This window comes from Solanum dulcamara, chromosome 11 (genome assembly GCF_947179165.1).
Source record: "Solanum dulcamara chromosome 11, daSolDulc1.2, whole genome shotgun sequence".
Classification (NCBI taxonomy): domain Eukaryota; kingdom Viridiplantae; phylum Streptophyta; class Magnoliopsida; order Solanales; family Solanaceae; genus Solanum; species Solanum dulcamara.
Window position 1 is genome coordinate 51,952,619 of NC_077247.1, and position 71,273 is coordinate 52,023,891.

The 71,273-nt window shown below is 35.4% G+C and overlaps 4 protein-coding genes and 1 long non-coding RNA gene across 9 annotated transcripts in view; 2 read left to right on the plus strand and 3 right to left on the minus strand.

The window, feature by feature from the left end:
* LOC129871957 (uncharacterized) overlaps positions 1 to 2,429 on the minus strand; it is a 20,140-nt gene extending 17,711 nt beyond the window's left edge. Inside the window, exons 1-4 of one of the 2 annotated variants that reach the window (XR_008762355.1) lie at positions 2,065 to 2,429; positions 858 to 927; positions 559 to 672; positions 104 to 168 (exon numbers count right to left, since the gene is read on the minus strand). This is a non-coding gene — a long non-coding RNA (uncharacterized LOC129871957). The remainder of the gene's footprint in view (positions 1 to 103; positions 169 to 558; positions 673 to 857; positions 928 to 2,064) is intronic. The other variant, XR_008762354.1, reaches the window with a different exon arrangement.
* Positions 2,430 to 7,953: 5,524 nt separating this feature from the next.
* LOC129874606 (protein PIN-LIKES 7-like) lies at positions 7,954 to 12,663 on the plus strand. The gene is made up of 11 exons (XM_055949915.1): positions 7,954 to 8,119; positions 9,976 to 10,257; positions 10,348 to 10,427; positions 10,578 to 10,702; positions 10,834 to 10,955; positions 11,043 to 11,246; positions 11,342 to 11,446; positions 11,561 to 11,661; positions 11,767 to 11,819; positions 11,974 to 12,159; positions 12,239 to 12,663. The coding sequence occupies exons 2-11, from the start codon at positions 10,123 to 10,125 to the stop codon at positions 12,361 to 12,363; spliced, it is 1,236 nt and encodes a 411-aa protein (XP_055805890.1). The 5' UTR covers positions 7,954 to 8,119; positions 9,976 to 10,122; the 3' UTR covers positions 12,364 to 12,663.
* A 541-nt stretch (positions 12,664 to 13,204) lies between these two features.
* On the minus strand, positions 13,205 to 47,554 carry LOC129874601 (exosome complex exonuclease RRP44 homolog A). Its single transcript, XM_055949907.1, has 24 exons — positions 47,347 to 47,554; positions 47,110 to 47,250; positions 46,863 to 47,020; positions 45,567 to 45,622; positions 43,977 to 44,099; positions 43,644 to 43,774; positions 43,300 to 43,540; positions 33,101 to 33,248; positions 31,973 to 32,213; positions 31,550 to 31,706; positions 31,343 to 31,411; positions 30,579 to 30,704; positions 30,372 to 30,424; positions 27,111 to 27,217; positions 24,017 to 24,071; positions 23,804 to 23,903; positions 17,983 to 18,094; positions 17,101 to 17,221; positions 15,222 to 15,281; positions 15,029 to 15,134; positions 14,847 to 14,942; positions 13,991 to 14,072; positions 13,842 to 13,907; positions 13,205 to 13,577 (listed from the first exon to the last, which is right to left on the minus strand). The coding sequence occupies exons 1-24, from the start codon at positions 47,398 to 47,400 to the stop codon at positions 13,382 to 13,384; spliced, it is 2,799 nt and encodes a 932-aa protein (XP_055805882.1). The 5' UTR covers positions 47,401 to 47,554; the 3' UTR covers positions 13,205 to 13,381.
* Positions 47,555 to 53,811: 6,257 nt separating this feature from the next.
* LOC129872305 (serine/threonine-protein kinase/endoribonuclease IRE1a) lies at positions 53,812 to 62,813 on the plus strand. Its single transcript, XM_055947246.1, has 7 exons — positions 53,812 to 54,251; positions 55,169 to 55,418; positions 56,317 to 57,722; positions 60,298 to 60,470; positions 60,779 to 61,025; positions 61,957 to 62,260; positions 62,468 to 62,813. The coding sequence occupies exons 1-7, from the start codon at positions 54,091 to 54,093 to the stop codon at positions 62,612 to 62,614; spliced, it is 2,688 nt and encodes an 895-aa protein (XP_055803221.1). The 5' UTR covers positions 53,812 to 54,090; the 3' UTR covers positions 62,615 to 62,813.
* Positions 62,814 to 63,046: 233 nt separating this feature from the next.
* Positions 63,047 to 67,795, minus strand: LOC129872304 (glutamate receptor 3.6-like). Of its 4 annotated transcripts, none has more exons than XM_055947243.1 (7): positions 67,735 to 67,795; positions 66,914 to 67,213; positions 65,442 to 66,793; positions 65,081 to 65,358; positions 64,881 to 64,912; positions 64,392 to 64,798; positions 63,047 to 63,686 (listed from the first exon to the last, which is right to left on the minus strand). In XM_055947243.1, the coding sequence occupies exons 2-7, from the start codon at positions 67,176 to 67,178 to the stop codon at positions 63,207 to 63,209; spliced, it is 2,814 nt and encodes a 937-aa protein (XP_055803218.1). In that variant the 5' UTR covers positions 67,179 to 67,213; positions 67,735 to 67,795; the 3' UTR covers positions 63,047 to 63,206. The 4 variants fall into 4 exon arrangements, with proteins under 4 accessions (XP_055803218.1, XP_055803217.1, XP_055803219.1 ...); XM_055947242.1 differs by lacking the exon at positions 67,735 to 67,795 and adding an exon at positions 67,512 to 67,677; XM_055947244.1 differs by lacking the exon at positions 67,735 to 67,795 and having other exon boundaries at positions 64,392 to 64,690; positions 66,914 to 67,500.
* Between the last annotated feature and the right edge of the window lie 3,478 nt (positions 67,796 to 71,273).

The window sequence follows — 71,273 nt, forward strand, 5'->3', positions numbered from 1 at the left end:
TACTAAGAGAAGAAAAAATAGTATCAATTTTCATATAAGGCATATGCCCACGTCATCAGAAGTAGCAAAGAAAGGAACATAAGAATTCATTGAAGAGCCTCACCGGTCTCTTCCTTTTGTGCAGGCAAAACACAAATTTGTAGGTGCAATTAGTCTAAACGATTTAAACTGCATGAGAGCACGGCATCGTTAGTCACTTATCTATGATGTTCTCAGCAGCCCATCTTTACTGATCCTCAAAACATTAACAAAATCAGAAAAGATGAACCATAATTCCCCATTCTCTTACATGGCACAGTTTTCCATTTTTAAGATACAATCAAAGTAAAAAAGTCTAGACCATGTAAAGGAAAATGGCTACCGAGGGCATTTACGAAAGTCTGTCCAATTGAGTGTTTTCATTCAAAATACTACAAATCACAACCTCTTATGATTAAACTACTTAATTTTTTTAAAGTTGTACGAATGGAGCCTTCAAGAACAACTCCACATCTTTCCATTCAATACCTAGTAAAGTCATAAAGAGTATTGAAACTTTGAAAGGGTAAATTAGTACACCTTGGTGGCAGGAGCATCGAGTCTGTTGAAAACCAACTCCTCAACAACAAGATAACCCCTGATCGAATTGAACTCCAAATAGCCTCAGGTATTCGCTTAATGCTCCCCATTTCCCTAAAAAGGTAAAAAAAAAAATTTAACATAGGCTGCAAGAATGACAATGTAATATATTTATTTTTAAAGACTTCTTAAATTTCCATGATATGTTCTATGACAATAAATTCTTAAAAACAAATAATATCAAATACAATGAATCCTGAGTGATGATGCATAAAAATGTAGACTACAATTGCTCTCACCGACAGAGTCACTTCCAGTCCAGAGATTTGCGACAGCATCCTGAATAAAGAGAAGGACGGGGCTCCAATCCTACACGTACCATTAAGAACCAACTAGTAACCACAAGAGATTTTTGAAAAAACACATAATAGCTTTATCAGATTAACACAATCAGTATCAATGGTGCAAACAAAGGGAGTTAAATGCTGCACATCATTTCCAGTAAGTTGATTGCACATCCAACATGGAACAAAAAATGAACAAGTGACGTGTTCTAATTGACAAGACACCTCCCCCCCCCCCCTTTTTTTTTTTCTTTTTTGTGGCGATAAGTCAAAGCACTCTCTCAACCTACATCTGATACACAAAGTAGAAATTCTCGGTAGGGGATGATCAGCACTTTTTAACAAATAACATGCCATTGAAGTCAATAGCTTCCTATCAAAATGTCTACAGAATCAGACAATGTAATCAGTTGAAACAAAATTCAGTAATCCTAAGAAGTGCAACAGTTCTCAAGTTTGATCTAGTCCATGGTCTGCAGTCCTCTGGTTACATGTGCTCCTACTTTCCCCACTCATCAAAGAAATATAAGAATTTTGTCGCTTCCTCAGAGCCTATTCTAGCTTTTCCTTAATCCACTCATTCTAATTAATAATTAATGAAGTTCCGGTTTTTCAGTTAACATCCTTAACATACACTGCGAGGATGACAACATAATCTACCTTTTTTTAAAGACTTGTTGAATTTCCTTGATATGTTCCATGTAAATAAATTCTTAAAACAACAATTTCTTAATATGCATTTAAGAATACCAATGTATCTTCAAAAAGCCAACAAGTTCTTCAACTTTTCTTAAAAAATCAACATGCAATATCGAGCTCTTGAATTTTCCTTCTTCATTTTAATGGATGGAAGAATATCATGACAATGGCAAGAGCAGTAGATAGATCGGCGGGGAAATAGATTTAGGGTTTTGATCGGAACAGTTAAGAATAACAACAAGTTCTTGATTTTTTCTTTACAATCACGCAAGCAAGATTTTCAATATCGAGTTCTCGGATTTTCCTTCTTCTTTTTTCATGGATGGAAGAATATCAAGATAATGGGAAGAGCAGTAAATACCAACAAGTTCTTAAAATTTCAACATGCAATATCGACTTCTCGAATTTCCTTCTTTTTAATGGATGGAAGGATATCAAGATAATGGGAAGAGTAGTAGAATACCAATAGATAGATCGGCGGGAAAATTGATTTAGGGTTTAGGGTTTTGATCGGACATCGTCACCGGAACAGTTAACAGCAGCAATCCGGTGAAGTAAGCGTATGAAGTTCCGCTTCTTCTGTAATTTGAAATCAGAGGAAGATAGGCGGTCGGTCTCGGACATTCGCTTAATGCTCTAAGATGCGCTGGTGGCGTATGAAGTTGCGTTTTTTCAGTTGAATTCTAAAATACGCAGGTGCTGTCTCTTTTATAGTTTTCGAACTTAGTTAATACACGCGGAAAAAAAGAAACACGTTAATACAAAACATATCATTTTTTGTAATTTTTTGTTCTAGTACTTACTTTTTAGAATAAATAAGTCTTTACGAAGCCATCGACTGATAATGTGGCCCTTTATTTTCCTACATATGTATGCCATAAGTTCACTTAGCCCAATCCAATTTATTTTGTTTTCATTTTCTGCCAATTTACTTGTTTGGGTATTTTCAGCTTTTAGTTTGACTTGTTGGAATTATATGTCAAAGATGGATAAAAAAATCAACATGAATTGTGGTGCAGTGATGAAATTGTTTCAACCTTAACTAGATGTTGCGAATTCGAGCTTTGAATATGGAGAAAATCTTATTAAGAGTGCTATCTCGAATAAATCCTACAATGCGCGATTTGAATTTAACTCCAACTTGAGCTCGAACACCAGGTGAAATTGTGTGTGGGGGGGGGGGGGGGGAAGACTTAAAACAAAAAAAATTAGCTATAAGGCGAAAAAAATAGTTTTACAATGGTTATATTTGTAGGAGCGAACTATGAACGAATATAGAGTTACACACAAGAAGTTAAAAGGTATGAGAATCACATCAATGTCTACCTTAACTATTCGAAAAATAATGTGACACTTTTTTATATATATTTTTTAAACTTTTCACAAAAGTATTTCTAATTATAAAAATATTTAAATATTATTTTAGATCATAAACTTAAAAATAGAAAAAAAATTGTCCAATCAAAGTGTGTAGTACTTCATCCATTCCTAAATAAGTGAAGCTTTAGATAATCAGAATATATTAATAATGTTCTTCTAATTTAAGCCCTCTTTAAATAAAGAAAGTTTTACATTATAAAAAAAAAAGTTGTACTTTCTCTTTCAAAATATTTATTCAGGATAAGTTAGTAAATACACTCTTTATTTTCTAAAAATAAATAATTTTTCAAGAAGCATATTCAAATTAAAAACATCACTTATTTAGAAATCGAGGAATAACACTTTCACTTTCGTTACAGAGATGTGGAAATTTTAGAACCTCTTAGTTTGATTCAATTATTGGAGTTTGGTATCAGAAATAGTAATGGTACTTTAGACTTGTGGTGGAAAGTGCAAAGTAGTCTCCATGATATTTCACATGCCAAAAATTAGCCTTAGATCACGTAAAGTAGAATCCACGAATATTTGTCTGTTGAATTTCAACTAATTTTTTTGTGACTTAATAAATTTGAATTTGTCTTCTAAGGTTGAATTAATTATATTGGATGTAAACACCCAATATGGATAAATTTTTACCAAGTTGAAATTGTGGGAACATGTGAAACACAAGGTCAGCAGCCAATTTGGATCAAATCTGCAGATTCAACTAAACTATATGTCATTCTACAGTCAGCAGAGAGTTAAAAAAAATAGCAATAATATCATACTATGATCCTCCTAATACAAAATTATTAAACCTTCAATTCATTTTTACTTATCCAATATTAATTTGATAAAATTTTTAAAAATTAAAAAATATAATGATAATTTTATTATATTATTCATCGCATAAAATAATTTTAATATTTGACTAATTAATAATAAAGATAAATTAAAAACAAAGTGATACTCCGTCTCCCACTAGTCCAATATAAATGATTTGTTAGTTAATTTTTTGAAGTCAAGAATTTACTAATTATTTTCTTCGTTTCAAAATAAATGTTACTTTTAGAAAAATCGTGTTCATTAATAAATCAATTAATACAATATGTAGTTTACTAAACTATTCCTACTTAATTAATAAACGTCTTTTGAAAATTGAACACTACAGTATAAGGGTACAATTGGAAATATAAGTACTTATTTTGACATAAATATTTTTTGCTAAAATGACACTTATGTTAAAACATATGAAATATTTTTTGCTAAAATGATACTTATGTTAAAATATATGAAATATTTATTTTTTGTTTTAAATTCCTAAACTAACACTTATCTTGAGATATTTTTTTTTTCCTAGGATGATATTTATTTTGAAACGAGAGAGTAATAACAACTTCTACTTGTAAGAAAAGGTTGAAAAGAATCGGAAGAATAATATTGTCAAATTATTTTTTAATTAATATCTTTAAATATATTTTTAAGAGACGAGCTACGTTTTAACAATTCATTTATATTTGGACCAAAAAGAGTTAAAAGTGGACGGAGGAAGTTACTAATCCTTTTTGTAGTGGACTAGCTTTAAATTGAGCTTTTAATGAAGTCCATAATTAGATGCCTAAGAACCTATTTGAGTTTAATTATTTTAAGTAATTTTAAGCTAAAATACCTTTTTAAGTATTTGTAAAATGTTTTGAGTAAATTAAAAAAAGGTGTTTAAAAACATTTAATTTTAAATTGAAATGATAAAAATTAATCAAAAGCCTTAAATTAGAAATTTTAATTCTTGAGTTGAAAGTCAAAAGTCAATCGAGACAGATTCTAAATATGCCTTACACCACTTGACCACCCAAGTAATGATTACCAATTAATGTTTATCGAAATGAAAATATTTTTGACCAATAGCCTGTTTGGATTTACTTATTTTTAAGCAGCTTATAAGTTGAAAACTGCTTATAAGTTTTTTTAAAAAAATAGGTGCAGACCAATATTTTTTTTTTACTTATAAGCTGTTTTCAACTTATAAACTGTTTAAAATAAGTTCATCCAAATAAATCCAACTATTTATTGGGACTTATTTTAAGTACAAAATGACTTTAAATTGGTTAGTCAAACACTCAAAAAAAACTAAAAACAGCTTATAAACCGTTTATAAGCCAATCCAAACTGCCTCTAAATTCATTAGTAAAAGCAAATTATTTGTTTACCTACTCTCCCAGTATTTTCACTTATCAACCAAGCGTTCATATTTCTTTAAAAAATAATTATTCTACTCAATGTTTTTATAGCAAATTATATTAATTTTCCATGATTAATAATAAAATTGATGATTATTATTCTTCATCCCATTTTATATGAAGTTGTTATTTTAATGATCGTGAAAATGCTAAGACGACAATTAAAATAAAATGGAGTAGGATTGTGCATTCGGTTTGTTTCGGTTTTATGTATCGGTTGGTTTATTGATTTTTAATTTTTAAATACGTTAAATCAATAATCAATATCTTATACCAATCTAATAAGATATTCTTTCATCGGTTTTTGGTTCTTAATCATTCGATTTTTGGTTTAACCAATAAGAAATTAATGGTTATAAATTAACTATATGACTTTTTCAACAATTTTTGTGTGACAAGTCAATAATGTAACTTTATAGAATACTCATAAAATAGAAACAATAGTAACTAACATGAAAAGAACTATATTAATGCAACACAAACAAAAAAAACTAGAATAATAATGTGAATTGAATGTTAAAAGACAAATGTAACAATTAATAAGGTACTGATATTAATATTTAATATTTATGTATGGGTAAAGTAGTAAATTACTATTGTCTTAATAAATTATCGATTTATCCAATAATCCAATATTAAAAAACCATTACCGAACCAATAACTCCGTATTTTTTTTATAAAACCATTAAATATTCATTAATCCAATAACTCAATAACATTTTTTCAATTCGATTTATTGACCGATTCTATTTCTGCACACCTAGGAAGGAGTATGTAAATTGTATTGTGCTATAGTAATGTACGACAATTAAAGACAACGATTGCATGCAACCCAAAAACCAAGTGAAGTACTTGTCGTAATCACCAGTCAAGGCCACAAATCAGTCTGCTAATATAATAGATTAGGCGTTGCATGAACAAGAATTAAGAAAGAAAAAAAAGTGTATGAACAGGAATATTTAATTATATTCATTGGTCCTATATATTAAACATAATTTGGACCCCAACAAAGAAGAGGCTGAAATTGTCGAGTTCGAGCCCGTTTGGATTGGCTTTAAGTTGGTCAAAACCAACTTAAAGCCTCTTTTCAGCTTTTGGACGTGTTTGCCTAATGCTAACTTTAAGTCAGAAAATTCTTAAAGTCAGTCAAAAATGAAAAGTTAGGATTCCTAACTTTTTTTTTCTAAGTGCTTAAAGTCATTTTCTTTGACCATGGAAATTACTTTTATATCCATTATATTTTAACTAAATTCCCAAACTACCATTTTTATTCTTTTAACCCTAAAATTCATATAATTTTCCTCATTTAAGCACTTTTATCCAAACACTCAACTGCTTATTTATAAAAATAACTTTCAGCACTTTACAGTTCTAAAAGCACTTCATACATAAAAGTTATTTTTTTAAGCCCATCCAAACAGGCTCTTAATTAGTTTGGACTTTAATTATTGGAGGCATATGCTAATTAAGTACTTATTTCGTATTGATTTATCAATTCCAATAATTGATGATGTTTCTTAAAGGTTCTTGTACATTCCATAGTTAAATATTTAATAATCTTAAGAGTCAATTCCACTTTCTAAACTTTTCTCATTTAAGAGGGGGTATTATTTTCTATCCCTCAAATATTAAGGGGGTAAAGTGAAATTATATATAATCTTAATTATTACTTATAAAGAATATATTAATATTATTCTAAGTTGCTTTTTGTTTCTCTTTTTAAATATCCTACATAAAAAGAACGTAAACACGAGGCCACGCTTCACGCGCAACGCCACGTCTTTTGTTCAAGCGCATCCCTTCTCCATCTATTCTCCCACGCTCCCGCCGAGTTTCGATCCCAAATGTTCGTGATCTTGTACTCTCCTCACGCTACGTATCGATTCACTACCTCTACGTTTTGTATGATATTTATATGCACTCCACATTACCTTCAAGTCTATTTCACATGTTGAGTTACTGGAGTAATATTTGTTAAACTAATTGAAATCTTCACAACTAGCATAGGAGAAGTTTTACTTTAAATAATTGAACTATATGAATCATACTCATATAAAAGTACTTGTCTTAGAAGGACAATTGAAGTAATTAATTAGCTGTCGTAAAGTCATCAATTTAGAAAGTTCATAACTTTTCAATTATTATTATTCTAATTTTGAAAAAAAGAGTTGGAATCTAATTGGAATTTCTCTTCTTCCAAAGAAAGCTAAAAAAAGAAATAAAAAAAAAACAACTTGCAGCGAATAGCCAGCCAATTTGGATTTACATTCAACAGAATTACATGTCATTTTAGAGTCAGCACCCTTACAACAATATTATCATACCGTTATTTAATTTTTACTTATCTATTTTAAACGTCGCGAAGAAAAAATTTGAAGTAACTGATAAAGTTGTTGTGATGTGATCAAGAGATCACGGGTTGCTTTGAACCTGCATCGCACATTTTTAAATAAATAATAATTTTCCTGATTTTTGTACGTTCGTCTTTTAGTTGGGGAGGTATCAACCTTTTTTCCCAATTATGTACATAGAGTTTGAGTCCAACACGGGCCCGTATATATTATCAAGTTGAAGTAATTATAATTAATAATTTATAAATTTAATTTGTAATAATAATAATTTGCGTACTTGCTTATGTAATTTGGTGTCTGATTATTATTACTAGTACAGGTAATCACCAGCCACCACTCATATTATTACTACTATATAAGAAAGTCCGATACAATTGGAGTTTGTATTGCTTTTTTTTTCTTCTTTTTTTTCATTCTTCCTAATAATATTTCAACTTCAACTCCTCTAATAATATTTCAACTTCAACTCCTCTTTCTTCCTCCGACGACCTCTCATTATTATTTTTTTTCTTTATCGTCGGATTTATCGTTTTTTATCAGAAGAAAAAACTCGGATTAAAAAAAAAATCAGGTTCGTTTCTTATGTCTCCTGTTAATTTTTTTTTCTTTTAATATGTTTTGGGGGGTGATTATTTGGAATTTTTTTTCGCAAGCAAAAATAAGATGCATGAATTATTGTTGTTGCTTATAAATCCATTAGAATTCTTTCTGTTGTTTTCATATTAAAAACGAAAAGTACAAGTATAATTAACAGGATTTTTTTTTGTTTTTTGATTTTGTCTTATTCTGGGTCCTCATATTAGCAAGAATATGAGCTGAGTAATATTGATTTATTTGTAGAGATACGAAATGTTTTATTCTGTAAGTTTTGATATGAACAATTTGGGTGGCAACAAAGGAAGAAGATTTCTTGTGATCACAAACGTAACGTTTTCCTGACATTTTGTTAAACACAAATAAATAATAATAGCCCATTTGATCAAGTTTTTCTTCTTCTTTTTTTTTTTAAAAAAAATATATAAGAAAATAGGTATTTGATTAAGCTTTTGGGAGAAAATAAATACTTTTAAGAATAATAAAGCTATCTTTCAGAAGCTAAAAAAAATAATTTTTCTTAATAGAATTTTTTTAAAAAATACTTTTGAAAAATTACACTTATAATCAGTTTTAAAAAACCAACCAAACAATAATGGGTATCTTGTCCAAGTACGCTATGAGCCTTCATGAGGAATGACGATACCCTTTCTGACCAACGGGATTAACTTTTCAACTTGAATTTGTTGAGTAATATAAATATCCAATACTAGATAGGAAATCGAATAAAATAAATAGGAATAGTTTTTCTGAAGTAAAGAAACATTATGCTTTAATTAAAGATTTGTGAGCCGCAAACCCATTAATTAATTGATATTTTTAAAATTCTTTTGGCTGTTTGGCTTTAAATAAGTAATTAGCCCGTACGCTCATATTATTTTCTATATATATAATATAATTTATCAGCGAATTGTAATTTTCTCATGATTGAGTGGGTGTAAGTGTCACTGCTGACGTAAAGTAACAGAAGTGCTATTAATAGTATTACATGCCCCCTTAGGCGTCGAAATTCAAATGTAGTTTTCTGTCAAGAAATACCATCTTTTTCACTTGTTCGACGCCCATATTGGAGCATCACGCACAATATAATTTATTCGAATATTATGTTTCCACTAAAATCTTCTCTATATTATATCTCGGATTTGAAATGGTGAAGAAGTCTGTCAGTCCCACCACAACCCACACTAGTACCATCCTTGATTTTGTATCTTTCTTAACACATTTCTCTTGCTAAATGTGTTTGGACTTCATTTGACAAAGAATAACAGAAGAAAAACGTGAACTTAGAAGTGTTCAGATTAAGTTTCTGGATGGTGATTATGTGAAAATATGAGTTTCAACCCCCCCCCCCCCCAACCCCGCAAGGCCCATGTTGTCAAGGACTGTAGTTTCCTGGTTCCTTAGGCCATACAATAACAACAATGCACAACAAATCTAGTGTAAAATTTGGAAAGGGTAAATTGTACGTACGCACATATTACTATTACCTTTAGAACTAAAGGTAGAGGTTGTTTCAAAACAAACAATGAAAAAGAGGCAACAACATAAATTATACTTACTATTTTTTGTTTGTTTGTTTATGATAGCCCATACAACAACTTACAATAATGTAACAAATCTAGGGTAAAATTTAAAAAATAAAATCTAAAAAGAATAGAGTGTATGCACGTTTACTCCTACCACGAGAAAATAGAGGTTGTTTCAGAACGAACATGAAAAGGAGGCAGTTTTGTTTCCAATAATGCATAATTTTTTGCTTTTTTTTTGTTTGTTTATTGGGTTTAATCATTCCACGGACTAATTTTTTTATTTTTTATTTTTTGGTGCTTGCAGGATTTAGACAGAGACACTCGACATAGTTTATTAAAGAAAAAAACATTTGTGAAACTTCACAATTAGGCATTACAGCTAGCAAAGAATATAGATTCATAGACATATTTTATCTACAAAATTTTGCAAATAGAAAGAAAAAAAAAAGAGATGGGTTTTATGACATTATTAGAGGTGGCATCGATGCCAATATTGCAAGTGCTAATAGTAAGTGGTTTAGGAGCTGTAATGGCTACTGATTATCTTAAGCTACTTCCTGCTGAGGCCCGCAAATACCTCAACAGAGTAAGTTATCTTTTTAATATATTCATTTTTCGTAAATGATGGCATTTAATTCGTCGGAGTTTAGTTTTATACATTGACGTATCCCTGCAGATAGTGTTCGTGGTATTTACACCAGCGCTGATGTTTGCGAGTTTGGCAGAGTCTGTCACCTTTCACGATATCGTCACATGGTACATTAATTTTATTTTTCTTAGCTAATATATATTAATCTTTTGGGGTTATCAATCTCTCAATCAAATAGTATCATGTAAATTGAGATGTGTCATTTTAGTGGCATTACGTACAGATGAACTAATCTTATTTAATTATAATCTATACAGGTGGTTTATGCCAGTAAATGTTGGATTAACATTTCTATTTGGAGGGATTCTTGGATGTATAGCTGTGAAAATATTGAAACCAAAGCCACATCTTGAGGGACTCATTATTGCTACATGCTCATCAGGTACAACATCAAAAGTTGCCAAATTTGTACTATATTTGTGTTAAAGAGATAATTCAAAATTCTGGATTTGTCTCTGCTTCCAAACATCTCCACATTGTAAAAGTTCCTCTTAACATGATTTTGACAAACAGGAAACTTGGGAAATCTTCTTTTGATTGTCATTCCTGCAATTTGCAAAGAAGATGGAAGCCCATTTGGTGATCATAAAGTTTGTTCTTCTGTTGGCTTGTCCTATGCTTCTTTCTCCATGGCAGTAAGTTTTTTATTCATCTTATCTCCCTTATATCTTATGTTCATAAGTTCCAGCTATGAACACCACAAAATTTTCTTGATTTTGAAGCTTGGAGGTTTCTACATTTGGACATTCACTTATCAGCTAATAAGAAGTTCATCCTTGAAATTTAAAGCACTAAAAGCAGAAGAGGAAGAAGCACTTAAGGAACCAAACAAGGACTTGGATACAAATGAAAAGTCTAACCTTCTTGACAACAATTCTCAAGATCAACTTCCTATTAGTATGACAAAAACCACTGAAAATCAAACAGTAAGCTACTATATATACATCTTTAGCAACTCGGAATCATTAATAATTAGATCATTTCTGAATTTTAATCGATCAATGAATATAATTACTATCAGAAAGTAGCAGAAATAGTGACAAGAAAAGGATCATCATGGAGCAAAATAGTAGGCTCGGTACACACTTTCTTGGAAGAGATAACGGCACCACCAACACTCGGAGCTGTAAGTACTGCTTTACAACATTATACTACTCTGTATTTCTGATTTTCACTTGTGGTTTTTGAGGGGATGTAATTACATGTTATGCTTACGTAACTTTTTTGGGTGATATTTCAGATTGTAGGATTTCTATTTGGTTCAGTATCATGGCTGAAAAATCTGGTGATTGGGGATGCTGCTCCCCTTAGAGTTATTCAAAACTCTGTCAAATTACTTGGGTATGTACATTTATAATCGCAATCATGCTGCATCAAGGAATGTTTGATAAGACTCTCAGATAAAACTTTCTCTGTGAAATGACATGTTGCTTTCTTACATACCAGGGATGGAACCATTCCATGCATCACCCTTATACTTGGAGGCAACCTTACCCAAGGTAAAAAAATTTAACCTATTGTCCTTAAAACGAGTTGTGTAACTATGTTATATGTACTCTAAATTCATTCTGAACTCACTGACTCTCACCAATAGTTGTCTCAAGAAGACTTCATTGTGAAAAACTAAAGTTTTTGCATTGGCAACTTTGACAGGATTGAGGAAGGCAAAAGTAAAACCATCAACTATAATAGCAGTAGTTAGCGTACGGTTTATCTTCAGTCCATTGATAGGAATTGGAATGGTGAAAGCAGCAGCCAATTTAGGGTTCCTTCCAGCAGATCCTTTGTACCATTTCGTGCTAATGCTTCAGTACACCGTCCCACCTGCCATGAATATCGGTAAGTTTAAAAAAATTCATATCAATTTGATTCAACAAATTAGAACAGATTATAATTTCAAATTTTTCACGAAATGCAGGAACAATGACACAATTAGTTGATGTAGCACAAGAAGAGTGTTCAGTTCTAATCATGTGGACTTATTTGGTAGCAGCACTAGCACTCACCATTTGGTCCACTGTATTCATGTGGCTCTTATCATGATAAAACTTTATAATGCATTCTATACAACATATCTTTTTTTTTTTTTTTTTACCCCCCATTTTGGAGGATTTATAGTGTTTCCACACTTTCCCTCCAGTGTGACTCGAACCCAGGACCTATCGATCGTGGGTGGAGGTGCTTAACCAACTGAGCAAGCCCTATACAACATATCTTAGCTACTGGAAGCAGCATTTTTTATTTTTGGAGTTCCATTTTTAGTCAAAATTCTTTTATGATTGCGCTTGTATATTGTTCTACATTTATTTATGAAAATATTAAATCATTATTTCTCGTTCTTAAATAGCCTACTTTTGTATAGCAAGTTTTTTTTTTTTACTTTAGAAGTAGACAAGCGTTTTTTAATTTTGGTTAGGACTAAATACCTCTTAGAAAAAATTCACGTTTATCAAACAGTTGTATGACTAAAGTTTCATATATTTGTTCTATCTCTTCATCCCCAATTTATATGATACACTTTTATTTTTCATCTGTTCAAAAAGAATGTTGCATTTTCTTACTAAAAAAAATTAAACTTTAAAATTCTAATTTTAACCTTATGTCTAAAAATTCATTTTATATCACAAGTTTAAACTTGTATCACATAAATTGAAACGAGGAGCAGCAAATGATACTATACATATTAGATTATATTCCACCATCTCATTATTCGATGTTTATGTCAACAACTAAAACCTGGTCCATGTACACTTGAGAAAAGTTTGATTGCATCATTTAGTAGGTCTTTCTTGTTCGTATTTCCAACATTAGAAATGAGGGAAAGTATGGGGAGAAGATGGGAGTGCAAAAAAAAAAAAAAAAAAAACAAGGAAAGAGGACATAATTGTGGCAGAAAGCAATAAAAGAATAACTATCAAATTTTGAACATTTATGTAATATATTCTATATGGAGCTGCATCGATCCAATATCCGTAACAAACTAATTTAACTATCACACTGGAATAACGACTACATGCTATCAACCTCGACGTATCCCACTTTCTTGGTAAAGTTATCGGTCTCATACAAGGGTTAGTTGGAGTTTAGGCCGATTAGGCTGAGGCTCAACAACCTCCAGATGAATTCTCACTGTTCCAAGTACACCATACGAAACACCTCCGTCAACCTTTCTAATTTTCTGTTGTTTCTCATCGACAACCCATTCCCCTCCATTGTCGCCTTTAGATGTCAAGTATACAGGCCCTTCAATACCGTATCTGGAAAGGTATACAATTATAAATAGTGAGTATCCAACACTTCTTCAGGTTGACAGGTGGATTTGAAATCCAATTGAAAGACATCTTAAAAACAAGTAAAGATAGTCCATTGAAGTTTTATCCCCATCATGCTAAACTAATGCAAAAGGAAATCCATCAACTTGTATTAGTTAACTTATGCTCTCTAAATGAATAAACAGCTAACCAAATGAAGTCTCAAGTTAAAGCAGGACGGCGAATAGAACAGCACAAGGGATAACGTACTTGGGCACAAAGACAATGAAGCCATTGGATCTTATTTTCACTATTCTCGCCTCGGTATCTGTTGGTCTGCACAAGCATGGAAAAGTAAAAATGAGAGAGAATATGGAGGGGACACAAAGGTAAGATAACCAAGAAGATGCTCTTCATACCGCTTCCTGAAGAAAATTAGGGTATGGAGCTCTACTGATGCTCTGCTGGCCATCTGAGCATTCCTATGCCGGTAATTCAGATCTGTTTTGGAACAGGAGTGAGCAAACATAACCACATAAAACGTGAAACTAGACAACGTTTTCAATTATTTTCCTATGAGAAAGACTTCTACTTTTCTTCTGTTTCTTTTTCCTTTTGACTTGTCATTGAATATAGAAAACTCACACTGCCATAAACAGTAAATGTAGGTGGGAGTGAATACAAGGTCTGAACATAATTTCATTATAAGTTTAACCCTTTAATATCTAAAGTTCAGCAATACATAAATACCAGAAAGCTAACACAGCACAACTAGATTATTTACGTTGAACAGGCAGGCTTTAACAAAAGTACAAGTACTTTTGATAAACAAGAAATCCTCCAGTGTCAGTGGAGCACAATTCAGAACTAGATGGGATAATGGGCCGCCCTCTACCCTTCTCCGTTTAAATACCGTGCTTTTGTCTGCAGCAGGTTCAAACCTGTGACGTGCGCCTAACCCATGCATCACACATTGTGCTCTTACCACAAGACCGAAGCCCTAGAGGCCAAAAAAACTCTAGTTATTGCTGAGTAAAACCTCAAGACTAACAGACACATTCGATCCCAAATCCCCACTATTCACTCAGTGGAGGAAAAAGCATAAAAGCATTAATACAAACTTCTTCTGATCTCCCTTTGAACAGATGACAACCAAAAAGCCTATTAATTAATCAAGAACAAGCATAATTATAATGGCAAACTCATATACTCCATCCACAAGAAGTCTAATGCATTTACAACGGAATGTCAAGCATAATGAAAAGCAGTACTTACTGTCAGAAATACTAGTTAGCTTGGGTCTATCTTGGAAAACACCAGGAAGCTGATAAATCCCCAAAGAAGCAGCAAGCAACCGATGAACGATGACATCTACAAGACAAGACAGAAAAAGAGGCTCACCATTGGTCACATCCATTGCACTTTGTCATAATAAATGGATGGTAACTTTTACTAACCAGCATATCTTCTAATGGGCGAGGTGAAATGAGTATAAAGAGGAGAGGCAAGACCATAATGAAGATATTCCGGAGGACTAAGTTCTCCACTACAAAAGTAAACGGCCTGAAAATGCATACCAACAGCAACACCAACTCAGAAATTACTTGATATTTCAAAAGTAGGGGATTGTCAAACCAACGAAGGAAACACCTGTGTCATGCATCTGGTTGCCAGAATCCGGATCAGCTTGTTGAAGTATGGATCATCACCCTAGGGAGAAGATAGAAAGTTAGCATATGAATGCACAACAGCAACCAAATGGAATTAGATGTCCCCAAACTACTTTAAGTAGTGCAATATCATCCCTATACAATGTTTTCTTGGCTATTAAGTCCTCGATAGGTACTTCTTCCACAAGAGTAGTCCTTCAGTCAATTTTGAGCCAAATTCACTTATGTGAATATATGCAATATAATTAAGGGTATTTTGGTGAAGGACCAATGCAATCTTTAATAAATGACAGAACAGCCAAAACAAGTATAAGAGAAAAATATTCATTGATTGTCTTGTTATTTTCCTTTTATTTTGAAGAAAAAACAATAGTTTTTTGCCAAATCAACTTCATTTGTGAGCTAAACACATTATTAAGTACCTTATGTTTGGCCGAAAAGTACAGTCAATGGTGAGCACCTTGTTTTATAAAAGAAATGATACGAATTTCTTAACAGTAAAAATTAGGATGTCAGCTAGTGAGCTTGAGTCTAGTCTCAACCATTTAAGGCTAGTATTGAAATAGATTGAGCCCAAAATTCCGTGACTCAAGCTCAGCTTAATTGGAGAATTCGACGTTTTGACATTAAGCTGCAAAAAGCTCGAACATAAAGAATTGATCTGCCACAAGCCCTATGTTCCAATTAAAGGAAGCCAAACTTGAAACAAAAATTCTAAATTCTAATAGTTTATAACCTCACAATTCACTTAAATCAGCAAACCAACTTGATTCCTCTAAGCCAAAAACAAACATGAGTTGCAAATATCAAACATCCTAATAACATAATACAAGTGAATGTTACGAAAAAGCCAACTGTAAAATTAGTTGTTCATTCCATCTCAATCAATTGAATGGAGAAGAGATTAGTAAATAGTGAATCTTTTCCTCATGAGTGGTTTTAATACAACAAACATTCTGATGCACAAAGCATCCCGCATTAGCAGGGTCCGGGAAAACAACATGAGAGGGAATGAGAAGGACTGTCACACAACCACCTTTTTATATAGAATCCAGCGGCAGTAGACTTATGGAGTATGTTTATCACATTTGTTGGGCTCAATTGGGTCATGCCACAGAGTATCAGGGATGTTTTTGAGAGTTGGAGTTGTGGGAAAGTAGATAGCACCATCAAGAGAATTTGGAAGATGATACCTGCTGCTATTTTTTGAAGTATCTGGAAAGAAAGAAATAGGAGATACTTTGATGGAATATCAACCACCTACCACAATCTCCAAAATCTAGTTGTCTTATGCTGTTGTATAGTTGGGTTTTATGTCCCCAATAGATTCCCCTGTTACCTTCTTGAATATTATCAGCTCACTAGCTCTCAGCTAGATATGCAATGGAGCTGATAAGTTCTTTTTGCTACTCTACTTTTGTAACTATTATGCATCCACTTGATGCCAGCAATGAAATTATACTTCAGTAAAAAAACGTGAGAGGGCATGAGAAACTGACAAAGAAAGAGGTTGTGTGGCTGCACATTAGAACAGGTAAGGTTGTATGAAGCTTGTCTGCTAGGGTTCTATGTAGCTTGTATGGAGAGAGATGAAACTCATTTCTCATCTAGGTCAGCGAGCCTATACCCAAGCTTTTATTCTGGGATTGGGTTGATGCTTTTTCAGGTCAGCTCAGCTCAATAACAGCCAGGCTGGGCTAAGCAAAAAATGAGTTGACACATGCAGCTTGTGAACTCATCTGCATATTCGACTTGATTTATAGCTAAAACCCCTTCAGAAATATAGTGGAAGGAATAAACTTAATGCTTTCATTCTTAGGTTTCACTATGCACATCAGGTTCAATGAGCCACAACTCACCTCAGCAAGATCTAGAGAGTCAGCCAATGCTTTGGATGATGTCACATCCAAACTAAGACCAACTGCTTCAGCTGTGCGGAGAAGAGGCTCAAGCATTTCTTTGGTTGGGCTTGGATGGCGTCTGCAAATAAAAATGCAACATGTAAACATGGAGAATTGTCAAGTTTAATTGAAGTACCAAAGGTTAAGCTTTTATAGCCATTTCATTGTGTCACAACTCTCTGGCATAACATGTTCATTCGAGTTTTTGCTGAGCACTTAGAATTAGACTAGAGCCACCATATCTCTGTCTCTAGTGCTCCATCTTAGACAACTATGAATAGCTATCTGATGTATGAAAATTGTACAGAAAGAACAGGTTGGTGAAAGAGGGGAGAAGATGCAGAAGAGTTGCATGTAAAAGTGGATTGAGTATGTTAAGCCCACCACTATAGACAAGTATCACCCCTTCAAGGAATTGAAGCCCTTTAAAAAATATGTCATCATCCCTTCAAAGGATTAAAGCCCTGCAAGAAATGTAGTCTCACATGTGTTTCTTTAACTGCTATCCTTAATTACAACTTTGTAACTAAAAAACCTATGCCTGTGGGCAAGGAATCACTCTAAATAACTGTCTGTAAGCATTCATCAAACTGCTAGATCTCCAAGAAACTTCTCAGTATCACCTGTAATCATATATTATACCATCTTAGCAAAGTTAATTCATTCAGAATGACATGATCAGATTATATTCTTTTTTAAGCATATGAAGGATACGGAAAGAAGCACAGCAGGATGTGGATATGAGACGAGAAAATTTAGACACCAGTTAAGGAAGATATTCTAGGTAAAAGAAGCAAACTATACAGACGGCTTTGTTTCTAAGTAACAATAGCAGTAAACCTTAATAGTGCGCAAAGAGGAAAATGCTTCAGGATTTTTTCAGCAACTGCAACATTAGCAGCAAGCATAAACTCCTCAACCATTTGGTTTGCTTCACGAATCTGATACATTCCTATACATAAAACATTAAATTAACTTCACACGAATACTCAAAACAGTATAACAAAGGATGATGTCATGTGCAGTCCCACCAAAATAGCAGAATTCTTCGAAGCAGCGGAAAGCACATAAAAGACAATCAAATATCACTCTCCCAACTTTGAATGCATAAAAATGTGCATGTACAAGCAAAACTAACCAGTAAATAGCCCAAACTAATGCATTTTAAGGTTCGAACTCTTGTTCTTTCAGGTATGTAAGGTTCCAATAAGAGTATCCGTTCACTCTCATGCAAAAAGTTGTATTTTCTTTCAAAGATTACAAGAATTCTTAGAAATCAAGTTAGGGTTTTACTCAATTTATGCAATTCCATCATTAAGGTTTTGTTCTTGATCTATTTACTCATTTTTTTAAAATCTCATTGAACGAGCTTAGCATGATTTCTATGGTTTAATAAACCCTTGATGATTTTAAGCATGAAATTAGCATGATATAGATTCAGTTTCAATATAGATTATTTGAAAGATGATTTTGAACAAAGTCTCACACTTAATTCAAAAACACATACAGTTAATCTATTTATGAGCATATCAATATATACAAATTATTTTGGGAGGATTATTTAGCACCGAGGACGCGTGTTCAAAAAACCCTAGTCCCATAACTACGTGCCACCGTAGGATTTGAGCACATTGCGAGTTGGTCAATTCCTTTAGCCCAAGAGGCTCAGTAGTGGATCCACATTAAATAGATAAGTTCTATACCCTGACAAGGTATAGGACAACCTTCCAAGTTGGGATAATACATTGGACAACATGAACTCACGTGTTATATGTCGGTTGTAAGAAACTCCTCACTAATAGTATCATTATTATATTACACTTTAATTTCAACATGATTTCTCATATTAGCAGTTCAGATGTATTTTCAGTTCAAAGCTATAGAAGTATTTTTTTTAGGGAAAAGACATAAATTCACCCCTGAACTTGTTTCGAAAAGTCAGTAACACGCTTAAACTATTATGACGACCTATTACACAGCTGTACAACTAAAAAATGAATTTATTTACCTCCTAAAACTGACATGGCAAAAAAATAAAATTAAAATTAAAGGGGCAAAGGAAAAAAATTAATTAAAATCTTCTTTCCACCACCACCCTACCCCAACTCTCACTCCTCTTCTTCTTCTTCACACCCCACCTACTTCTTGTTCTTCTTCATTTTATTTTTTATTTTTCATCACCTTCCACTCGATTCCCACCCACTCCCCCCCCCCCCCCCACCTCCACCAGAATACTCTTCCCCTTCTCATCATATCTTACTTTAATTCTTATCCGATTTTACCATCTCTATAATATTCAATTTTTTTCTTCGACTTTGTTGTTGGTTGATAAAATTGATGATTGGGTTTAAAAAATAAAATATAGTGTGGATTTGTTGCTGATGGATGCAAAGAAGAGGAGATTGAAGGTGGTGAAGAAAAAGAATTCGATATTGATAATGGTGGTGGTAATATTTGGTGATAGGTTTGTACCTTTTGATGGTGATGATGTGATTTTAGTGATGAGTTTGGTTATGGGTGTTGAATTTTGTGGTTTTTTGTGGGTTTCATCGTAGGTGGTTTTGATTTTTGATGGTGAAATATATGAATTTGGTAGTGATATGGTAGCAATACTAGTGGTGCTCATTGAAGAAGCAATTGATGACATGGAGAATTTTTTTTCAAAATCTGACATGGTATTTGATGTAGCAGTGAGATGATAGTGATGTGGCGCGACTGTAATACACCTCCCATTGTGAGAGTGATGTTATACGTCTCAAAGGTAAATAAATTAACTTTTGAGTAGTATAGGTGTGTAATAGGTCGTCATAATAGTTTAAGCTTATAACCGACTTTTTGGGACTAGCTCAAGGGTGAATTTATGTTTTTTTTCCATTATTTTTTTTACAGACTTTTAAAGCAGATGCCTAGATGGTCTTTATACACCGATTTTAAAATGTCCCTTTATCTATTCCGAATATTCATGATTAATGGAACTCATCAGTCTTTGAAAGCATCATGTTCCCAGAAATGATTTATGTTTAGTGCCACCTTATATATTTAGTTGCATACTTTTCTTTGCGTTGCTTATTATTATGTAGATTCAGGTGTTCGCTCTCAGACTCATGGCTAGACAGGTTATAGCACTTCCAGTCTGCATTTGGTGAGCCCTCCTCATTCAGGGACTTCATGGAGTAGTCAGTAGTTAGATTTTTACCTTAGACAATTCTTGCTTTGAGGGTAGCGGGGGACCATGTCTCGGCATATTTTGTTTCATTCCAGCCAGTAGAGGCTTACATTCAAACATTAGTTGTTCATTAGTTTTCCATGGGTTCAGAGTTATATCATAGACAGTTATGTTACAACTTCTGCTTGCATTACATAGAATGTTCAGTTATTCATTAGTAGCATACCGGTACCAAGGGCTGCTTGGGGTCTCTTGTGATCCAAAGTGTCGGTCACACCTAGGGTATAAACTTTGAATCGTGACAGTAGTTCTACCCAAAACTGACTCAGGTACGTAGGTAGAGAATACCTAGGAGCACAAGACAACTCTTTCTGAGGAAATTGACAGAATGGCCCCGTAAGTTGGGGATAAGGGACGCATCCTCACAAAAGGGTAGCAGTGACCAAGCTCGGATGACCTTTACCAAAAATATAGGTCTCTGCAAGACTGTATATGTAATGACCCTCCAGGTCATTTATATGTTAATGCCCCTTTTTCATCGGTTAGAGCTTCTCCATAGCGACCCCAGGTCATTTATGACTTGCTGGCAATGATAGTTCGGTCGCATGGTCGTTTGTTTGGATTTTGTGCAGCTTTTCATGTTTGGAGGCCTTTATAACTTGAAAAGTTGACTTCGGTCAAAAATGCGGGTGAAAAACCTCAGAACGGAATTATGACGGTTTCATCAGCTCTGGAATGGACAAATTAGGCTAGTAGCATGGTTGGCACGAATATCGAGGCATTTGATCGAATTTGGGGTCATTTGGCGTTTTAGCCTTTGAAATTTGGCTTAAGGCTGACTTTAGTCAACATTCTTGAAAAACGCGCTCGAACTAAAATTCCTTCAACATGATTAGCTCTGCAATATCGAGTTTGGTCTAGAACGACCTTTCGTGCAGTTCCCGAGGCTTCTAGTCTCATTCTGAGAATCCTTGTGGATTTTGACTTAAAACGACGCTTGGGTGTGGGATCAACTTTTTGTCAAGATGACTTCGGATGAAAATTTCGAGTGCGCCGTTGAGTCTGAAACGTCAAATTCGATGGGGTAGCATAGTTTGTTTGCACACTCGGGGTTCCAAATGAATCCTGAGCACCCCATCTAAGACTTTAAAAATAGAAATAATCTGCTGGTGCACCAGATAAGACAGACTTTCTCATAATTTTTCTTTTAATTTCAAAGTTGTATTTCTTGAGCAATTTAAACCCGAATTTAGTGATTCAAAGGTCTATCTTGCTTCTTTTTTTTTTTTTTTTATTTTATAAATCAAAGGTCTATCTTGCATGATTTTTCGTCGAGATCGTCGTGGTGTAGTCGAAATTGGTTGAAGACTATTTGTTTGAGGTAAATTGAACCGTTTTGCTACTGCCATTGTTGAGTTTTGAGCTAAGATTTTTGGAGAATTTTGAGACTTGATTTCTTGCTCATTTTAGGTCTGAATTTGATGATTCAAGAGCCTAGACTGCGGGGGTTTTCATGAGGATCGTTGTAGTGTGGTTGGTTTCAGCTGTTGGGCCTTCGTTTCCGATAATTTCTTGAATATAATGACGCTGTGATTCTATTTTCAATAGTGTGGTAGCGTTTAGAGGTTGTACGGAAGGGGAAAACTCCAGCATTGTGAGTTGGAGCATGCATGATCGGCCTACAAGTAGGCTACAGCTTCCCTTCTTTTAGATTGAGTTTGAATATGTGAATGTGGATTTACATGAATATTGGGGCAGGGAACTGATTTAGTAGGCTATGCTAGATAGAATTCATATTTTGGACTGTTTTTGAGTTAGGCGGGTATGTGAATTGCTATAATCGAGTTTTCTTGCATCTTTGGTTGCTTGTATTGGCCTGTAGATCATATTAGAGCATGTTTGCCCTTAGTCTAGGCTTAGGCTAGTGTTTGCCATAGACTTGCGATATTCCGGTGCTGATAGGCCTTGTTTTCTCTTTTCATACGTCGTATCAGCTGTAGACTGATCGAGCAAACTTGGGTCTGATAGAGATGGGCCTTAGCTAGGCAATAACTCAGCTCGAAGCCTTATTATCCATAATCCCCATACTTCCCTACTTTGGCATCTCCGTCCATGCTTTTGGGCCCATTTGGAGAAATCAATCCGTACAACGCACCCTCAGCTACGTTGAACTTATTCTGATGGAGCGAACGATGATCCATAGAGGCTTGTGTGATAATAGTTAGTACGGAAAACTTTTGAGAAACTCACTTCAGATTGGATATTCTTGTTATGATACTATCAAGAGGATTCATCCGCGGTTTGAGGTCTGGGCTCTGTAATTCCTGATTTGGCGATACATCCTCATACACGGAGTCAACATTCAGAGTTGATTCCACTGGTTCTTGATTCCACTGACTCTTTTATTCTTAGTTTTAACATTTTTGTATACCTATTGGGCATATGGATGTCCGTCCAGATTTTCACCTTAACTTGCACACGGGTGTACCTTCTGGGCTTATGGGGGCTCAGTTGGGTTTAGTTATTAGGTTCTGGTTGTTCTTCTACACCCGTGTGCATACCTTTACTATTCTTTTTCTTGACTTCTGTCTATGTTTTTATTCTAGCATTTCCTATTGCATTTACCTTTCTTACTCAGTCAGCCCATGATGCCTACTGGGTACCTTTTTATTGGTACTCATACTACACTCTACATCTATTTTCGTGATGCGGGACCGAGTACCAGTTATCACCGTCGTCATTCGAGCCAATAGCAGCCAGGATTCAGAGGCGAGGGTGAGCACACATTGTTCAAGATCATCGTCGTCTCCTTCGATTATTTTGTGACTTGTCTTTTGTATTCGGGACAGTTCCTTGTGGTTGTATATATTTTTGGTCCACTTTTAGAACTTGTACTCTATTAGTAGCTCTGTACTAGTGACTTCCAGGTTCTGGGAGGGATTCATTTTGCTGAAGTATATATTTTTGGCTTGCCTTGTATTATTTTTGTATTTCTTCCTTTCTGTTATTTAGTCTCTGCCCATATACCTATTACTAGTTGTTCCGGGTCACGGATTGGCTTACCTACTTGTGGGTTATAGTAGGTGTCATCACGGCTCGAGGAATCAGGTCGTGACAGTATATGGGGGCGGAAGGTCAAGGAATAATAATAAATAGAACAGCACCAAAAAAATGGATAAAGAAAGATGCATTTTTGTCTTCAATAAAATCGTCCATAGCAAGCCAGAATTGGGTTTTACCATTGCTAAGGGTATGTTATATGAGCTCAAAGCTAAGAAATTTTAATGTCACAATAATGCACCAGTCTGAAACAAATCCTAAACTGAATCTTAAACACTGTCAAATATATAATTAAAAGGAGATCTGTAAGAAAATTTCTTGGTTTTCCAAAAAGCAGGTAGTTGGAAACTTTTATCTAAATTACAATAAGCTACCAAAAGAAACTAGAGAGAGAGAGAGAGAGAGAGAGAGAGAAAGAAAAGAATTGGATTATACCGATATCAAGAGGGTCATGAGTTTCAGTATCAATCTGAAATTTGACTTCAGCAGAAGCAAGAGTCAGTGCACCCCTATCAATGCGTCTTTGCCTCATTATCTGCAAAAGTTGGTCTCATTGGAATGCCTTTAATATATTGATAATAGAGCTGAAAGTCCAAAGCTAAGATATAGTAATTCAAGAAAGGACAATAAAGATTACAAGATCAACACCTTGGCTAACCCATTCAAATTTCGTAAATCTGAAGTTATTGGATCCACCAAGCGACTGGAATAACAAATATAACTTGTTAAGTATGGGAACTAGGATGTACAAAATGATGGAAATAACAAAAAGGCAGATACTAGTTCTTTCGAAGTTCAAGAAGACGGACATGCAAGTACTGACTAGTTTAAAGTTGAACAGGAAACAAACTCATAAGTTTTTAAAAAAATCAGGTTGAGCGGTTCACCCTTTCAGACCATACAGAAACCCACTTCCACAATCATCAGTATTGGATTTTACTTCTAACCATCTACCGACCCTTTAATGGACATAAGTTATACTTCGGAATTATTTACTGTGACTAGATCAAAAGTGAAATGCTTTGACATAAACCAGTTTTTAATTTATTTTTTTTATAAAAAAACAGTTTTAGGCCTGTGGGTACAGTAGAATTTCAATTTCTACTGCATGTACAAACGCACATCTAATCTGCTATGTACTTGATCACGAGCCCAAACGAAAAATTAAACTCCAGCGCAAACTAAAAGCAGGACAAGATAAAGATGCTAACCAACCTCAAAAGTGGGCAAGACAAAGTAACTTCACTTTTTGATATGGAAGTTTCACCTACGTATTTTGTACTTTTGTGTAATCTTAACATCTTTCTAAAGGAAAGGAGTCCTGTGATATTCCTTATTTCAGCTTGGCCTTTCCATTTAGCATGACAGGGGGGGTCGGATCAATAAGTCCCCTCTTAGCATATTTTAAACTGTAAAAGCACATCACGACCTGACATTGTTCCTACAAACCATATTTTTGTAAGGAAATGGAAATGTTCATTGCCTATAAGGAACTTATCATATCCCCATCCTTCAAGTATTTCACTTTAGTTACTAAGATAAAACGAAGGAGACAAAGTCTAACCCGCCAAAACTACAAGCCAGATCAAGAAAAGAAAGAAAAAGGGAAGAGAAAAAGAACCTCCAGCACAAAGAAACTCAAAGTAGAAGAGAAGTCACTAACTCTATAAGCAACTCAAAGAGTGCTGATCCAGGTAATGCAACAGGAATAAAAAACATAGTCGGTCTAATTACCATTCTATATAACTTTTCTTTAAGTTTTTGTAATACATTCTTATCACATAGAACTCCCGAGGCGAGCCTTCATTTCACCCATCCTGCACTATAGTCTAATGCAATATGTGACATTATTGTCGATCTCCCCATTGCCCTGAATTAGAGAACCAAGATACTTGAAACTGTCTCTCTTTGGGATCATGTGTATCTAGTCTCCCTTCCATGCCACCCTCATAGGCCACGTCACTTAACTTGCACTCCGAGTATTCTATTTTGATCCAACTCAACTAGAACCCCGTAGACTCTAAAGTCTGTCTCCAAACCTCCAGCTTAGTGTTAACTTTGTTGCGAGTCTCATCAATCAGTACTACATCGTCTGCAAATAGCATACACCATGGCACCTCACCTTGGTTATGTAGTGTTAGTTCATTCATCACCAAGGCCAAAAGGACGAACTAAGGGTCGATCCATAGTGCAGTCCCATCATAACTGGGAAATGGCCCGAGTCCCCTCGCACTGACCTTACTTGAGTCTTCATTAGTGTAAGCACATGCACACCTCTAACCTTCAAGCCTTTCCATAGGACCTCCCTAGGCACTGCCATATGCCTTTTCTAGTCTAGGTCAATAAACACCATGCGTAGGTCTTTCTCTCTCTTGATACTGCTCTACCAGTCTTCTCACGGTATGAATGGCTTTTGTCTTCAATGCGACCTTTCGAGGAGGAAGAGGTGTCAACTTAAATCCTAATACAAAATGATTTCCCGGTAGTGAACATCCTAATCTATCATGGAATTTTTTATGGAAGTCTATGACTCCAAAGAAGGTAATATTTTTCACTTAGTATGCAATGCTAGAACACAGAACACTATTACATTGTCATTTTGACTAGAAAACACTTTTGATGATTGCAGTGTTCAACATCCAATGTGTTATCTAATATATTCTCAGGCATGCTGAAAAATTGGAGATTGGGCAACTTAGAAGAATGAAGGCAGAAAATATGGAAAACCGCTCCTCCTTGCATTTTGTTGTTATTTCAAGCGCCACTTTGTTTAAACCATGATGGAGAAGCGAAGCACTCGCTTCGCAACTTAAAATGTGAATTGTAGAAATAAACAAGAACTCAACAAAAAAATAGAAAAAATTGGCAAATCGTTTCAATTTAAAGAGTAAAGAGACAATCATCCATAAGACAAGCAAAATCAATGAACACCGAAGGATAAAAAGAAGCTGAAGAAGACTACCAAAGTTATAAAATTATCAAATTGACAAATAAAAAAGAAAGCAGAAGCATCGAAAGAATCTATTAAAAATGGAGAAGGAAAAAAAGATGAAAAAGATTACCAAATTGAATAAATTGACAAACTGAAGAAGATTACCCAATTAAATAAATTAATAAAGAAAATAATAGAAAGCAGAAGCAACGAAACAGAAGAAAGAAAAAAAGAAGCAAGGAAGAAGAAGAAAATTACTGGATTTTGAAGAAGAAGGCAAGAAGCAGCCAGTCGAAGAACCGTAGTTTGACATCAATGATATCTTTTGGTTTATTAATAAATGATCAACAAACAAAGATAAATCTACCTTTCAAATGATTTACATTGGGAAGATAAGAAATATTGACCACAAGACAGATTAGAGGAGAGACAGCAGAAGACTGACAAAGAAAAGAATTTGTGACACATCTGAAAGCTTTTTTGTTAACAGTTGAAGTTTCCATACTCTAAGTGCCAAAAAACTGAATCCCAATTTGATCTTGTTGAAGGCCTCATACCTTGAAGGATTAGGTTTCCCTATTTCTGAGAGCAAAAAACAACAATCTAGACTGGAAAAGGCAACACCAATTGCCTCCAGTTAAATCACAGTGCAAGGATACAGTGGTTAATGAGGGGCAATCTGCATACCTAATACTGAAAGAGAATGTGTTTGGTTCAAGATGTTTAAGAGGAGATGACGTCATAAAAATCTGATATGACCAGAAAAGAACCAAGAAGACAAATGTCAATAGAAACATCAAACGGGAGCACCTGTCATCCATTCTCGCTTGAGCCTCGACATAGGATAATGCTGCACACGATTTAATCACGCTTTTAGTGTATCTTGTAGAAATAATCTCAGCATCAGGTGTCATTTCCTGAAAGACAAATAAATGTACATTAGGTGAAAATACAGATATAGAACTTATGTCGGGGTGGGGGGTGGGGGTTGGACACGAGCACAACCGAAGAAGACAGGGACTAATGAAGACCGAGGAAGAGTTGGTTACAAAAGCTTCCCTTTCTATGGAGTTTGAAGACATTGCAAAACATGAAGAAGTGGCTTGCAGACAGAGGTCTAGGGCTCTGTGGCTCAAACAGGGGGACAAAAATACTAAGTATTTTCATAGAGTGGCAAACTCTCGTAGAAGATTTAACAACATTGATAAGTTGTTAATTAGGGGGGAATATGTGACCAATCCAGAAGATATTAAACAAGAAATTGCTTCATTTTATAAGAAGTTGTACTCTGAAAGTGAGGAATGGAGGCCCCAAGGTAATTTAAGGGACTGTCCCAGGGTCAACGAAGTGGATAATGCTATGCTGCAAGGCCCTTTTGAAGCTCAGGAGATTTGGGATAGTGTGAAAGCTTGCTCGGGGGATAAAGCCCCAGGACCTGATGGTTATTCATAGGGCTTTTATCATCCAGTGCTGGGAAGTAGTCAGACATGAAGTGGTAGCGGCTGTCCAAAACTTCTATGATCAAGGTGTGTTTGAAAGAAGCTTAAAAATACCTTTATAGCGTTGATTCCAAAGAAAGTGGGCGCGACAGAGTAACGGGACTTCAGACCTATTAGTTTGATAGGTTGTATTTACAAGATCATTTCCAAACTTTTGACAGAGAGGTTGAAGAAAGTTATAAATAAAGTAGTAGATAATCAACAGATGGTGTTCATAAAAGGTAGACAAATCTCGGATGCAGTCTTGATTGAGAATGAGGTGGTGGATACTAGAACAAGAAGTGAGAAGCCTGGTATATTATGCAAATTGGATATAGAGAAGGCCTATGATCACCTCAACTGGAATTTCCTCTTAGACTTTGAGACAATTAGGCTTCGGTGTTAGATGGATAGGCTGGATCAAATATTGTATCAGCACAGTAAGATTTTCAGTCCTTGTTAATGGGTCTCCAGCTGATTTCTTCTCTTCAGAAAGGGGTTTGAGACAGGGAGATCCTTTATCTCCTTCTCTTTTCATTGTCTCTATGGAAGGACTTCATGATATGCTTATAAAGGCTGAGGAGCGCAATTAGATCAGGGGCTTCAAGGTGAGTTCAAGGGTGGATAGTACTCTGAGGATTTCACACCTACAATATGCAGATGACACATTAGTGTTCTGTGAGGCAAATTGTAATCAAGTAAAAATGTTGGGGGATCATTTTTACTCTGTTTTAAACTATATCTAGTCTACACATAAACTGGACCAAAAGTTTTCTTTATCCAGTAAATGGGGCAAACCAGTTACACTCTTTAGCCAGAATCCTTGGAGGAAAAGTTGGTGCCCTGCCTACTGAGTATCTAGGGATGCCTTTGGGAGCCAAAAGCAAGTCAAAGGACATTTGGAATGGTATCCTGGAGAAATGTGAGAAGAAATAATCTAATTGGAAGAATAATTATTTGTCTCTGGGGGGTAGGCTAATTCTGATAAACTCTGTATAAGATGACATGTCTACTTACTTGATGTCTTTATTTCCTATCCCAGGCAACGTGAGCAAGAAGTTAGACTATATCAGAAGAAACTTCCTCTGGGAATGAAACAGCGACAAGAAAAAGTTTCATCGGGTAAAATGGGACTCTCTTTTAGTCGCCAAAAGAAAAAGGGGATTGGGCATCAAGAACCTTAAGATCCAAAACAATAGCTTAGTGATGAAATGGTTGTGGAAATTTGCGTCTGAGGAACAAAAACTATCAGTGATCAAGGAGAAATCTTCAATCAGAATGGGTAATGGTAGGAAGACATCATTTTGGGAAGACAACTAGTTAGGCCAAGGACCTCTGATTCAGGGCTTCGCAGAAATGTTTGGACTTTCTTTAGAGCAGGAGGCAACTGTAGCAGATCTATGGACCACTCAAGGGTGGAACCTCATATTTAGGAGACCACTTAATGATTGGGAAATCGAAAATCTGGTAGAATTATTAAAAGTTCTGGAACAATTCAAGGACATGTCTACTACTGAGGATAGTTTAAGGTGGGATGGTGAGAGTCAAGGTAATTTTACTGTGAAATCTGCTTACGAAGAGGGCAACATTTCTAACTTTCAAGTTGAAGAGTGGCCATGGAAGTTGATATGGAATGTGAAAATACCTTACAAGGGTGCTTGTTTCACCTGGTTGCTAGCCAGAGTATTAGTGCTCACACAGGATAACCTTGGTAGGAGAGGATATCCTGTCGATTCTAGATGTTATTTTTGTGGAGAGGAGTCAGAGACTATTCCACATCTCTTTTCACCTTGAAGTGACTTTACAATTGTGGAGAATGTTTCTCAGCCTCAAGGGTATAAGTTGGGCTATGCCTAGGAACATTGTAGATGTTCTAGTAAGTTGGAACAGAGAAGGGGCCAACTCAAACCAGAAGGAGAGATGGAAGGTCATTCCGGCCTGTATTTGGTGGACAATATGGGAAGAAAGGAACAAAAGATGCTTCAAAGATAAGTCAAGTCATATCCAGAAGATAAAGTTTAAGTGTTTGATACTTTTGTATTTTTGGTGTAAAGGAACATATGTAGAAGATCATGATTCAATTTTTGATGTTTTAGACCCCTTGTAGATGATAGAGGAGCTGTAAGTCAGGTCCCTTTTACAGTACTGTAATTATGGATGATTATACAGTGTTTGTATAGTCTTACTATTTATATAAGATATGTTACCTGTTTCAAAAAAAATAGTATGCCAGTATAATTGAGCCATATAATTCTGAACGCTAAAAAAGTATTTCACCAACAACCTGCAACAATTAAGTTTCTATCTTCTTATATGTACCTATCTGCCTCATGGAAGCGCAAAATGACTGACAATTAATGCAGTTAGATGATTGACCATTAATTAGGTCTGTATAAGCTGCCTGTTAGTAAAAGACAAAATTATACTGACTTTAAACTGGGGGAACATTGTACGAACCTCTAGGTAGATAGATAGGAAGCAAGAAAGAAATATAACAAAGATAAACTGGCAGATATTTGAGAGAGAAGAAGCCTGTGAGAAATAGAAGATCAGCTATTACTTCTAGCAATATCATAAAAAATAAATCACATACCCAGATAACTGAGAAAGCTAGTCTTTCAACATCAGCACGAAGTGAACAAATATCTGCCGAGTAAAGGAAAAACACAAGATTAATTGGAAAAAGGCATGCATAACCAAAAAGTACAAATTTTGGTTAAAACAATCGAACCAAATCCATCTCCGAGCCATGTGACAAGCAAAAACTAGTCCAGGCTAGTGCCTGAAGAGTAAATTTTACCTTCTGTAAGAGGTTTTGGAAGCATGTCGATTCTACGCTCTACAAGATATACAGAAGTGCCCCTTTGTGAAGCCTCATCATCGAGTGGAGTTCCAGGATGAACAAAATTAGTAACATCGGCAATATCTGGTATATATTAAAGACTGACAACCAAACCTTTTCCATGATGTAGACATTATATTTATTTATAAAATAAAGTTAAAGAAAGACCTGAAATACAGAAGGTTGTTTTGTACACGAACGAAATAAGTTTTTGGAGGCGAGCGGAGTGATGCAATGAAATTGTTAAGGCGAAAGAAAAGAGAGAACTAGTGGAGTTTGAAGAATGAGAATCATATATTTTCTCATTTCTCTTTTCATAGTAAGTAGACATTAAGATGCACCCACTACACACCACACACTCAGACGTCTAGCGGGGTCCTTCCCCATGTGAAGAGAGCGCACAGCCATTGTAACTAGGGCCAACAAAATTTGGGGAGTCAAAAGATTATGTAGGTACAAAATCATGAGGATGGAAAGCATCAAAGAAACTAAGAGATGGCATCCCAAATAAATACCCATCATTACACTGATTTTACACAGAATATTTCAGCCCCCTAACGAGTCTAATAAGCCAAGTAATTCGAACAGCCTCACGTGCCCAAACCCTCATAACACCCCTATTCAAGGAGCTCACTGTCTCTTGAAGAAGAAAGTTAGCAAAAGAGATCAGTATTAAGTTTTGCAAATTCTAGCCAAAAGATTTCAAAATTAAACATGGATACGAACTCCCACTTCAAAATTTCCATTTGAAAGAGGCATACAATGCAATGCATCATCAATATCCCTGCATCCTGCATCACAGAAAAGCAGAATTCTGTCTGAGATTGACATCACATGTAGAAAGTATCTCGTCTATGCTGACACAAACTAAATGTGGGTTCTGCAGTTAAATGGAAGACGAAAAGCACTATAAAATTTGGACAACATACCAGGTGGGTCCACGCTACATACACGCAGATGACGCAAATCCTGTCTAATAGGATTTGTCAAATCTTGAGAAGACACAGACCAAGGTAATGGTGGCAAGCACGCCAACACTTGGGCAGAAAATGGCCTGGCATCTATATCATTCTCTATTAGTACAACCTGACGTGATTACAGAACAAATTTAGTCATGACTGTTATTCATCAGCATCAAGAAATAAATCAAACAGTAATTATTTAAGCATGTAAGACAATACATAGGTACCTACAAGCAAAGGACACCAACGCCCTGAGCACTTATTAGAAGGTTTCAACAATAAGCCACAACAGAAAAACTTCAAACAATCTCAAAAGTACATTACAGAAAAGGTAGAGAAGGATAATCTGTTCAAATTTTAAAGAGCAATGAATGACATTTTACCACATACCTCTGTTTCGGTGTCCCTATCACCTATTTCACCAATTGTTCTCACATAGTGACCGGTTGGATATCGGGACAAACGATCCCATGAATCAGCCGCAACGATAATCCGTTTATCCAGCAAATTTCCCAATTGACGAGTTTGTATTCGTATCTTAGGGATTCTGCGGTCTTTGGATACAAATAAGGCATGGGCACGACCACCATCACCAGCTGGCATAGGCATTGGCTCCAATGATCCACAGTAACTGCAATGATGAAACATACTATATTATATACCAGATAAATGAAGACTTTGTTAGTGGAAATAGATACAGGCATACAGCAATTTAAAGAAGTACGAGAGTTCTGAGTGACCCATCAGTATGAAAAAGTATTTGACAGGACAGAAATGGTCATTGTGCATATCCCCAAATGTAAACCACAACACTCAAAAGTGAGGAAGAATTTAAAAATAAAACGTAATTGGTGCATTTAATTCTATCAAAAACATTAGTATCTATCATGCTAGAAAAAGAAGAGCAGGCTTTTCAACCTGATTAAAGTCGAAACATTGTCAAACATTTTCTCCATTTCAAGGGAAGAAAAGAATTCAAAAGACTGAACGATTTGAAAAAATGAAGAATAAACCATCAAACAGTATGACCATGGACAAATAAAGTTTGACCCAAAACATGGACGCTGAAAGGTTCCTAAAGTTAAATGACCACAACCATGTTGCTAGGTGGGTGACCTATTTGGACGAACCAAGGTGATATCCTTTTTTTCTATTTATCAAAATGAAAAATAAAAGGATACGATCTTTTTTAAAAGAGAAAACATATAGTACTCTAAAGGTGATTAGGTAAGTCACCTTAAATTTTTTGCTAACTCATTTGTTTATTCAGGCAAGAACCAGCAAAGGAAAATTGTTTTGAAGGTATCTTCAGAAACAGAAAAAAGTTTTGCAGTGGCTTCTTGAAATGTCTTTTTGAATTTTCTGAAAACGTGATTGTGTAATGCATGCACATTTCAAAATATCCTTTGAGGTGCTTTTTCAAAAAAAGAAGGATAAGTAAAACTTTGAAATTATGCTAAAACCCCACTGAAAAGAACAACACATCTAAAGCCAGCAGATAATTGAACAACAACTTACGAGTGCCAGTTCCTCTTTATGATACCAACAACACATCCAGTTGGACGAGAAGGTTTCATTTCCTCAGGTGCAGTTTGCCCTTGATTTATGACTCTAGGAGCATCATCAGCAGTGTTTGGAGCTAAATGAACATCTTCATCTTCATCATCTTCAGGATACCAAAGTAGTTATGAGATTTACATGCACAAAAACGTTTTCCTCCATAATGAGAGCAAGCGAGGACAATCATGACGGACAGACATGCAGGAGAGGAAGGACAAGTTCACAATCATTCATTTTGATTTGAGTGAAAGTTACAAACATAAATCAAAAATTGAATAAAGTATCACACTAGAAAAATATTAAAGCAGTTCCAGAAGAGTAAGTTCGAAGATATACTATTACAGTTAAAATATAATATGGAATGAATTAAGTTTTTGAAATTTGCAACATTTGTACAAGCAATGATGTAATAATTAGAAGTGGTTCAAATATACTGAAACGGAAATTTAATCCCATAAATAGGAGGCAAGATCTAGATTCATTTATGGATGTTTTAGGATCCAAGTAAGTTTTTGTCATAGGATTAGAAAATCTTCCCTGTAATTCCCTTGTAATTATGGATGTAATTCCCTGTAGTTTTTGTGGGGCTCATGGTTGGAAAGAAACCAAAGATGTTTTGATGTTATTGCAACTGCCAGTTCTAATCTCAAGCCCAGACGCCTGACTACTCTTTTTAGCTGGGTTAATCTTACCCCTGTATATAACCCAGATTCTTTTTGGAATTTATTAGCTCTTTAATCATGTGTTAGGCCTTTGGATTTGTCAGCTATTTAGACTTATGTTAGGTTTTTGTTATCTTTTTATGAGCTGATCTCTCACCCTCTTTTGTAACTATGCATCTACTTGATGCCTCTCTGATTTATAAAACACTTCATCAAAAAAAAGTTACGGATACCCGCAAGTCTTTGCGGCAGGTTTGATTTTTGTGATATAATAATAGAGTTCTTACCTTTAAAAAAAATAGGATTAAATATCATAGAAAGTGAACCACTAATGACTTCTTTTCAGGAGAGACATAGAGATCTTCTAAATCAAGATAGTCAAGCTACAATATATTAGAGAAACGGGTCATAGTTACAACTAAACTATGTGAAATGGTCTAGATATAACCTATGTTAATAGTTTGGGACAATCATGTCCCTGCCATAACAAAAATGGGTTATATTTCCCCCTACTTTCAAATAAACTACCAGAGAAAGTAATAAGAACAGGAAAAGTGGAAGGTCGTGTAGTTTCACCAAAAGGGTGGTTTAATGACCAAAGAAATTGAACTTTGCGACGCCAAAATGATTAGCTCAAAAGCTTTGAAACCCAGCATGGCTGCAGGCATCAGTTTGCCTATGAGGCGGAAAAGAAAGACCAAGAAATGGAACTTCTCGCAAAATCTCATAGACCCTTCTGAAGTGCCGTGCCAAACAACAGTTTTTTAGCTCGAGAGAAAACATACTTGACTGAACATCGACGCATGAAAACATCCAAATATTCATTGTGTATAAAACTGAGCAGACTGAGCAATAAGAATAAGAAAATAGGGAGTGTGTGTAACATCACGAAAAGGGCAGTTCGGTGAGGGGGGCAAGAAACTCTGGGCCAAGTCAAAATACGAATCAGCTAGAAAGCTTAGAAATCTTTCATGGCTGCAAGCATCAGTTAGCCTTATGAGACAGAGAAGAAACACCATGAAATTGAACCTTCTCTAAAATCTCATTGACCCACTTGATGTGCCATGCCAAGCAACAAATTTGAAGCGCAAGAGAGAACAATTTGATTGCCATTTTGAGTTATACTGGAGCACGTAATAAAAATAAGAGAAGAGTAAGGTCATCTGTAATTTCACCAAATGAGTTAAAAAAATGAACTTTGCAAATCCAAAACACGATTAGCTCAAAAGCTTTGAAATCTGTCGAAGCTGCAAGCATCAGTTACCCTTATGATACAGAGAAGGAACACCAAGAAATGGAAATTTCTTTTTGCAAAATCTCATAGACCCACCTGAGGTACCATGCGAAACAACAATTATTCAGCTTGAGAGAAAACAAGTTTTATTGAGCTTCCACGTTAGACAAAACCACAACATCCTCAAGGTTTATAAAACGGAGCAGAGTGAGTAATAAGAATAAGAAAAGAGGAAGGTCAGGTGTAATTTCACGAAAAGAATTGAGGAGGGAAAAAGAAACTGAACTTTGCCAAGTCAAAACACGAATCAGCGCAAAAGCTGTGGAATCTGTCATGGCTGCACGCATCAGTTAGCCTTATGTGACGTAGAAGATACACCATGAAATGCAACATTCTCCTAAATCTCATAAGCCAAACTGAGGTGCCATGCCAATCAACAGATTTTCAGCTGAAGAGAGAACATGTTTCATTGCTTTCTCAAGTTATACCAGAGAGAGTAATAAGAACAAGAAAAGTGGAAAGTCATGTAATTTCACCAAAAGGGTGGTTTAGTGACAAAAAAATTGAACGCACAACACCAAAACACGATTAGCTCAAAAGCTTTCAAACCCAACATGGCTGCAAGCATCAGATTGACAATGAGACAGAGAAGAAAGACCAAGAAATTGAACTTTTCCCAAAATCTCATAGACCCTTCTGAAGTGCTGTGCCAAGCAACAGTTATTTAGCTCGGGAGAAAACATGTTTGATTAAACATGGACAGATAAAAACCTCCAACTCTTCATTTTGTATAAAACGAAGCAGAGTGAGTAATAAGAATAACAAAAACATAAGAAAACAGGAAGGCCATGTGTAATTTCACCAAAAGGCGGTTCGGTTAGAAAGAAAATGAACTTTGCAAAGTCAAAACCACGACTAGCTCAAAAGCTTTGAAATCTGTCGTGGTTGCACGCATCAGTTAGCCTAATGATGTAGAGAAGAAACACCACGAAATGGAATTTATTTTCCAAAATCTCATAGACCCACCTGAGGTACCGTGCCATGCAACAGTTTCTCAGCTTGAGAGAAAACAACTTTTAATGAACTTCCACGTTAGACAAAACCTCCACATCCGCATGGTTTATAAAACGAAGCAGAGTGAGTAATAAGAATAAGAAAAGAGGAAGGTCAGCTGTAATTTCACGAAAAGGATGGTATGTTGAGGGGACAAAAAGAAACTGAACTTTGCCAAGTCAAAACACGAATCAGCTCAGAACCTCAGAAAATCTACCATGGCTGCAACCCTCAGTTAGCCTTATGAGACAGAGAAGAAACACCATGAAATGGAACTTTCTCCAAAATCTGACAGACCTACTTAAGGTGCTATGCCATGCAATAGTTTTTCAGCTCAAGAGAGAACATGTTTGATTGCCATTTTGAGATGTACCGGAGAGAGTAATAAAAATAGGAAAGTGGTAGGTGGTGTGTAATTTCACCAAAAAGGGGTTCGGTGAGAAAGAAAATGCACTTTGCAAAGACAAAATACGATTAACTCAAAAGCTTTGAAATCTGTCGTGGCTGCAAGCATCAATTAGCCTTATGATGCAGAGAAAAAACAACCAGAAATGGAAATTTATTTTCCAAAATCTCATAGACCCACCTGAGGTGCCGTGCCAAGCAACAGTTTTTAAGCTTGAGAGAAAACGAGTTTTATTAAACTTCCACATTAGACAAAACTTCCACATCCTAATGGGTTATAATGGAGCTGAGTGGGTAATAAGAATGAGAAAAGAGGAAGGTCAGGTGTAATTAAACGAGTAGGATGGTTTGTTGAGGGGGGGGGGAAGAAACTGAACTTTGCCAAGTCAAAATACGAATAAGCTCAAAAGCTTTGGAATCTGTCATGGCTGCACGCATCAGTTAGACTTATGTAACGGAGAAGATACACCATGTAATGCAACATTCTCCTAAATCTCATAAGCCCACTTGAGGTGCCATGCCAAGCAACAGATTTTCAGCTCAAGAGAGAACATGTTTGATAGCTTCCTCAAGTTATACAACAACAACAACAACAAAGTCGTGCAGTTTCACCAAAAGGGTGGTTTAGTGACCAAAAAATTTGAACTTTACAACACCAAAACAAGATTAGCTCAAAAGCTTTCAAACCCAACATAGCTGCAAGAATCAGATTGCCTATGAGACTGAGAAGAAAGACCAAGAAATTGAACTTGTCCCAAAATCTCATAGACCCATTTGAAGTGCCGTGCCAAGCAACAGTTTTTTAGCTCGTGAGAAAACATGTTTAATTCAACATGGACAGATGAAAACCTCCAAATCTTAATTTTGTATAAAACGGAGCAGAGTGAGTAATAAGAATAAGAAAGGAGGAAATACATGTGTAATATAACGAATAGGGTGGTTCGGTGAGGGGGGGAAGAAACTGAAATTTGCCAAGTCAAAACACGAATCAGTACAGAAGCTTAGAAATCTGCCATGGCTGCAACCCTCAGTTAACCTTATGAGACAGACAAGAAACACCATGAAATGGAACTTTTTTGCAAAATCTAACAGACCGACTTGAGGTGCCATGCCATGCAACAGTTTTCCAGCTCAAGAGAGAACATGTTTGATTGCCATTTTGAGTTATACCAGAGAGAGTAATAAAATTAAGAAAAGTGGAAGGTCATTTGTAATTTCACCAAAAGGGTGTTCGTTGAGAAAGAAAATGAACTTTGAAAACACAAAACACGATAAGCTCAAAAGCATTGAAATCTGTCGTGGCTGCAAGCATCAGTTAGCCTTATGATACAGAGAAGAAACACCAAAAAATGGAAATTTATTTTCCAAAATCTCATTAGACCCACTGAGGTGCCGTGCCAAGCAACAGATTTTCAGCTTGAGAGAAACTTCCACGTTAGACAAAACCTCCACTTCCTCATGGTTTATAAAACAGAGCAGAGTGAGAAATAAGAATAAGAAAAGAGAAAGGTCAGGTGTAATTTCACGAAATGGATGGTTTGTTAAAGGGGGGAAAAGAAATTGAACTTTGCCAAGTCAAAACACGAATCAGCTCAAAAGCTTGGGAATCTGTCATGGATGCACGCATCAGCTAGCCTTATGTGACGTAGAAGATACAACATGAAATGCAACATTCTCCTAAATCTCATACGCCCACTTGAGGTGCCATGCCAATCAACAGATTTTCAGCTCAGGAGAGAAACAAGTTTGATCTTTTTCTTAAGTTATACCAGAGAGAACAACAAGACCAAGAAAAGTGGAAGGTCGAGTAGTTTCACAAAAAGAGTGGTTTGGTGACAAAAAAATTGAACTGCGCAACACCAAAACACGATTAGCTCAAAAGCTTTCAAACCCAACATGGCTGCAAGCATCAGATTGCCTATGATACTGAGAAGAAAGAACAAGAAATTGAACTTTTCCCAAAATCTCATAGACCCTTCTGAAGTGCCATGCCAAGCAACAGTCATTTAGCTCGAGAGAAAACATGTTTGATTGAACAGGGACAAATGAAAAACTCTGAATTTTCATTTTGTATAAAACGGAGCAGTGAGTAATAAGAATAAGAAAGGAGCAAATGAATGTGTAAAATCACGAATACGAGGGGAAAAGAAACTAAACTTTGCCAAGTCAAAACACGAATCAGCTCAGAAGCTTAGAAATCATCCATGGCTGCAAACTTCAGTTAGCCTTATGAGACAGAGAAGAAACACCATGAAATGGAACTTTCTTCAGAATCTAACAGACCGACTTGAGGTACCAGACTGCCAGGCCATGCAACATTTTTTCAGCTCAAGAGAGAACATGTTTGATTGCCCTTTTTAGATACACCAGAGAGAGTAATAAAAATAAGAAGAGTGGAAGGCCGTGTGTAATTTCACCAAAACGGGGTTCGATTAGAAAGAAAATGAACATTGCAAAGACAAAAACACAATTAGCTCAAAAGCTTTGAAATCTGCGGTGGCTGCAAGCATCAGTTAGCCTTATGATGCAGAGAAGAAACACCAATAAATGGAAATATATTTTCCGAAATCTCATAGACCCACCTGAGGTGCCATGCCAAACAACAGTTTTTCAGCTTGAGAGAAAACAAGTTTATTGAACTTCCACGTAAGATGAAAGCTCCACATTCTCATAATTTATAAAACGGAGCAGAGTGAATAATAAAAATAAGAAAAGAGGAAGGTCAGGTGTAATTTCACGAAAAGGATGGCATGTTAAGGGGGCAAAAAGAAAAGGTCAAAACACGAATCAGCTCAAAAGCTTTGGAATCTGTCATGGCTGCACGCATCAGCTAGCCTTATGTGTCGGAGAAGATACACCATCAAATGCAACACTTCTCCTAAATCTCATAAGCCCACCTGAGGTGCCATGCCAAGCAACAAATTTTCAGCTCAAGAGAGAACATGTTTGATAGCTTTCTCAAGTTATACCAGTCACCAGAGAGAGCAACAAGAACAAGAAAAGTGGAAAGTCGCGCAGTTTCACCAAAAGGGTGGTTTAATTACAAAAAAAATGAACTTTGCAACACCAAAACACGATTATCTCAAACGCTTTCAAACCCAACATGGCTGCAAGCATCAGATTGCCTATGAGACTGAGAAGAAAGACCAAGAAATTGAACTTGTCCCAAAATTTCATAGACCCTTCAGAAGTGCCGTGCCAAGCAACAGTTTTTTAGCTCAAGAGAAAACATGTTTGATTGAACATTGAAAGATAAAAACATCCAAATCTTCATTATGTATAAAACGGAGCAGAGTGAGTAATAAGAATAAGAAAGAAACAAGTGCAAGTGTACTATCACGAATAGGGTGGTTTGTTGAGGGGGGGAAAAGAAACAGAAATTTGCCAAGTCAAAACACGAATAAGCTCAGAAGCTTAGAAATCTTCCATGGCAGCAACCCTCAGTTAGCCTTATGAGACAGAGAAGCCATGAAATGCAACTTTCTCCAAAATCTAACAGATCAACTTGAGGTTCCATGCCATGCAACAGTTTTTCAGCTCAAGAGAGAACATGTTTGATTGCCATTTTGAGTTATACAAGAGAGAGCAATAAAAATAAGAAAAGTGGAAGGTCGTGTGTAATTTCACCAAAACAGGGTTCGGTGAGAAAAAAATGAACTTTGCAAAGACAAACACACGATTAGCTCAAAAGCTTTGAAATCTGTCGTGGCTGCAAGCATCAGTTAGCATTATGATACAGAGAAGAAACACAAAAAAATGGAAATTTATTTTCCAAAATCTCATAGACCCACCTGCCGTGCCAAGCAACAGTTTTTCAGCTTGAGAGAAAACAAGCTTTAATGAACTTCCACGTTAGACAAAACCTCCACATCCTCATGGTTTATAAAATGGAGCAGAGTAAGTAATAAGAATAAGAAAAGAGGAAGGTCGGGTGTAATTTCACGAAAAGGATGGTTTATTGGAGGGGGGGGGGAACTGAACTATGCCAAGTCAAAACACGAATAAGCTCAAAAGCTTTGGAATCTGTTATGGCTGCACGCATCAGTTAGCCTTATGTGATGGAGAAGATACACCATCAAATGCAACATTCTCCTAAATCTCATAAGCCCACCTGAGGTGCCATGACAATCTACAGATTTTCAGCTCAGGAGAGAACATGTTTGATTGCTTTCTTAAGTTATACCAGAAAGAGTAAAAAGAACATGACAAGTGGAAGGTCGAGAAGCTTCACCGGAAGGGTGGTTTAGTGACCAAAAAAACTGAACTTCGCAACACCAAAACACGATTAGCTCAAAAGCTTTCAAACCCAACATGGCTGCAAGCATCAGATTGCCTATGAGACTGAGAAGAAAGACCAAAAATTGAACTTTTCCCAAAATCTCATAGACCCTTCTGAAGTGCCATGCCAATCAACTGTTTTTTAGCTCGAGAGAAAACATGTTTGATTGAAGTTGAACATGGACAGATAAAAACCTCTGAATCTTCATTTTGTATAAAACGGAGCAGAGTGAGTAATAAGAATAAGAAAGGAGGAAATGCATGCGTAATTTCACAAATAGGGTTGTTCGGTGAGGGGGGGAAAGAAACTGAACTTTGCAAAGTCAAAACACGAATCAGCTCAGAAGCTTAGAAATCAACCATGGCTACAACCCTCAGTTAGCCTTATGAGAGAGAGAAGAAACACCATGAAATGGAAATTTCTTCAAAATATAACAGACCGACTTGAGGTGCCAGACTGCCAGGCCATGCAACAGTTTTCCAGCTCAAGAGAGAACATGGTTGATTGCCATTTTTAGTTATACCAGAGAGAGTAATAAAAATAAGAAAAGTGGAAGGCCGTGTGCAATTTCACCAAAAGAGGGTTCGGTTAGAAAGAAAATGAACTTTGCAAAGACAAAAACACGATTAGCTCAAAAGCTTTGAAATCTGTCGTGGCTGCAAGCATCAGTTAGCCTTATGATACAGAGAAGAAACACCAAGAAATGGAAATTTATTTTCCGAAATCTCATAGACCCACCTGAGCTGCCGTGCCAAGCAACAGTTTTTAAGCTTGAGAGAAAACGAGTTTTATTAAACTTCAACGTTAGACAAAACATCCACATCCTAATGGTTTATAACGGAGCAGAGTGAGTAAAAAGAATAAGAAAAGAGGAAGGCCAGGTGTAATTTCACGAAAAGGATGGTTAGTTGAGGGGGGAGAAAAGAAACTGAACTTTGCCAAGTCAAAATACGAATTAGCTCAAAAGCTTTGGAATCTGTCATGGCTGCACACATCAGTTAAACTTATGTAATGGAGAAGATACACCATGAAATGCAACATTCTCCTAAATCTCATAAGCCCACCTGAGGTGGCATGACAAGCAACAGATTTTCAGCTCAAGAGAGAACACGTTTGATAGCTTTCTCAAGTTATACCAGTCACCAGAGAGAGCAACAAGAACAAGAAAAGTGGAAGATCGCGCAGTTTCACCAAAAGGGTGGTTTAGTTACAAAAAAATTGAACTTTGCAACACCAAAACACGATTAACTCAAAAGCTTTCAAACCCAACATGGCTGCAAGCATCAGATTGCCTATGAGACTGAGAAAAAAGACCAAGAAATTGAACTTCTCCCAAAATCTCATAGACCCTTCTGAAGTGACGTGCCAAGCATCAGTTTTTTAGCTCGAGAGAAAACATGTTTGATTGAACATGGACAGATGAAAACCTCCGAAACTTCATTTTTTATAAAACGGAGCAGAGTGAGTAATAAGAATAAGAAATGAGGAAATGCATGCGTAATATCACGAATAGGGTGGTTCGGTGAGGAGGGAAAAGAAACTGAACTTTGCCAAGTGAAAACACGAATCAGCTCAGAAGCTTAGAGAATCTGCCTGGGAGGCAACCCTCAGTTAGCCTTATGAGACAGAGAATAAACAACATGAAATGGAACTTTCTCCAAAATCTAACAGGACCGACTTGAGGTGCCATGCCATGCAACAGTTTTTCAGCTCAAGAGAGAACATGTTTAATTGCCATTTTAATTTGTACCAGAGAGTGGTAAAAATAAGAAAAGTGGAAGGTCGTGTGTAATTTTACCAAAAGGGGGTTCGGTGAGAAAGAAAATGAACTTTGCAAAGACAAAACGCGATTAGCTCAAAAGCTTTGAAATCTGTCGTGGCTGCAAGCATCAGTTAGCCTTATGAGACAGAGAAGATACACCAAGAAATGGAACTTCCTCCAAAATCTCATAGAACCACCTGAGGTGTCATGCCAAGCAACAGTTTTCAGTTCAAGAGAATACATGTTTTATTCAACTTCCACACAAGACAAAACCTTTACATCCTCAATGTGTATAAAACTGACCAGAGAGACAAATTAAGAATAAGAAAAGAGATAGGTCATGTATTATTTCACCAAAAGGGTTTTGTTGTGATAAATAAAAAAGGGAGGTCAAGATGCACATCTTGACGGTATTGTTGCCCTTTACCATAACCATGGCCAGCAATGACAATGGTGGAAGTGAAGGATTGGTAGGTTGAATGGAGGTCGGGTAAAAAGTGAAGGAGGTGGTAAAAGGGGTGGATTTAAGCCACGCATTAGAAATGTGGCAATTGATGTGCTAATTAGTTTGATGAGATACTAATTACTCTTTAACCATTTTTAGTTAGTCAATAAGTCCATATATGAAACGGTAAGAACATGATGACCCAATTGTTAACAGAGGACATATCTAGTCACTTCAGGTATTTCTGGGGCAAATTTGGTCAATTTTGCAATATACAAGAAAGCTATGTTCATTAAAGAAGAAAAAAGTGAACAAACCTTCATCAGCTAAAGCCAAAGACTTCTCCTCGTGCCACTTTTCTTGAGGCAAAAGCTCAACTGCCACTATATCACCATCAAAAGCCCTATTCATGTTTGCACGCCCATATATAATTATCTCATCACCAATGCTTTCACTTCCAACATATGCTTCAAATGGATTAAAACGGTTAACACGAAGTTTCCCCTGGTGAAGCAGTCCCCGAAGCAAGCCAGAAGTAATTTCTGACATGGGCTTATGCTATAGAAAACATGAACAACAGGTGTAGTTTAGGAGTTCATAGCCTTAAAAGCAGCATCCAAAAATATCCCTTAAATAAACTGTATTAAGCAGTGAAAAATACCTCATTATAAATGACTTTTCGCTTTGAAGGTCTCAAATCCTCAACATCATCCATATTTACATCTTCGGAAGGAGGCTGTACTATTAGGTCAAGCAATTCCGGCTGACCAAGTGACTTTACATAACACTCAACTGAGATCAATGGAAGTAGGTTGGCTAAGATTGCTGAAGATAAATTTAACTAAGCAGTAACTAAAGAAAACAGCTCTATACACGGTCACGACTATAGAGAACTTTCATGAACATTAACAGAAGCCTCCCAGTGGTCAAATCAATACACCACAGTATCATACTACTCAATGATTGTCATCAGACAACAAGAAGAGAGCTTTACCTGTCTCTGCAGAAATTCCCTCTTCAATTGCCTTCTTCTTGTTCTCTCTATCATTCGTAATTAGCAAGACACTTACTGCACTGCCAAGATGATCCTGATACCATTTAGCTGCGACCCTAATAGCTGAACCACCAAAAATTTTTGAAGTTTGTCAATCTACTGGTGATTACCAACAAAAGCATTCAGCTTCATTAAGAATAGATTTGAAGGCATAGATGTATAAACCTATTAGAGATAGACGACCGTGGTTCTTGATTATACTGCCACTAATCATGTTAACCTTTCCTGTTCCGCTTCTTGTCTACTAAACTTAATATAACTCAGCTTACTTAGAGTTTTGCACTCATATAAGAGATATTGAAGCCTTTCTAGAGAACAATAATATATGTATTATTTTATACTGGATAGGTGGAATAAAAATACTTGTAATGTTATACTTGGACAAACAACAAAAAGACAAAAAGTTTCCCTAAATGTTAATTCAAAGGTTCTCATTCTGACATTGTCTAGAATACTCCACCAAAACAAAACCTGAAGAATGAAGTACTTCACTCCTCAGTGCACCTAAGAACCCAATGCATCATCAGCGTGGGTCCATGGGAGAAATAGACAAGGTTACCTTCACTTTTCTAGCGATTGATTTTCCCCAAATTTAGTAAAATTATAAAGTCCTAACTATTCAATCACATTAAGAAACTGAAAAGGAATAAAGTCAAGCATTCTATTTTTCACTTTGTATTGCCATTGATAATGGGAAATATCCAATTTGCTCCTCTGAATTAAAAAAGTCCAAATCCAATTTCAATACGTTTAAAATCTGTTTGGCTTCTCTTTTATTTTTAAATTTTTTTGATGGAAAAGATGAGACAGTATCGCAGGAGCAAAACTTCTTCATAAGTTAAGATTCTGAATCAGATACTCTACACCTACACTGCTGCTCAAAATCTAGGGATATAATGGTAACATTACCATTTTCAAAAAAAAAAGGGATATAATTGTAGACAAAATCATAACATTTTATAATATTTTTGATAAAGTAACAAACACATTTTACATTACATATCGCATATCCAACTTTAACACAATGAACACAATGTTCAACAAAATTACAACCCTTGTATAGACTCGATCCAATTGACCCCTAAGTAACTAGATTATAGTGCAATACATTCTTCCAAACTGAAACAGAAACTAATCATTGCAGCTTCACTATTTAAAATAGTGTGTAGATATAGAACAGAGGCAGATTTCCTAGCCCAGTTCTCATCAAACATGCTAGTATAAATACACAGTTATCTTTTTCTCACTGATCACATACATAAATATTAACTCTAATGCACTTTTTTAGCATAACCTCTATTCACGTCTTTTTTTGAAACTGTATGACCTCTATGCACATAATAAACATGAAACGTATGTATGACCTTTAATCATCTAACATAAGCACACACCCTAGGACTTAGAGAAATTAGAATGGAAGGGCCCAGAAAACTAGTGGATGGATAACACAGATATGCATAGCACAAAATGTTCAAGAAAAGCAATGATTTACAACTTCAATAGCTACTACACAAAGGTGAACAGACAAACCTCTATCATTCCGATCATTGGGGCTTTCACCAGCCATGGCCTTCACATAAGTATCCCTGAAAAATGCCCATAAGAAGGAATTTTTAATCAGATTTCAGCATTGGCTGTAACCAGTAGTGGTGTATCATATAAGTGGATCAGTCAAAGGGCACACACAGGTTGTTGTTTATTTATCACTCAAGCTCAGCCATGAAATCCTCAATTATAGAAGTAGATGCTATTTTACTTATCCAAAAAATAGAGATGCCATTTGTAGCAATCAGCAAAACTGCACGAGGGAGATGCTAACATCAAGACAAGTGAGAAAATGAAGTTTGCCTACTCCACTTGCATCTGCCTTTTAAGCGGAAAAGATGACAGATTTTAAAAATAGACTGATATAGTTTCAAGTTGTGTCTGGGTTGCCAACAATATTGTCACAGCAATGTGATGCTTGGGGGTGAGAAAAACAGAACTAATAAGTAGGAAACTGTGTTGCAACGTAATTTTAGACCTCCCGAGTTAAGTATTTGGGATTATAATCATGCCACATAAAGTTATAGAGGATAGCAAATGATTGTAGAGACATAGTCGAAGTGGTTGAAAGTAGAAGAAAAAGGAACTCAGTAAGGTACTTATTCATGCTTATCCGACGCCATTTCTCTCATTATTGTCTATCACTGAAGGATTTCGGAGAACAAATACATAATCCCACCACCTTTTCCGGCCTAAATCTGCCCCAACTAATAACTTCCTATGGTAACAGTCCACACTACCATCTGAAAATATATAAGGATATACTACATTTTTTTCTTTCTTATCAAAAGATATTATACTAAATTATCTTTTTGTGTCATTACTGATGCAAGGAAAGGAGGATTCTACTGATAAGTTTTCAGCAAGTGCAACACTCTCTTCATATAGGACTAGTCCTGGACATACAATTACATGGACCACTAAAGTAATTGGTTTTTCGAGCTGGAAGTGATAAACTATATACTCTATCCTACCTCTTTTTCTCATTGTGTTTTTCAAATTCAATAATCTACTCCCTCTATGCCAAAGAAGAAAATGATACATTGTGGTTTAAGTGGATCAAATGACAAATATTACTAAACATTGACCAAATCCTAACATTCAAACTCAACAGTTCCTGCACCCCTGCCCTCTCCCCAGAATGATGCAATTAGTTGCTAAGCAGAAGGAAAAGCAATATTTTGAGAATGAATAAATGACTAAGCAACATGAATAAATTTTTCGCAATAAGCAGTGGTTGCTTTTGATCAAAAGGCAAGTGAAATTTATAGAAGAACATACTTGTGATTTTCGTTAGAGAAGACAAAGAACTTCCTTAAAGAATTGCTACACAGAGCCCTGAGTCTGTTATAAACCGCAATATTCTTGTTCTTGACCTCCGACAACACCACTGATAGCACTACCACATTATCAATAGCTGTATTCTCCAGCAAATCAATCTAACACAATCCAAGATTTCAAGAAAACAATAAACCCAACAGAACAATAAAAAATTTAGTTGACACGAATTATATCAAAGTATATGCACCTGATTGAGAACAACGTTTGTGTCAAGAACAAGAATAGTGGAATGTGAGTCGCTTAAACATGAAGTTGAAACTTTACAACCATTCTTGCAATATGGGGCTCCGCAGTAAATATCATCTCGTAAATAGTGTTCCCTAACTTCCTGAAAACCAATTTTAAAAAAAAAAACTCAAATTAGAACCCTAAACAGAAAAGAAAAAAAGAAACAAATACTGAAACAGCAGCCCAATTTGTAAACCTTAATTATTCTGCCTTGTCTGGTTTGGCGCGAGAATGCTTTGTTCTTCAGCATATTGCGATTCTTCTTCTTGGGGTTTATGGTTTAAGGTTCTTGGTCTCTAGGACTGAACTGCTGTCGTTCGTTCGTTCAAACCACGGATGAAAAAGGCGGCTCTCTCTCCTTGATTTTCTTGAATTTGGGCTTTTCTTGAAGCATCGGTTTTTATTAAGGCTTTAATAGTAAACGGAAAAGGTCAAAATTACCTATAATATTTAAAATACGGAAAAGGGTCAAAATTACTCCTTAATTATGAAAAATAGTTTATTTATGTCCTTTGTTCTAATTTAGGGTCAATAATACCCCTATCGTTATACTTTGGGCCAAATATGCCCTTGAGTTTGAATCTGTTTTTTTATCTATTTTTTAAAATCAGTTTATTTTATTTTATTTTAAATTTGTTTTTAAAATCTGTTTTTTATATGTTTTTTAAATCCATTTTTTAATCTATTTTTAAATCTGCTTTTTAAATTATTTTTTAAAAAAATCTGTGAATGCAAATTTATTTTAAAAACAAATTTAAAATAAAATAAAATAAACATATTGTAAAAAATACATAAAAAAAACAGATTTAAAAATTTTTATTTTAAATTTTTTTAAAAAATCTGTTTTTATATGTTTTTTAAATCCATTTTTAATCTATTTTTAAAAATTTGCTATTTAAATATATATTTTTTAAAATCTGTGAATGCAAATTTATTTTAAAAACAAATTTAAAATAAAATAAAATAAACATATTGTAAAAAATACATAAAAAAACAGATTTTAAAAAAATAAATTAAAAATCAGATTTAAAAATAGATAAAAAAACGAAATAGATTTTTTTTAAAAAAAAAATATTTAAAAAAAATGGTTTTATAAACAAATTTTAAAAAAATTAAAAAAACACATTTAAAAGGAGAAATAAGTTGACCACTGAGAAACTGACACATGGCATTCTGTTATACTTAAGGGCATATTTGGCTCAAAGTATAACGGTAGGGGTATAATTGGCCTTAAAGTAGAACGAAGGGCATAAATAAACTATTTTTCAAAGTTCAAGGGTAATTTTGACCCTTTACCGTTTAAAATATGTTGTGACGTTAATTTTAACGATCAATTGTTAAATGAAGGGTACAACAACAACAACAATCACCCAGTGAAATCTCACATCGTGGGGTCTGGGGAGGGTAGAGTGTACGCAGACCTGACTCCTACCAATGTAGGACGGCTGTTTCCGAAAGACCCTCGGCTCAATAAAAACATAGAACAAGGTCAGACAAGAATATTAGAATAACTAAGTAGATGACGAAAACGGTCCAAACAATAGTATAATCAAAGCACAAAAAACAGTAGATATTATTATTGGATAATAACAAAAAACAGTAGATATTATTATTGGATAATAACATAACAAAAAACGCGATTCTTCTTCTTGGGGTTTATGGTTTAAGGTTCTTGGTCTCTAGGACTGAACTGCTGTCGTTCGTTCGTTCAAACCACGGATGAAAAAGGCGGCTCTCTCTCCTTGATTTTCTTGAACTTGGGCTTTTCTTGAAGGTATCGGTTTTTATCAAGGCTTTTATAGTAAACGGAAAAGGTCAAAAATACCTGGAACTATTTAAAATATGTTGTGACGTTAATTTTAATGGTCAATTGTTAAATGAAGGGTATTTGTGGATTTTTTTGGCACGGCGAGACTATATTTAATCCCAAAAATAATTAAAAAAATATATTTGAGTAATTTTGAATAATTCAAGGATAATTTTGATCATTTTTCGCATCTTAAATAAAAAAATCACGCGATTATAAAAATAATCTATATTCATTTTTAAAAGAATATTTATATTAATGGACAGTATTAGATAATTTTAGACAAAAATGTCATCTTCTTCTTAATTAATTACTGTATAATATATATTTTCCAAATTTATAGCAATTAAAATATACTTTTCTTAAATTCAATTAGTATTTAGGATAAGAAGTTTCTTTCTTCTTTTTTCCAGATATTTTAACATGCAATATAATATTTGTACATTTTATTTATTATTAATACACAAATAAAATGTTGAATTTCTTCATTTAGGTCGTATTTTTACTTTTAAAAATGACTAATTTATATTATTAAAGTACGAAATTCCTTAAAATTATTGATTGAACATTTTGTGTTTTATTAAAAGACTTTATGGTATATGAAATTGTCGTTACTATTTTCTTCAAATAATTATTATTTAATTATTATCTTAATATTTAAGACTTTAAAATTAATTAAAGTCCTCGATTGATCTAGGTAAGACGTCATGATAAAAAGAATTTCTACAACCAAAACAACAACACGTTTAACCTAAAATTTATCTAAAATGATGAAATATTAAATGATTTATAAAAATTAGATATATATGGTCAGAGCGCCTATAAAAAAAATATAGCTACCTATTGCAACTCAATTTGATTTTAAACTCACACCCGAAAAGCATGAAAAATCTTTAAAAATATTGATTGCGCTTTTTTCCATTTAATAAAAGATTATATAATAAATAAAATTGTAATTTATTATCCTCCTCTAATAATAATCATTTAATTATTGTCCAAGTATTTAAAACTTAAAAATAATTTTTTTAAAAGCAATTTTGATCTAGGTGAGAACTCATAGTATTTAATACTTTAAATCAAATAGAATTGTATCTTAATATATATATATTATTTATTTATGTGACACAAATAAATTATGAGAGTCAAACAAGTATTATTTTTATCGTAATTTTTAAGACTAATTTAAGTTTGTTGAGATTTATAATATTTCTGACGTAATTCACAAACATATAAATTATTCAAAATGTCTTTATTTCTTCTATTCCAATTTATGTGTAAAATTTGGGGAGTCAGTAAAAAAAAGATGACAATAATTTTTTTTATGTTGGGAGACTTGGAACGTACAGGGAGGCGTCACGATTTTGGATATTGCAAGAGTATTAAGGTCGAGGAGGTTAAGGGTGTTGTTCGTAGGATGGGCCGGGAAAGAGCGATCGAACCTGACGAGATTCTTGGGAATTTTGAAAGAGCGCGAGCTCGATAGGTTTGGAGTGGCTGATTGGGTTATTTAATGTCATCTTTGAGACGGCAACGATGCTCGAAGAATGGAGGTCGAGCGTAATAATCCATCTATACAAAAACAAGGGGGATATCCAGAGTTGCAACAACTATAGAGGTATTAAGCTACTAAGTCATACTATGAAAGTATGGGAAAGAGTGGTGGAGAGGAGGGTGAGGAGAGACGTGTCTATTTCAGAGAACCAGTTTGGATTTATGTCGGGACGCTCAACTACATAAGTCATCCATCTTATGAGGAGACTAGTGGAGCAGTATAAGGAGAGGAAGATGAATTTGCATATGATATTCATCGACCTAGAAAAGGCTTACGATAAAGTTCCAAGAGAGATACTATGGAGATGTTTGGAGGCTAAAGGTGTACCTGTGGCGTACATTAGGGTGATCAAGGACATGTACGAGGGAGCCAAAACCAATGTAAGGACAGTAGGAGTGGACTCAGAGCAATTCTCAGTTGTGATGGGGTTGCATAAGGATCAACTCTTAGTCCGTTTTTATTTTTCTTGGTGATGGATGGATTGACGCGACAAATTCAAGGTGAGGTGCCATAATATATATTTTTCGCGAACAACATAGTCCTGATCGATGAGACTCGTATCGGAGTTAACGCTAAGCTAGAGGATTGGAGACATAACTTGGAATCTAAAGGGTTTAAGCTGAGTAGGACCAAGACAGAGTACTTAGAGTGCAAGTTCAGTGAGACACCTCAGGAGGTTGGCGTGGAAGTCAGGCTTGGTGCCCAGGCCATCCAAAAGAAAAGTAGTTTCAAGTATCTTGGGTCTATCATACAAGGTAGCGTGGAGATTGACGATGAAGTCACGTATCGTATTGGGGCAGGGTGGATGAAATGGAGGATCGCTTTCGGAGTGCTATGTGACAAGAAGGTGCCACTACAACTTAAGGGCAAGTTCTACAAAGTGGTGGTTAGACCAGCTATGTTGTATGGGGCGGAGTGTTGGCAGTTAAGATCTCTCACGTTCAAAAGATAAAAGTTATCGAGATGAGAATATTGAGATGGATGTGTGGGCACACTAGGAGCGACGAGATTAGAAATGAGGCTATTCGAGACACGGTGGGAGTGGCCTCGGTGGAAGATAAGATGCGGGAAATGCGACTAAAATATTTTGCGCATGTGAAGAGGAAAGACACAGATGCCAGTGCAGAGGTGTGAGAGGTTGGCCATGGATGGTTTCAGAAGAGATAAGGGTAGGCCGAAGAAATATCTGGGAAATGTGATTAAACAGGACATGACACAGTTTCTGCTTACCGAGGACATGACCTTAGATAGGAGGGTGTGAAGGGTAGAAGGCTAGTACATAGTCTCGTTATTCTTCCTTATTAGTAAACGCATTACAAATATTTTTGTTATTATCTATTACTGTCTGTACTTTGATTACTCTATTTTATCTGTGTCGTTTTCGTTATTTGCTTTTTCATATCGCTTTGAATTTCTTAGCCTTATCTGACCTCTTTTTATGCTTTAATTGAGCCGAGGGTTTTTCAAAAACAACCGTCCTACTTTGGTAGGAGTAAGGTCTGCGTACACTTTTGACTTTACCCCCCGAGACTCCACTTTGTGGGATTTCACTGGGTTGTTGTTATAGATTTACTATATGTTACTCCCTTTATCCCAATTTACGTGACAAGTAGAATTTTGAGAGTCAATAAAAATCTTCTTTGCCCATATTTGTTTCATTATTATAAGTTGTTGATTATTACTATTCATAGTAATTCGGACACAACTGCAAATATTTTATTTTTTTGTCTCAATTTATGAGGCACTTATAAAATATACATAGAGTCTAATCAAATTCTTATTTGATTATAATTTTTTTTTATAATTTTTAAAAATATTTAAAGTTATTAATTATTGTGATTTGTAATATTTTTTTACCTAATTCTTACATATATAAACCATTAGAAATTCATTTTAATAGCTTAATCATTAGATGACCAAAATGGCCTTTAATATAATTTAAATATTACAAATGTGTGCTTGTAGACTCTTCTGCTATATAGTAAAATAATATAAAAACTCTACGGACAAAAACAACAAATTTGGGTCTAAAATTTGTCTGAATTGGTGATTTTTTTAAAATTAAATACATTTTAAAAAGAGAGTCTACACAAACGACTACCTAATATAATTCAATTTGATTTTAAACTCAAAATGAAAATCAAATCGAAAAGCAAGAAGGTACTACAGTGAGCGACAACCTACAGTGAGCGACCTAAGTTATTTGAAACCAAGTACATCAAGTCTTACTTCCACTCATGTGTCATATTGTTGAAGTTACAATTCAAGTATTCATTCTTGGTTGTGCTCAACTTGAACCCTTTAGCTTTCACAATTCGTTTCTTAATCTCCAATTTAGTATTAACTCCGTTGCCAATCTCGTCAAGTAAAACTACGCCATCCGTATATACATAAATTATAATGCTTCAACTTAAATATATCGCATCAATATATTCATCAACAGTGCATATATGTATGAGCTGACGCAACCCACCAACACAAAATGATCCTGCAAATCTCCTTTTATGGTCCATACTCAAGTCTTGACTTCATCATAAATTTTTAATAAAAAAATTCTCAAAAATTATATTATGTCAACGTGGCAAAATAAAATAAAATAAAGTGTTATAACCAGTAGTAGATAAGACTCATTGAATATCATCAATTAATTGTCTTTTTCTAATTTGTAAAATATGATCAAGAAAGTCACCTATATTCATTTCCAAATGTTATACTTAGTTTTGAATAATGAAGTGTATATTCTGATATAATGACAAGTATTTTTCTATCATTAACTATTAAATACTGATTTCAAGTATAAAATCATCTTCACTAGGAACTAGGAAGTATTTGAATTGAATTTTGTAACTGGCATTAGTTGCACGCATATTATTTATAAATAAAAATAAAAAACAAAAAGACAACAAAAAATTGTTTAATTATAAAACGTACCAACATTTTAATTTCAAAACATAATAAAATATATTATATTCATATATTAGTAATTATTTCCTCAATTCCATATTAGATGAACACTTTTTATTTTATATAGTGATTAAAAAATTATTAATAGATTAATTATATTTACTATTTTTCCTTTATTCATTTCAATGTAATATACATAAAGTATAGAAATAATTAGTATTGAAAATTATTCATATTCAAAAAGTCATATTAATTGTAAGAATAAAATAAATAAAAATTAATTAATTAATTTTAATTTAGTAAATAATTACGTAATATAAAATAAATATTTTTAATAAAATACCTATTTAATATTGAGAAATAAAACCGGATGAAGTTCCAATAATGAGGCAAAGAAAGTTGTAAAGATTGTTTAATTTTGAACGTTGACTGAATGAGAAGAGTTAGGAAAGGACAAAGACAGCCGTCGACAGACGAAATCCCAGGAACCCAAAATCCAGACAACTACGCCCTTTCTTCCACATTTCGAATCGAATCTCTAGATTTCCTTAATCGCAATCTTCTATGTAACCCATAACTCTATCATACGGTACCTCCCCATCATTTAATACCCCCACCAACCGGCGAGAAAAAAAGAAGAAGAAATCGGCGGTCAGTTTCAGGTTGAATAATCGTCGATGAAACGCTACTGGGTGATTCCGGTCTGCATTTTACTGATATGTTTCAGCTTTACGGTATTGTCCAGTGCGTTATTTAGCTTGCCTAGTGGGTCAATTGAGGGACTTTCCGATGGGGTTACGCTAGCTCCGGCGAGGAGGAAATTGTTGTCGGAATTAAAGTTAGTTTCTGTTCTTGTTGTTTTGAGAGTTTTTACCTTATACCCATTTGAATTTATTGCTGGTTTCGTTAGTTTTTAAAAGTAATTTGTACAAAGATTGATGAAGCTTTTGTAGAAAAGACTTCAGCTTTATTATTGCTTTTCAAGGATTCTTGTTAATGTTTTTGTTGTTCATTTTCTACTAATGCATGTTTTGTTCTTTTGGTTCAAATTATTCCTGCAGTTGCTTTTCCCATGTTTTGTTATGCTTCTTGAAGCTAGAGAATTGGATAATCGTTAAAAATGTACCGACTCTACACTTAGATTTGACTGTGTAAAACTTGTTTTGACTAAATTTGCTGTCACGTCAGCTAATCCATAATTTAGTCAAGATTCGTCGTTAGTTGTGTTTTATTCTAACAGATATGTCATTCTAACTTCCTTATAATCAGTAAAGATTCTTATGCTCCTTTTTTGGGCAATCAGTAAAACGGATGTTTGTTCATCCTGCCTTTCTTTGCTTCATATTGCTTTCTGTCGAAAACCATGCCAACTACAGCTTAATAATTTCAGGATTTCTAGTTTTGAAAGTAACAACACTCTCTTGGAGGACATAAGTTTCAATAAACACCAGAATACTTTTTGGTTACTAGTTTTTCTTACCCTGTAATTTACAATCTAAATTTGTGGAAAATAGTGCTTTTTATGAGTGAGGGGATGGGATCTTTTAACTCAGTTATTATGGATCATATGTTTTGCTGCATGAGATGCTTCATGCATCTGTGATTGCTCGAAAAATGAACAGGATCTAGGAGAAAACATCACTAGCATCATTAACCTCGCTTTGTGTCATACTGGTAACTTGATATACTTGTGGTATCCTTACTGATTCATTTAATTTATCTGGCTTTGGTTTTCGCTATTCCCTCTCGAACCAGGAAACCTGAGACAGCTCTGTTTGCTGAACTGGATGGTACAGTTTCTTTGAGGGAGCAAAATAGCTTAAATACTATGAAACCACCACTCTGGTCATTTAGATCTGGGTCATCAATCTACTCTTCTTATCAGGCTCCTGTTAATTACAATAACAGCAAGGAGGCATCATCTGATATAGGAAGTGGTTATTTCATTGACTGTGGCCGTGGGGATGATTGGGAATTGTATGCACACAACAGGCTTGGTAAATTGGTATTGTCTCGAAATTTTATGCAAGTCTCTTTTGTGCAATCTTGGTGCTATACAACGAGAAATGATATCCACTTAACATTGATTGATAATGAGGAATGATACCATTTTTTTTGAGAAAGGTAACAGAAAAAAAAGTCTCAAATAATGAAGCATGATACCAATTAATATAGTATTATCAATTAGACATCCATCTACCTTAACAAAGTGAAATGAATATTCCCTTAGTTTGAAAAATATTTACGACCTCCCCTCTTCAACGTCACAACATGAAGGTGTTTATTCTGAGCATGATTTGACCAATATACCCTCCTTTCTACGTAATGATTGATCGAAGGCAATTTTGGAATCAATTTTCGTTTTTAAAAAGTGTCTTAAGGGAAAAAAGTAAAAAAAAAAGGAAAGGTAGCTAAGAAGGGGCTATTGTTATATCTATTCTCTTTTAATGTATATAGTAAAATATTAGTGGTAAGTCTCCTTTTCTTTTCACAAGTAAAAGGAGTATAAGTGGAAAGTTTCAACAAGAAGGGAGGTTCATAGGTATATCTCAAACTAAGTGGATGTCCCACTTGGTTTGCCAATTGGAGAGGTTTTAAGTAAGTTGCCCATTCTTATAGAAAGCAAAAATAAAAATAGCGGATGGGTCAAGTCCAAGATTTTGTTATACAACCCTAAGCTGATGGGAATGGGCCTAATCCTGAATTGTTCTGCTAACAAGGGTGATACAATGACATACATATCTGTTTCATGAGTCATTAGGTATGTTCTTTCAGCAAGTTAGAAGCAATGGCCATCCTCAAACTTTTGAGATATATGTTTTTGAAGACATATATGGTTGGTCCCACACTTCTGTTGTTATTTGACTCTAGTCTCTTATTTATTGCTCCATATTTTTGTACAGAAACTTATGAAGAGTATTGATGAGTATATTAGTTCAACTCCACAAATAGCTGAGGATGGCGGAATTGTTCTGGGATCTAAAAGAACCACTGCATTTCTGGTTGATGCTAAGACTGGACGCTTGATTTACACATATAGTATGCCTAACTCTCCAGCAACTCAGGACAATGACACTGCTTTTCATCATAATGGCACCATTGAGGAAGAGAGTCTGCCCAGATACACCCTTTACATCACCAGGACAGACTATGCATTAACATCCTTTATTCCAAACTCAGACAAAGTGTTGTGGAACATGACGGTTGCTGAAATAGGGGCTGCTGCTCTTTGCAAAGTTGAGGATGCATTTAGTGGGGATATTATGGAGTCTGATAAATCTGAACCTGATGTGCATTTCAATATGCCATTGCCATGTCAGTCAAGGGCCCTTATCTACAGACGCCGAGGTCATGATAACAAGATGCTCCCAGAGGCTGATAGTCAGGGTATGCTGCCAATTCCTACTTCACAACCAAATGTTGATAATGCAGCTACTCCTGTGCCCGACAAGAATGTAGACACCTTCAACTTGGAAAATATTGTAAAAAAAACTATGTTTGGCATATTAGTGGTGTTCATAATTTTATTCATCAAAAACAAAATTTTACAAGATGCTAAAAGTCCATTCAAAGAAGGAATAACAAAGTGCTCTGAAAGTTTGAGCCTGCCAATTTGCAGTATTTTAGGTACTCTTGTGGGAGCTTTTACACATAATCGTGATTTAGTGGCTGAACTCAATTTGGATAGACAGCTTGGACATTCACCAAATGTACCTTCAAAAAGGAAGAAGTCTCGGAAGTCTGGAAAGAATGGGAGCAATGGCGTTAAAAGTGATAAAGACACCTCATCTGGTATTGGACTTAAATATGCAGACGTGGACGCTGATAATAAACTGTTATTGAACTTTTTTCAACCAAGTATATGTACCAAAGGTGGACGTTCTATTGGTAAATTGTTCGTCTCCAGTACAGAGATTGCTAAAGGGAGCAATGGTACAGTTGTATTTGAAGGAATTTATGCAGGTCGTGCAGTTGCTGTGAAAAGACTTGTCCGGGCACATCATGATATTGCCTTCAAAGAGATACAGAATCTTATTGCATCTGATCGACATCCAAATATCGTTCGGTGGTATGGTGTGGAACAAGACCAAGATTTTGTTTATCTTGCGTTGGAACGCTGCATTTGCAGCTTGAGTGACCTTATTCAGATTTATGCTGGCACTTCAGAAAATGCATGTCCTAACCAGAACTTGGATGGAGAATCTACAAAGCATAGAATTTATTTGGACAATTTGAAGGGTATTATTCTGGATACTGACTTAATGAAGGAAAATGGTTGTCCTTCACCTCTGTTGCTCAAATTGACGAGGTTCGTTGAATTATTTTATAACAGCCTGAACTTTTTTGCCTCTTATCATTGTTTCATGTTATATGAGGGTACTTTGTAATTCATTAGATGATGATTTGAAGAAAGGCTCAGCTTACTTTGGAAGAAAGACCTCTCCTTTATTTGTTGCCTGTTTAATTCCAAAAGATCACACAGTTTGGTTTTTGCTTCCTATGCTATACTAGACATCAGATCTCTAGAGGTCCTTTATTTAGGTAAAGAACTCAGCGAAATTCACTTTGTTGAATTCTTGCTTATCCTGCCCGCGTATAGAGCTGGGCAGTTAGACAAGAAAATTCCATAACATTCTTCTGACTCAAAATTTCTCGTGACAATGGCTTTACAATTGGCCTTTTCAGTGCTTTTCTCTTCATAGTTTTTTGTGTTTGGTGCTTGTTTATCCATGCTGTCTCATATGTTTTCTTTTATGATTTTGCTATTTGCTAACTGTTAGAATAGGAATAGGTGTATACAATCCTACTTAGAATAGGAATAGGAATAGAAATAAGAATAGATTATAGTATCCTACTTAAAATAGTAATAGGAATAGAAATATGAATAGTTTATAGTATTCTACTTGGAAAATGATTGTTTTAAAGTGTCTATCAATAGGGTCTTTGTGTAATATTGTTCTTACAACAACAACAACAACCCGGTGAAATCCCACAACGTGGGGTCTGGGGAGGGTAAAATGTACGCATACCTTACTCCTACCAAGATAGGACGGCTGTTTTCGATAGACCCTCGTCTCAATTGTGTAATATTGTTCTTACACAATTCAATAATATTTCTCTTATATTTCTCACATGGGATCAGAGCCTCTATGATCTTGGTAAAGAATTAAAGAGCTTCCGCTGCCGGCGGGCGGCTATTACTCATATATGCTGCCCGTTTGGCCAATGATTATGTTAGCAAAAGTCTAGGTGACCGTATATCTTTTTGGTGACTATTTTCTCATATCTAATTTGCGTAGCACCTTGCATTTTTTCAGTGACTGCTTTTTCATATTTAATTTGCGTAATACCGTGCATTTTTTCGGACTACTTTCTCATATCTATTTGTGTAGCACCGTGCATCATTCCGGTGACTACTTTCTCAAATTCGATTTGTGTAGCACCGTGCTATCTTTCCGGTGACTACTTTCTTATTTGTGTAGGGTCGTGCCATCATTCCGACCCTACCCATATCACTCTTTCTCAGTAGGGTCATGCCATCATTCTGACCCAACCCATATAGTTTTATTTCTTAGATTGAGACCATTTTCAGCCATCAAATCTAATAATCTAGGACATGAGCATGTTCTGGCCAGTTTTACGGTGACTTTCTTGTTTAAGATCTACTCATCTCTTGATTTCGAGATGTTCCATATAGTTTATACCAGATTTCGAGCATTTTTAAGCGACCATTGCATTGTTTCTGAGAGATCTGAGTTTTCCTGCAGTGTTTTCTTTCTGTTTCAGATTTACTTTCGCCAAAAAAAAGAAGGCATCCTCAAATATTTGGACTAGATTACAGTGGTATTTTCTCTCTCGTGGCTAAAATAGCATATGTCTGCCTTTTTCTATCTATAGTTGTCGTTCTCCATTGGCCTTTTAATCAGTTGGACACTAAGAATGTTTTTCTCCACGATGATCTCTAGAAAGAAGTCTATATGGAGCAACCACCCGATTTTGTTGCTCAGGGTGAGTCTGGTAGCCTTTGTATGTCGATTGTGTAAGTCACTCTATAGTCTGAAACAGTCTTCTCAAGTCAATTTATGGTCTGAAACAGTCTTCTCAAGTCAATTTATGGTCTGAAACAATCTTCTCCAGCTTGGTTTAGGAAGTTCAACATTGTAATTCAGGAATTTATAACTCTGTGTTTTATCGACATTTCGCATCAAATCCAGTGTTTCATGAGAGGACTAAGCACATTGAGATTGATTGTCACTTTGTCAGAGAAAAGATACTCTCAGGAGATATTGTTACAAAGTTGTGAAGTCAAGTGATCAACTTGCAGATATCTTCACCAAGTCCCTCACCGGTCCTTGTATTAATTATATTTGTAACAAGCTAGGTACATATGATTTGTATGCACCAGCTTGAGAGGGATTGTTAGAATAGGAATAGGTGTACACAATACTACTTAGAATAGAAATAGAAATAGGAATAGATTATAGTATCCTACTTAGAATAGAAATAGAAATAGGAATAGTTTATAGTATTCTACTTGGAAAATGATTGTTTTATAGTGTCTATAAGTAGGGTCTTTGTGTAATAATGTTCTTACACAATTCAATAATATTTCTCCTATATTTCTCACACTAACTTTTTGATTGGTCTGATAAAATAGGTCACCTGCTAGTCTGCTACATTTTTTACCCCGTCTGCAGTGGGTAAGAAGGGCCCTCTACAAATGCTCCTTCCTTTACCAATCCTTAAAAAAAAATTTCTGCATTTCCCAACTGTCATCTTCTGTTTGGTTAATAAGCGCATATAAGATATATATTTATGTTCTGAATTCCAATTGTCTGGGCATGCACATGTTTTGGTGTTCTGATTCTCTTTCTGGAGGACAGGGATGTGGTTTCTGGTCTTGTGCATCTTCATGATCTGGGGATCATTCATCGAGACCTGAAGCCCCAAAATGTTCTGATAACTAAGGAAAAATTCTTATGTGCTAAACTTTCTGATATGGGGATCAGCAAGCGCCTCATCGGAGATATGTCTTCATTGGGTCATCACCCAACAGGCAAGTAATTATTAAGTAGCTAAAAGATTAGCTGCTAGTGAAGTTATCTTCAGTCCTACCACCATTGAGTATGCTCCTTTATCTGGTAATTTGCATGACACATTGAGCATTGCTACATTGTCGTCCTTGCTGCATACAGGAGAAGATTGTTTGACTGACAGTTGAGGTCAATTCTCAGTTTCTCACACCAGATTCTTCTTTTAGTGGCCTGAGCTTTAATTTTTTTTCAGAGCTTGCCTCAGCATGACGTCTTTAGCTTTTTAACGCATAATTCTCGCTGTTATTACTCAGCAATATCTTTTTTGTAGGTTATGGAAGTTCGGGATGGCAAGCTCCTGAACAACTTCTTCATGGACGTCAAACACGTGCTATTGATATGTTCAGTTTGGGGTCTGTTCTGTTTTTCTGCATGACTGGTGGTCATCATCCCTTTGGAAGTCCTCTTGAGCGTGACATTAACATTACAAAGAATAAAGTTGATCTTTTCTTGGCGGAACACATCCCTGAAGCTGTGGATCTCTTTTCTCGTTTGTTAGATCCCAATGCTGAACTGAGGTAAGAAGTGCAAATGTTTTTATATAATAATAATTCTATCACATCCCGCACATACCAATAACTATGGACAAATTTAGAGTTCGTTATTGACCATGACATCCTTTTAGCTAATTATGTGGAACTTCTCTTTGAATTGCAATACTGCTTTCATACTCTAAAAATGTTTATGAAGATGACTATACCCTTTTTATCTCCCTTTAGAATTACAGCTCCTGCATGGTGATTTTCAAAATTCTAAGAGTATTTTAAGCTTATTCATCAAAATAAGAAGGCAGGCATGATGATTATGACTATTAGCATGTGTACAATCAAGTTCTAGCCAAGTACAACTCGTCAACTAAAGTTTCAGTTCTATTTAGTTAGTAATGTGCTTGATAAGTTTCCGACCCATTTGACGTTTTAAGTAGGCTGTGCAATTATTTCTTCTGTGCTGTTCAGGAATGCAAGAAACATCTCTGTATCAGTATTACATATTTTATCTCTTTAGATCTTAAAAAACTACTACGTATAAAAAGATTCTTAGAACATCCAGTACTAACTAGGGGCCAGAGTCGGAGTCGTAACTTTGCATACTTGAGGTGCAAGGCTTGATCCTCACAAAAGACCCATAGGCACCCCCCCCCCCCAACCCCGGCCACCAATATCCCTGTCAAGAAATAATAATTTTTTTTAAAAATAGAAAAGGAAAGAAAAAAAAAAAAAGACAATGAAAGACAAGATAAAGAAAATTAGAGGTTTTTGCTTCATGAATTGCTAGCTATCTTAGCAGATTGAGGCGTAGTTGTGTTTTCAATCAATATACAATTAACATTGTATTGGGAAAACTGCTTAAGTGTTCTCTTGGATAAAGCGCATGTTCTGCTAGTAGATATGTACACTGCACCTGCCTATTGCTAAGCTCTTTTTTTTTTATAAAAAAACTCTGTAAAAGACCAAAGGCAGTGGAGGTGCTTGCTCATCCTTTCTTTTGGACTGCTGAGATGCGACTGTCATTTCTTCGGGACTCAAGCGACAGGGTGGAACTTGAAGATAGGGAGACTTCTTCTGATCTTCTGAAAGCATTGGAAGGTACAGCGCCTGTGGCTTTGGGTGGAAAATGGGATGAGAAGATGGAACCTCCTTTCATCAAAAATATTGGCCATTACAGGCGATATAGATTTGACAGTATTCGTGATTTGCTTCGTGTGATGCGGAACAAGCTAAATCATTATAGAGAGCTTCCCACCGAAATTCAGGTTAGTTTTGATCAATTTATATAGTACTTAAATACGTATTGTTATTCAACAAATTGGTGTAGACTTAACATTTGGCCAAGACTTCCTTTGAGGAATTAGTTTTTCTGGGGGGACATCTCGAAGAAGCAGTATGCTGCAAGGTGGAAATGTCAATGTTGATTTCAGATTGTATTTGCTGACTTTCATTGCATCTCAATTTCATTTCAGGAAATTTTAGGGACTGTTCCAGAAGGATTTGATGGCTATTTTAGGAGGCGGTTTCCGCAACTACTAATTGAAGTGTATAAAGTGATGTCAGAATTCTGTAAAGATGAAGACTGTTTTCAGAAGTACTTCACAAGCAGTGAACTTTAGATTCCTCCTGATAGCATCTGAATCTTGTCCCATTCTTACATTATCTGTATGATGTAACATGTATTGTAGTCTACCCCATGTAAATATGCCTGTGACAGGAGGTACTGGAAAGCTGTCCGGACACCACTGTTATTGGAAACAAAAAGAATGTAAATATGAAATCAACTTGTGTAATCTTATTAAAGTATGTTTACCAACATATATCTTTTTTATTTTAAATGCTCAAATCTATTCCTCATTCGAGCTGAAAGGACTTGAAGTACTCATACATATGGATCAGCCGGATTCAGGATTGGTAGAGAACTACTAATGCTAGAGACTTTTTTCAAAAATACTATTGGACCGAGATAGGCTTAAAGGGAACGACATGGACAGCTGCAGATTCATATTCATATAATCGACTTCAACTAGTTTGAGAATGAGTCATAGTAGTAGTTGTCGTAAGGTTCTTGGATTGCATGACATAATATGGCAGTGGCACCAGAAATTTGTAAAATTTGATACAGTTACAGCACCGTCTACAAAAATATGCAGTCAACCTTCAACCTTTATAATTACATTTGAGGAAGAATTGTAGATTTTTGTTGATGAACTATACAGATTCTCCAAAACTTACAACCCTGTTCGAGTATATCTCAGAACGGTCAATTCTTGAACCATTTACTGATGCATCTTGATCCATACTTCTTACTGAAGTCGTCTCCAGTTGCCTTCGTTTGGATCGAGACCTCACTGACTCTTCCTTTTCATCAGCAAAAGAAAGGAATGTCTGCAGTCGTCCTGACCGCGAGCTTTCACTAGCTATCTCCGAATTGGGATAGTATTGGCAATATTGAAATGCTAGCATCACAAAATAAATGAGCAGAGCCAGAAAACATGCCAACCCACAGAGAAAGAATAGACCTGAGAAGCTTTTCAGCTGAAGCCTGTCCACTTCAAGCTTTGTATTCTGTGAAGTGCAAGCTATTCCAGAAAGCCATTTATCATGGATCCTTTGAAGTTCCCCATTCTCTGATAGTTTCAAAATTGCTGTTGACATGTCTACTGCTAGAGGAGAATCCCTAGGGAAAGCCTATGAGGGAAAAATATATAAAAGAAATCAGCACTAGTCACAAAACAGCAAAGACAAGAAAGGACATTATTCTCATAGCGTCAACAGATCTGACATAAAGAATGATCTCAGATTGATTAGTTTGATGGAATAGGATGAAAGGAAAGGTAGTTATAAGCAACATAGACAAACCAAATACACCAACTTAATATTTGTACTTCTATTCTTTCCTTTAACGTTTTCACCAATCGACCCCCTATGTTTTGAAGGTACCACAAGACATATTTTTGTGCGAAGCAAGCACCATGTCATGTCAAGAGTTATAATAATCTTCAAATTTTCAGGTCTCCTTCCATATATCGAGCTAACAGTAGTATGATTCACTTTCAGAAGACATGTTTCAAGCAGGATTATTCCTTATAACTAAGGAACAATGGAGAAAACCATGCATCAGTAACAGAATAAACTTTCTTGGCATATTTGCATGTATTAGATGTAGATACTTCTCATGCATTATCAATTTCCTTAGATTGGTTAGCTTGAATTCACATAATTCATGATTTCATCATCTCTTTATGTTGTTAATAATATTGACAGCAGATAGTATGGTCAATTCGTCACAGTGTGAGACAAATTAATAAAAGGCAGGTTCACATGTATAAGAAAGGGGGAAGTTGGCAAAGACATGTAAAAGCAAAAAGGTGAAGTTGACAGAGAGCTACTTACAAACCCCCATCCATTTTTTGTGAATTCTTGACCAAGAATACTGAATTGGCAACGCGTTGAGAGGAAAAGCTCCATATATGCACGCTCATCTACCACTGCTGCAACACCACCACGGCTAGGACCATCTTTTAAAGCTTTAGCATAATCTTCAGGAAGGTTAAGAGGAACAAGTCTAGATTCATCAATGTGAAGTTCTTGAATCAGATAGTTACGGGCAAATGAACCCAACTGATAACCAATAGGTTCCTTTGTATTTACTAAACTTTCAATTCCTGTAATTGGTGAAGAAAGTTTCTGCACTGTAAGAATTGAGGTGAGACTGGCAGTATAGCTTGAGTTTATTATCAAAACCACAAATAGCCATATAAGAAGCACAACACGGCCAAAGGTGCTGACAGTGTTTTCTCCTGTATACAAAATTGTTTTTTTGTTATAGAAGCTCAATAAAGTGTTATTACAGAAGTAACTCAACCAGCATAAGTTACTTACTCTGGGCAGTAAACAGAGTTGAAAAGCTGAACCTGCAAAAGAGTTTTACATAGAAAAGGGTCAAAAGTTTGATATTCTACAGAATGAAATTGGCAAGTGGAAACTAGATAGTGTAGAAGAAAGTCAAGGAAGAGCGAACAATATATGACACACACTTTCATCAGGTCCTATATTTAGTAGTTAATGTTTTGCCAACTCACCACAAAACAGTGACAATCTGTTTACTCGGAGGACCACGGAAATCATCATTCAATCTGTGTTCCAAAATCCAAATTACAGTTCCCACAATTAAGAAAAAACTACCAGTGACAAACCACATCCTAGGAGTAAATGGACTGAGAAAAGCCCAAGCATTAGAATTCTGCTCCTTAACTGGTGCCACTACAACTAACCCAGATTCAATGTACGGTTGAGTGAAATCAACCATTTTTGTTCGATTAGTTGTAATTGCTATGTCACCTATGGCTGCATCATAAACCTGAAATAAGCGACCAAGTAGACACAGTTAGAAAACACATTATTCACATGACGCTACAATAGAACCTTGGTAGTCTTACTCACTCCTGCTGTGATTAGGCGCATTAGCTCTGTATCATCTGGATTGTTATGTCCATCCCCAAAGGCAACTAGCTTGTAAGGGACTGCATAAGGCAATAAGTCTACGGCATTAGTGAAGACTTCAATACAGTATCCTCTGAATGAGTCAGAGCCTGGTCTCTTTCCAACAAATTCACGAAAGCTAGCTCGGTTAGGGACTCCAATTATCAGTTGTCTCCCATTGTTTGGAAAAACCCATCCACGAGGTCTCTGCGTTATTTGTCCAGGCCAGATTATACTATGTAGCTGTTGATTTGAAGCGGAACGATTTGGCGGCTTAGAGTACAGTGTTTCAGGAGGCACAATTGATAAACCAGAGTATTCAGACCAATAACCAACTTTCCTGAAACCTGTACCAACCACATTAATGACTTCAAAAGTAGGGCAGAAGAGATTCTTATCAGGAGTGAAACTAAATGGTCCTGTTACACCTGTCATATTAACCTTAAAAATGTTGTCTCGCAATAACTTCCCTTCATGAAAGATGCTCATAGAATCAAGATTCAGACTTCCACTATTCAGTTCAGTTAGCCTTGGATCCTTAGAAAATGAAACATTTCCACCCTGGTTAAAGAATTCATTGATGGCACGAGCAAGTAGCCACACAGTATCATAAGCATAGAGTGCATAAGTGGACATCCCTGAAGGTCCAGTAACTCCTGCCTTCCTTGTCAAATTGCTCCACCGTGAGACAAACTTCTGTTTCAATTCTGAACCTGGAGTGTGTACACGCAAGGTGATAGCCCCTTCAAGGCTCTCTTTTTTCTCCGAAGGAAGGGGACCAGCAGCGTCAAGGATAGTTGAGAGCCAATTTGTAGCAATCCACACATATCCTTTATCTATCATCCCCAAATACTGTGCCATAGAGAATATCTCCAGACCCTTTGAAGGATAAGTGTGAACAACCATTATTCGTGATTCCCTCAAAGCAACCTGAACCAAAACATCCCGGGCATCATCCAATGTTGCTTCAGGTTTCATAGCTGCTTTGTAAGAGATCGAACATCGTCTCTTGGCCAGCTGATCTGCTAATGCAACTATACCATTTCTTCCAAAATCATCATCAATATATATTGCAATCACTTCTCTCCATTCATAGTACTCGACCATTTCAGCTATCGCTTCCATCTGAAACTTATCACTTGGGGAAGTTCTAACAAAAAACGGGTACTGAAGCGAAGAAAGAGAGGGGTCTGTGGCTGCAAATGACAATAGAGGGACCTGCAGCTCATTCGCAATGTTTGATACCACATGAGCTATAACAGAAGATTGGGGGCCAACAATGGCCATAGTATCCGTCTCCATGAAACGGATAGCTGTTATAAAAACGAAACAATTTACATAAAACTCAAAGAGCACAAGAAAATTATTGAAAAAAATGAAAAGGCTGTCCACAAAAGCAACAAAATTATAGATAGTGCAAAGGACTAGCTTACCCTCAACTATTCCAAGAAATCCACTGGAATTACTATCCAATGTTATCATATTCAACTTAGTTCCTCCAAGAACATTTGGATTGGAATTTATATCTTCCACAGCAGCTTCCACAGCAACTTTGGTAACTTTCCCAACGACCGTATTGAAAGATAGCATACACCCAATGTTCACAACTTGAGGCCTTACAGGAAGAGTTGAATTAACCCCCTCTGAAGAACACCCATTGTAGAGAACAATCAAAATCAAAGTCCAAAATAGTCTCATAGTGAACTTTGGGACAAAAATGTTCAATCTTGACCCTGCTAGGCACAGATGGGAGAAATTTAGTAAATTCACCATGACTCTTTCATTAACAGAAAGTATACATATTAAAAGGGGGGAAAAGGAAAGAAAGGGGTAGCCTCAATTTCACACTAGAAGGACATGAACAGTAAATTTTCCCACTAAGGAGCAGGTACGTGTGAAATGAGCCATATTTCATAAGGAGATAATGGAGCAGACAAAAAGAATATTAAAACTCTCAAAAGTCCATTAAAACAAGAAAAAGAGCAGAGCAAAATCTTGAGAATATTGGGTAGGGACAAGAAATTTACTTACTAAACATCAAAGCGCCATGACAAATGGGGAAAGAAAGAACAAGAAGCAGAAGGAAAGGGGAAAAAGCGCTGTTTACTCAAGTGGGGATTCTACTTCTGCTCTTCCCCACTAATAAATCGTAAAGTGCAAAGCAATAAGTGCTTGGAATCTTGAGTTTCAGCTAAAATTCAAACTTTTCTTTATTTTTAGGTGGAACTAATAGATGATTGAATAGTGAACCCACTCAGGTATCATTGCCAAGAAAATAGGACAGAAAAAAGTTTGCTGAATCCGTGGGTCCAAAGGAGGAAGAGGCACAAACGTATGAAAAATGTGCATGTTTAGTGTGAATAAAGAAATGTGTGACACAGTAACAGTACAAATTAGGGTATAAAATGTTCACTTTGTACCAACTTCCAACACTATATATAGTGGATTTGGACATCTATGCGACATTAATGTACGGTGTACCCAAAAGGAAGTCTTAAATGAGTATGTTTAGATTAGTTTATTTTAAGTGTTTTTAAGTATTTTTAAAATATTTAAGTAAATTTAAAAAAAGTTTATAAACATTTATTTTTAATTTAAAAAGATAAAAATAAATCAAAAATCATAAATTAAAAATCATAATTTATTTAAAGGCAATTTCCTAAATTTGGGGGCATTTAAGGAATTGACTCCTCTCTTTCTCTCGGTAATGGATGTCACAATCTGCCCCCTAAATTATTTCTACTGAACAAATGAACTGCTAACAGTAACTAGAATATTTTTATAAATAAAAAAGTTACGTTAAAGATAAAGGATCCTTGTCTTAGAATTATTGTGTGGTTTATATCAAACACTTGTGGGTCCCATGCGTTGGTGCATATTTAAATTTTAATCCTTTTTTAATATAAATATTAAATTATATAAATTTATTATTATTAAGTAATTTTTGAAATTCCCTCAAATATAGAATTGCTTTTATTAAGAAATAATTTACTTCTGAATGAAAGAATTTTTAATGCATATTCAAATTTAATAATTTTTAATATAAATATTGAATATCGATTGAAAAAATAATAAAAATATTTATTTGTCTTGAATATAAACATTAGTGCGCATAAATTTTTATCAGACATGCCCTTCGTCTTATTTATATGTGTTGGTCTTTTTATATTTGGACATTTTTGAATATATCCAACATATTTTTTTTTCATTAAATTTTCCGAAGGTTAGTGGGACATTTCTTATTGTCCGGAGTGGACTTTAACAGTAAATTATTCTCATTTTCGTCGGTACGCATTTGATGTGATGTTCACTTTATGACTTTAATTTCTCAAATAATTATTTGATTAATAATCATTATAAACTTTTACTTCTCCTTGTTGATATTATTTGTCATATTTATTAAAAATATTTATTTTAAAATAATTATTAATTTAAATAATTTATTTTTTTAACTTTATTCTTGTTAGAAAACTGTATTTAAAATATTAAACAGTAACAAAAAACTTCTGAAAGTAATAAAGACAGAATCTGAAATAAAAGATAGAACCAGAACAGAAAATAAGAACAATGTTTGGTAAAATTATATATGAACAAGAAACCGAGCCCACTGAATGCACAGTGTGTCCTTAAAGAAATTATTCCCCTTAATGTACCAAAGGTTTTTGGAATCTTTCCTCCCAGGATAGAACGATTTACTCACCAGAATAGCGGTACAGCAATTATGGTGACTGCGAACTACTTGATGTTTGTATATCACACGAGTTTTAGGAAGTGCAGGAAAAAAAAAGATGTTGTTTCAGGAAAAATTCGTATCTTACATTCTTAGGTCAGAATTTTTTTACTTAATTAATTAATTAAATAAATAATATTAATTAATTAAAATTTAAAGAAAATTTAGTCCAAAAAGATTATCAATCAATCATATCAATTGACCAAATCCAAATCCAAATCCAAATCCGAATCCGAATCCGAATCCGAATCTGAATCCGAATCCGAATCCGAATCCGAATCCGAATCCAAATCCGAATCCGAGCCGAGCCGAGCCGAGCCGAGTCGAGCGAGCGAGCGACGACGACGACGGCGCGAGGGGAGACCCTCTTCTTGACCCTTTAGAAATATAAATGAGTGCTTCTTCTTTTAAGGAGACTTTTCATTTCCACCACCTATGTGAGATCAAAATTTATTTAATAAAGCAAGAGAGAACAAATCATTTTTTTTCTCTCCATTTCTTTTTCCCTCAATTTCCCATTCAAACTATCAATTAAACCCAACAATCCCCCACATGAATGGGGAATGTCTACAAGATAAAGAAATGCACGAATAAGTGTGTGATATACAAGCAAAGATTAATTGCATCTGGATAAGTAGATTTCCCTTTGAACTTTCCATAGTGAACTTATATAGGAAATACTCGATCAATCGGTAGATGCGATATCTTTGAACCGTCGAACTTTGTTGTATAACTAGACAACATAAGTCACATAATTAATCATCAACCATCTATGGTTCTCACGGTTGTGTTCGTTTCAGCCATGAACACCGTCTGGTTTCATGAATGCATAGAGAATGGGCCTTTACCGTCATTCCCCTTGAAGCGGCTTATACTTCACATTCACATAGGTGATTTCTAAACGTGTAGTCCTATAGACACACTATCTAGTCATTTTCCGTCAGACTTAGATAATTATTAAAAAACCTTTAAAGCTTTATTAACTCATTAAAAAGCCTTAAGGGATCTCTTTGAACCTAGTTCTTGGGATCTCCAGTCTACTAGGTAGAGTTACCGCCATGTTGACTTGTCCTAGGCCTTAACCCCATTCCCCTCGATGATCTTTCAACGGCCTCTCTAGATAGGCCTTTTGTTAGTAGATCCGATACGTTATCTCTTGACTTTACGTAGTCAATAGTGATAACACCACTAAAGAGTAGTTGTCTAACAGTATTGTGTCGCCGTCGAATCTGATGCGATTTTCCGTTATACATAACATTTCCTGTCCTCTCTATTGCCGCTTGGCTATCACAATGTATACATATGGGTGCCAAAGGTTTGGGCCAAAATGGAATATCTTCTAAAAAATTTCGAAGCCATTCAGCTTCTTCACCAGCCTTGTCTAAAGCTATAAATTCAGACTCCATTATAGAGCGGGCGATGCATGTTTGTTTTGATGATTTCCAAGACACTGCTCCTCCACCAACGGTGAAAACATATCCACTTGTGGATTTAACTTCAGATGATCTGGTGATCCAGTTTGCATCACTATATCCCTCAATTACTGTGGGATATTTATTATAATGCAGAGCATAGTTTTGGGTGTGTTTCAAATACCCCAAGACTCGTTTCATTGCCATCCAATGAGTTTGATTAGGATTATTCGTGAATCGACTCAACTTGCTAATAGTACATGCTATATCTGGTCGTGTACAATTCATAATATACATCAAACTTTCCAAAACTCGTGCATAGTCCAATTGTGAGTCACTTTTACCTTCATTCTTTTGAAGTGCAAAACTTACATCAATTGGAGTTTTTGCAACATTGAAATTTAAATATTTAAACTTATCAAGTATATTTTCAATATAATGTGACTATGATAATGCTAGACCTTGTGGAGTTTTATGGATCCTAATTCCTAAGATCAAGTCAGCAACCCCTAAGTCTTTCATGTCAAATTTGCTAACAAGCATATGCTTCGTAGCATTTACATCGGCAATGTCTTTACTCATTATCAACATGTCATCAACATATAAACAAACAATTACTTCATGATTTGGAGTATTTTTAATATAAACACA

What these genes read in the sequence shown, in the direction of transcription:
- LOC129874601 (XM_055949907.1), bottom strand. Translation starts at nt 47,400, where the DNA reads ATGCTGAAGAACAAAGCATTCTCGCGCCAAACCAGACAAGGCAGAATA. An exon ending in GAAAAGTCATTTATAATGAG is followed by an intron (nt 43,541 to 43,643) that starts GTATTTTTCACT and finishes TGTTTTCTATAG; the next exon opens with CATAAGCCCATGTCAGAAAT. An exon ending in GCCCATTAGAAGATATGCTG is followed by an intron (nt 14,943 to 15,028) that starts GTTAGTAAAAGT and finishes CTTGTCTTGTAG; the next exon opens with ATGTCATCGTTCATCGGTTG.
- LOC129872305 (XM_055947246.1), top strand. Translation starts at nt 54,091, where the DNA reads ATGAAACGCTACTGGGTGATTCCGGTCTGCATTTTACTGATATGTTTC. An exon ending in ACAACAGGCTTGGTAAATTG is followed by an intron (nt 55,419 to 56,316) that starts GTATTGTCTCGA and finishes ATTTTTGTACAG; the next exon opens with AAACTTATGAAGAGTATTGA. An exon ending in ATTGGGTCATCACCCAACAG is followed by an intron (nt 60,471 to 60,778) that starts GCAAGTAATTAT and finishes TCTTTTTTGTAG; the next exon opens with GTTATGGAAGTTCGGGATGG.
- LOC129874606 (XM_055949915.1), top strand. Translation starts at nt 10,123, where the DNA reads ATGGGTTTTATGACATTATTAGAGGTGGCATCGATGCCAATATTGCAA. An exon ending in CCCGCAAATACCTCAACAGA is followed by an intron (nt 10,258 to 10,347) that starts GTAAGTTATCTT and finishes GTATCCCTGCAG; the next exon opens with ATAGTGTTCGTGGTATTTAC. An exon ending in TATTGCTACATGCTCATCAG is followed by an intron (nt 10,703 to 10,833) that starts GTACAACATCAA and finishes TTTGACAAACAG; the next exon opens with GAAACTTGGGAAATCTTCTT.
- LOC129872304 (XM_055947241.1), bottom strand. Translation starts at nt 67,253, where the DNA reads ATGGTGAATTTACTAAATTTCTCCCATCTGTGCCTAGCAGGGTCAAGA. An exon ending in CAGATTGTCACTGTTTTGTG is followed by an intron (nt 64,913 to 65,080) that starts GTGAGTTGGCAA and finishes ACTCTTTTGCAG; the next exon opens with GTTCAGCTTTTCAACTCTGT. An exon ending in CAAAAAATGGATGGGGGTTT is followed by an intron (nt 63,687 to 64,391) that starts GTAAGTAGCTCT and finishes TTTCCCTCATAG; the next exon opens with GCTTTCCCTAGGGATTCTCC.